The sequence below is a fragment of the Schistocerca americana genome, chromosome X (genome assembly GCF_021461395.2).
Source record: "Schistocerca americana isolate TAMUIC-IGC-003095 chromosome X, iqSchAmer2.1, whole genome shotgun sequence".
Lineage (NCBI taxonomy): Eukaryota > Metazoa > Arthropoda > Insecta > Orthoptera > Acrididae > Schistocerca > Schistocerca americana.
In genome coordinates, this window is record NC_060130.1 from 239,350,355 (window position 1) to 239,422,443 (window position 72,089).

General features: G+C 41.2%; 1 long non-coding RNA gene across 2 annotated transcripts; it reads right to left on the reverse strand.

Moving 5' to 3' along the window:
- Window positions 1-19,296: 19,296 nt before the first annotated feature.
- On the reverse strand, window positions 19,297-51,410 carry LOC124555353. 2 transcript variants are annotated; one of them, XR_006968546.1, is made up of 5 exons: window positions 50,703-51,410; window positions 48,570-48,656; window positions 48,209-48,378; window positions 20,267-20,433; window positions 19,297-20,179 (listed from the first exon to the last, which is right to left on the reverse strand). It is a non-coding gene; the product is annotated as an uncharacterized LOC124555353 (long non-coding RNA). The 2 variants fall into 2 exon arrangements; XR_006968545.1 differs by lacking the exon at window positions 20,267-20,433.
- Window positions 51,411-72,089: the final 20,679 nt, after the last annotated feature.

The following is a 72,089-nucleotide window of genomic DNA, read 5'->3' on the forward strand; positions in this document are numbered from 1 at the left end:
TGGACTACTTTCTATTGTCAAATAACCTACCCAAAAGCTTCAAAGCAGCCACATTGTTCCTTTGTTTTAAAGAAGTAGGAAGAGTTATTTTACCACCTACAGGCACAGCTCCAACCTATCAGAAGTGCTCCAGCAGTATATGACAATGTTAACTTCTTGGAGAGTAATTTATTATTAAGGTTCTATCAGTTTGATTCCCAATATGGAAAATCAACAAGTAGAGCCTTATATTGATCTTTAAACATTCTCTTTACTGCACTCAAAGAAACAAATTTATAGCAGGTGTCTTTCTAGATTTCACAAAGGCCTTTGATATTGTCAGCCATGAATTACATTTGGAAAAACTATTACAGTATGGAATTAGTGGAAGATGCAATAATTATTTCAGATATCTTTTAGAAACAATCCAAAAAATGCTAATCACCATAAAAAAAATATTGGTGAAAACCTTCAGTCACAGAAATAAGTAGTAAGGCATTAACCATGATTCCAGCCTTGTTTCCCTTCTATTTATTTATTTGCCAATAATACCAGAAAACATTCAGCAAGATTTACCAGTATCAAGTGTATTTCTATTTATTTATTCACCCTGCAAATCATGATTAAGTACATAGTTTGTAGAAACGATATCAGATAAGTCAGGTTTCATATAGTACATGTAAGTTTATACAAACTGTGATTTAGAAAACAACATTCAATACATGTTGAATACTGGTAACATAATTATAAAAACAATAAGATGCTTGAAAGACAAGTATGGTGAAGAATAACTATGTGATCAATTACACTACGTTTTCTTGGTGCTCCAAAAACTCAGAAATAGAATACAAGCAAGTACTCTTTTAGTTTCACTTTAAACTCAGATCAGTTTTGTATCTGTTTCAGATAGGATGGTATGTGGTTATACAACATAATGCCGACATGATACACTCCTCCCCTACAGATGTTTGTACTTACTGTACTGAGGTGCAGATAATGCTTCTGCCTAGTATCACGAGAGCAGAAATCACAATTATGCTTGAAGATATTTTCATCTTTTAATATGCTTGCCTTCATGAAGATTAATATTTTGTAGATATATACACAAGAAAGGGGCAGTATACTGAGACTTTTAAATATTGGCCTATATTATTATTCTGACAATCTGTTTTTGTGGTCTAAATGTTTTTCTGCTACATATGGTTCCTCCAAAAGATGATTCCATACATCAGTAGTGAATGGATATTGCTGTGGTACACTGTGACCACTGATGCACGGCTTGCATTTTGTGAGTCAGATATTACAGCATATGCAAGTGTATTTAATTTTCATTTACGTTATTCAGGTGTCTCTCCCATTTCCATGTGGGAAAAATATATCTAAAAACAAAGATGCTGTAACTTAGCAAATGAAAGCGTTGGTATGTTGATAGAGACAATAAACACACAAACACACACACAAATTTCAAGCTTTCGCAACCCAAGGTTGCTTCATCAGGAAAGAGGGAAGGAGAGGGAAAGACGAAAGGATGTGGGTTTTAAGGGAGGGGTAAGGAATCATTCCAATCCCGGGAGCGCAAAGACTTACCTTAGGGGGAAAAAAGGGTCAGGTATACACTCGCACACACATATATATCCATCCGCACATATAAAGACACAGGCAGACGTATGAAAGTATTTTGCATATTCAAGACTTCATTGTTTGGACCACAACAACTTTACTTGATTTTCTATATTTCCATAAGTACAGCAGAGTTATTAAATACTTTTTACACATAAAGATACATCCTTTTTCTGGTATCTGGGAAAAACTATGACTGTGATGAGTTGAAAATAAGACAAGTTGCAGTTTTTTCCTGAAGTAATGCAATCCAAATGGGAAGCTTCAGCCATGGCATTTATGGTGCACGTTTTTAAAATTTGTCCATTGTTTCCCGTACGAAATTGTATGAAATATGTGGTACAAATTTTACACTGGTTATTACCACAGCAAAAGTAATAAGTAAAAACAGTTCCATGAAAATCTGAGGCAATGGGTGTCAGGCCTGGGTGAAGTTACTTGGAATGACACTTTTTTTCATCACAGTATAAAGTTTTTTGATGTCTGATTTGTGTGTGTGTCCATTAATAGAAAACAAATTAATATTTTTATTTCATTAGCAGACATCTATGGAATTGTTCAAGACAAAAATAAGGTTCCCACCAGGTAGGAGAAATTTGATGTGTTTTTCTATACCCTTTTAATTTTTTTCAGAAATTGGAAAGTGACATACATTACTACTTTTTGCAATTTTTTTGTAACTTAATCGCTTAAATGACTGTATTTCTGTCAACTTTATGCCTCTCTTTAACAACTGAAAAAATTCCAAATCAAAAGCTTCATGAAGACCCGAGTCTTTTTCGAAGGTACTGGTGCAAGAGAAATAGGACAGTAGTTATGACACATGACATGTCTTCTTTTTTATGTAGAGTGACAGCTAGCGTAATCTCTAAGCACACTGGGAAAGAATAACTCATAAAACTCCAATTTATTACTATACAATATGGTTGTAGTATAACGTCCACTACATTTTAATAATAAGATTTGACACCTGTACAAGCCTTCCATCTCTGAGTTGCTGAATTTTACTATAGCTACTGCAACATGACAGCAATTTGTGCCCACTTGAATGTAGGTGTAGCAGGTTTGCAATGAGGAGTGAGCTACTTTGTTTTCTCTAAATGTTTATTAATGTCCGATTTGTCCAGATTACATAAAAGTGTTTCAATCCTAAATTTCCAGTTGCTGAAGTTCATGCCATTAAATAATGGTATGCTGTATCTCCTGGGCTATGTTTGGATTATGTAAGGATTTAATTAATTGGTTGTTCCACCTTTATTTGTTGTACTGTAAAACCTGGCACCTGGGCCCATAACCTGTTATTAATGCTAGAAATTACCAGGTATTTAGATAAGTAATATCAATTTATTAACTATCACAATTACAACCACAGTATAACCACGAAGATAAGATAAAGACAGAAAAAGAAAAACACACATAGAAAAAACAAAGAGAAAATAATCCGAACCATTATTAAATTGTCATCACTTCAACAAATTCTTTATGAGCTCTGGACTGGTATAGTTAATTATATTGTAAAGAAGAATGAGAATGGCAGGGACCAGATTTTTTTGATACCCTATCTTGAATAAACATTACAAGCTGACTCATCATTGACAATCTTAATGTATAGTCTCATTTGTGTCTTCCTTTATATTCTTAGGCACATAAAGTCATCAAGTGAACCAAGTGACTATTAGAGTAATGTGCAATCAGCAACTTTAGTACACTGGAACTTGTTTATTTTGTATATTTTCATTCATAGCATATGGTTTTATAATTTTTGTGCATTAGAATTTTGTCAAATTATATTCTTAACTCAAAAATCCTGCCTGTTCTTATTGGTAATTAACACAGCAGTTAGGAACTTTTACTCTGAACTCGCAGTACATGTATTTGCTTGTAAGGTTTGTGGAAGAAAGATTTTAAACAGAAGTGGAGCATTCATTTACTAACACACTGCAAGCACATCATTAACTATTAATTAGAAATACTGCAGCACAGAACACACATATAGAAATGGTACCCACAAGGTCTGAAAGTAGTTAGGAACTCCTGGTTTTCAAACCAAAGTAGAGTGGTGTCGCCATTCCCCACTCCACCACATACCAGCTCATAGGCACACCACATACATCTTTAACCCAATATGAATACAATCAGGATTTATCATGTCTTTTATTTCATTTGCATATGATTACAAGCATGTTCAATAACAGACAAAAAAAATAAAAAATGTTGGTGTACAGTATAAGCAGGTATATCAAAATCAACACTCAAGATACAAGGGTGAGTCAAATGAAAACATTAAATTTTTTTTTAATATTATTTATTTTTCAACATGATCTCCCCTACGCTCAATGCAAGTCCTCCAGCACTTACAAAGTGCATAAATTCCTTCAGAAAAAAATTCTTTAGGTGGTCCGCACAACCACTCATGCACCGCGTGGCGTACCTCTTCATCAGAACAGAACTTTCCTCGTCTTTAAGTGGTACAAACATATGGAAATCACTTGGGACAATGTCTGGTGAGTATGGAGGATGAGGAAGACACTCAAAATGCAGGTCTGTGATAGTTGCAACTGTTGTACGGGCAGTCTGGTGCCTTGCATTGTCATGTTGCAAACGGACACCTGCTGACAGCAATCCATGTCACTTTTATTTGATTGCAGGCCGCAGATGATTTTTTTAGGAGATCTGTGTATGACGCACTGGTGACAGTGGTCCCTTTAGGCATGTAACGCTCCAAAATGACACCTTTTCCGTCCCAAAAGGGAGTCAGCATAACCTTCCATGCTGATGGTTCTGTTGAGATATTCTTTGGTTTTGGTGATGAGGAATGGCGCTATTCCTTGCTTGCTCTCTTCATTTCTGGTTGGTGGAAGTGAACCCAGGTTTCTTCCCCAGCGACGATTCTTTCAAGGAAGCCATCACCTTCTCGTTCAAAGTGCCGAAGAAGTTCTTCACAAGCATCAACATGTTGTTCTCTCATTTCAGGAGTCAGCTGCTGTGGCTCCCATCTTGCAGACACTTTGTGAAACTGGAGCATATCATGTACACTGTGGTGTGCTGACCCATGACTAATCTGTAAACATGCTGCAATGTCATTCAGTGTCACTCAGTGGTTTTCCTTCACTATGGCTTCAACTGCTGCAATGTTCTGTGGAGTCACAACTCATTGTGCCTGACCTGGACGAGGAGCTCCTTCCACTGAAGTAACACCATTTGTGAACTTCCTACTCCATTTGTAGACTTGCTGCTGTGACAAACATGCATCACCGTACTGAACCTTCATTCGTCAATGAATTTCAATAGATTTCACACCTTCACACTGCCCAAAAACCAAATAACAGAACGCTGTTCTTCCCTGGTGCAAGTCACAAGTTGAGCAGCCATCTTTATACTGATACTGCGACGGTATGTGTGCATCTGCACTATGCTGCCACCTACAGGCCATTCTGCACGCTGTTTGTAGCACGCTTACCAACTTACAGGATAACGGCATGAAATTTTGATTTGTTATTACAAATTTAAGGTTTTCATTTGACTCACCCTCATACATTTCTTGAAAGAATTTTATTGCTATAATTATTCTTACAGTAATGTAAATTACTACCTTATGCTATAGAATGAGAAATAAGTTTTACTATTTTGTTATGATCCATCTTCTGTAACCTCCTGATTCTGCTTCAACAAAGAATGCCTTTGAAATGGGTGAAAAGCAAATTTTGCAAAAACTAGTTTTATCGATGTTCCTATAAAAAATAAATCAAAACCTTCATATTAGTCTGGAATTTGTAACATGGCTCAGAAGACATCTGTTATATTGACACAGTTATTAAGAAAGCAATAGTAATTATCATCCAGGAATGATAAATCAGTTTTACTTAACAAGAAGCTGCCAGATTTCAATTAGTGAGGTTCTCAACAGTATACATTAATGGCAGAATTATACCACTTCCAGTTAGGGCCAGAGACTATTACATACAAGACCATTCCTGCAGCAAGACATGGGAAATGATGTAGTTCACAGTCATTACAACATGCAGTTGAAGGTATTATGAGTATTACTTTGAACACAAAATTTGTGGCAGGTAGTGAAGTCTACAGCTGTTACTGTTTTGTCAAGATTCCGGCTTGCTGCACCAAACTGTAGAAGCAACTCAGCAAAGGCATTTAGCCAGTGTGATTTCAAAGAGATGAAAACTGGAATATGAAATGGTTGCAGAATAGCTAGAGAGAGAGAGAGAGAGAGAGAGAGAGAGATGGAAATGTACTATACATTTCAAGTTCTGTGAGGCAAGTTCATCAGGTAAAACGACTGCAGTTAGATTTTCATATTTCCTCCAATTTTAAAAATGTCTGTGTGTCAGCAACCATACAAGAATATAATTTGTATAATACACCCAACTGGCTGCAACAAAATTTTACTTTGACCTGGTTTCAAGACTGACTATGGGTGTCTTCATCAAAAAGTCCGAAACAATTATATGTAGTAGCAGATGAACAAAATTATGAGGAAAATGCTAGTCATATAAAATAACTCCACAATAAGATCACCTTTAAACCATATAAAAATTACAGGCATTGGAATTGACATAAAATTGGTAATTGTCAGTAAAATTGTAGTTACGTGTAGCATGCTGCAGAATAGAAATGCATGCAATTTATTTAAGCTTCACTTTAAGGGCTCTCAATTTTAAATGAATGTGTGTATTAGAATTTATGGTGGTGTGTGATCTGTCATAACAATAATATACATAGTATAGAGTTTTGTTTGTTAGTGATGATACCAAATTAATATGTTATATTAGGCTATGGGTAAAATCACAAAGATACAATCATTCCAACAACTGTGAGGTATGTATTAAAGTGCAAGTGCAGTGTTGTATTTAGGACTAGTATACACTGCAGATTTAATTTAAAAGCTGTGTGCATATTAGTTGTTACTTTGTCATGCAACTATGACATAACAGCGTACACAACTGTGCTGTATGCAGTTTAATCCTACAATTATAAATGGTACTGGAAATCTGCTTCAAATTTAACTTTCATTTAAATATTTTGAGTTGTTAAGTAACAAAGTTCTTCAAGTACAGCCACTGAAGTATTTACTGATGAAACTTGCAAAATGCAATAGGGGACACGCAACAGAACTGAAGATACTACTGTAAATTTGCATTTCGAAGACAAGAAGAAGCTGAAATAGAAGGTAAGATACAAAAATGTCACCGTTGAAGTTAAGAAAATTCATACTCAAATTTTTGTTGCTCCAAATAGCTTATATTTTATGTTGGCTGGCTGGTATATAAAATAATGTTCCCTCTACACAGATAACAAAGGTAGCAGGTAAGAAACGTCCTGTCGAGAGGACATTGAACGTATTTCTGCATCCAGATCAGATAAAGGTTTTGAAAAGATACATAGGTCTTGTAAATGAAGAATTTAGTAGTGCTGGAGCTTGCTAGCCATGCTGCAGTTTTTGTGATGTGATGTTTGACAATACACTGAAAACAGATTGTGACATATTTTTTAACAAGGAATGCTACACATCCTAACAAAGTGAATGCAACAGAACGTTTATTTAATCAAAGTCCTTAAGTTATGTATGTTTCAAGTGATATGGATGCTAGCAATGTTGCCAGGTGGAGTATTCTTGGAATTCATTCTACTTACTTACTTATTCTACTAACTTACTTAAGTGAATTGTAACATTAATCACCCTTGTTTGCCTAAAGAGAACTTACATTTTGCTGTAGATGTACCACATATCTAAAAGGATATAATAAGCTGGTTGCTGCTGTAAAATGTAATTGGCCCTAAGTGCACAGTGGAACAAAATGCTTTGAATTTTAAAGTTAAACTCTGAGTTTTGTTAAAATGAAAATGTACAATTTTCCAGGAAAAAGTAGGCAATAGAATAAAAATCTGTATCAGTATTTGGAATTTTAGTGTCACCCTTTCTGTATCCTACTGTTACGTGAAATACCAATTTGAAATGAAATAGTTAAAATCAAAGGTAAGACAAAATGGAGTATGCTAGCTATTAGGAACAGTTGACTGTTGCCAGGTTTATTCTCATTAGACCATATTTAATTTGTAGCTAAACATTTAAGCAGTCATTTGTACCTTGCCATGGAAGGAAGGGAGGGGGGGGGGGGGGGGGGGGGGAAGAGTCTTTGGCCATTGGACCCACATTATTTAGTCTGTTCTGGTTTTTCTTTAAATGTTTTGGTAATAAAAAAAGAGATCACTTTGCAGTTATTGAGTTGCTGCTGAAATTGTTGATTTTTACATGAGACAGCTCCCACATTAATGTGAAATTGTTTTTGTTATGGGTGTTCCTCCTTAATGAAATGCTAAAACACAATAAATTTTATGGCCTCTCATTTTTTCAGCTTTTGTCTTCCCAGACACTTATTAAGTTAGCACTGGGTTCCTTCTTCCTCTCCCATGTTCACTTCTTTCTTTTCTTTTTTGGATGTCTGCTCAAATTTATGATTACTTTAAAATTTTTCCTGTGTCATATCTTCAGTAGAGATGTTCCATTTCTTGAGGTCTCCAATGGTTTCCTTTATCCACTTCTTTTTCATTGTATTAGTAGTACTACGTTAAATATCTTCTTGATCAGCCTGTCTTTGTTTATTCTATGCATGTGTCTGTAACTTTGCCTTCTTTTACTGCTGTTTGTAATCATTTCTGTCTGTTTGTGAAGTTCTTTTGTCAATCTCTTTAACTAGATCTCCTCTTTCTAAAGTGGCACATTGATGTGTATCAGTATTTCCCTCTGTTGTTTTTCTAAAGCCTAGCTATTCATTCTTCCCTTGGCTACAGTTATGCCCACAGTGTACAAAGCCTCTGTTAAGACTCCTGTATTACAATGTCTTAATTTGACATTAATGGATATAATACTATCATTATAATGGTTCCATGAAAACCTGTATACTTCCTGTAGTTTTGTGATTCTTTCTTCATTGGATGTCAAGTTCAGTACTGTTTTCTGTATATCTCCCATGTATTGGAAAATTTTTACGGGTGTTATCTTTCTGTACCCTGTTTCAAGTGTGGTATCTAGATTCTACGTCTGCATACTGTGATTTTTCATACGAGATTTGTAGTCATGTCTTGGCTAAAGTTTTGTGTACTGTCTAAGAGTTTCTTTGGCTTCCTTTCCACTATTTGTTACGACGGCTATATCATTTGCAAAAGCCAGAATTTTAAATTGACAATTCTATCCTGCCCCCCCCCCCCCTCCCCCCAATCTTCTATTGATTCTTTTGTTCCATGCCCTGATTATTTCCTCTAAAGCTGCATTCAATAAAATGGGTGATAGGCCATTTCCTGGTCTCACTCTTGTTTTCATATGGAATAATTCCAACATCTCTCACATGCACTCACTTTGGATGTTAAATTTTGAAAATATATCCTGGATTAGCTTTCTAGTCTTCTTATGTACCTTCACTTCTTCCAGTGTGTTGAAGGCTGTTTCTTTACCTCTAGATTCGTACACTTTCTTGAAGCCTATGAATGTTATTGTGGCTTTCCTGGACATCCTTGTTAATATTATTCTTAGGCACCAGAACTGTTAACTGCATGATCATCCCTTTCTGAACTCTTCTATCACTGAGTCCATTTGAGGCTCCAACCAATTTAACAAGGCTTTCAACAGAACTTCATATGTGACAGGTAGTAGTGAGAGTCCTCTGTTATTAGGGCCTGTTTTGTCTCTTTTCTTGTTGTGGAACGAGTGTATTAGGGCAGACTTTCATTCTTCTTCACAAATGTGAAACGTATACTGTTCACCCAAGATACTGATGCAAGATTCAGATGTCACAAAATGGCTAATTTACTCTCTTTTTATTTTAAACAAATATCTCAGAAAGTAAACACTGTCATTTTATAAACACTCTCACAAATTTATGTACAAAAACTGCACAAGTAATAGACGACACATTTGGAACAGTTTTTCCTGGTACTTCACCAGCAAACATGATGATGATGATGATGATACTGCTGCAGCAGATTTTGTTAGCACGATGAAACACATTGTGACGAAGCAAGCTGGGATAATTTTACTTCGCCTCCTGTTTTGCCATCTGCCTCCTTAAAATTCATTTTTTTCACTTTTGAACTAATTACCATTAACATCTGCATTTTCATAAAAGGGAAAATGCTGGCCATCAGTTTTAAAGAATATAACACCAGATCTAATTTTGTGGTAGTTTTATGTATGTAATTGATTTTCTAATTTATTTCGATTATGCCTAGTTAGTATCTTTTGTTATAGGGTGGAATCAGTAATTGTTTTGTGACTTAAATTCTACTGTTGACTTATAAACAAATATAAATAGTGTAATAATTATAAACGCTTGGAAGACGAAACACTAGCATTCTTTAAGTATTTATTTGGCGCTATTCGAAAACATGTTAGCAAAGCCGAAGTACTTAACAGTTTTGTCAAAGTAGTTTGCATAACTATATATATATATATATATATATATATATATATATATATATAGATAGTTATGCAAACTACTTTGACAAAACTGTTAAGTACTTCGGAATTAATTAAGGGCTGGCTTTGCTAACATGTTTTCGAATAGAGCCAAATATATATATATATATGTGTGTGTGTGTGTGTGTGTTAATTTCGTGATTAAAACAAATAATTCATCTTAACCCCCGTAGTAGAAGAAACTGTTAAAAAGAACCAATTTTTCAATGTATTCAGTTAATTTAATGAGTTAAGTTTTAATTGTAATTTCTGTAAACAAAAACTTCGAACAATGTGCAGTTTCAGTAACTATTATTGTGGGGATATATAAGGGCCCAATTTTGGGTCCTGAGACAGTCAGTCCACGGGCGAGTTTCAAACAAGGAACCTGTATTGGTTAGAACAACAACAATGCATCTATGAAAAAAGTGCAACACAATTAGGCCATGTGTTAAAACAATGACAGTGTCTGTTCCACACATACTTTGTTATTCTTCAATACTTGTGTGCTTAGGTTTTTACTGCTTGCAGATGTTCGAAAGTAAACTATTGTAGCTGTATGTGGATGTTCGCCCGCAAACTATTAATGAGGCTTATCGAAAGTTAAACAATTGTGTACTGGCCATATTAAATGTGTATATGGGGGGTTGTGAACAGTGAAAGTAAACAACTGTGAAAAGCAACTATGCACCTGTTGGCTACATTATTTACAATAGTCAGTATCTAAATTACAAACCCCATTTTTCAGCCAATGTTGAGACCGAGGACAATCAACGAAGAAATAAAGCAGGTGAGCGTCACAACATGTTATTCAATTTTTCTCTAATTTATAATCAGTTTATCTGAAAGGTAGGTATGGTGCGCTGTGACATAACAAAGTAATGTCTAACCAATAACACTTCATAATAGTCATTGTTGCTTAATGACTTCGTTAGTTTTAAGGAGACATTTGTACCAACAAAACAAAATGCAAGATCCTTATTGCTGTAAATTTAGTACGACTATGGTCCCATTTGCAAATATGATTGGTTTGTGAGCATCAACATTATGCTTAGATTTTTAATTTATAGAAGGAAAATAGGGGATCGTATGACAAAGTCTAGCAACAAGGTGTTGGACATATAAGTGCAGTTATTTTTAGTGGTGACTGAGGATCTACATCTACAAATATACTCCACTAACCACCAAGTGGTGTGTGGCGGAGGGCACTATCTGCACCAAAGTCATATCCCCTGCCCCTCCTGTTCCACTCGCAGATCACGCGAGGGAAAAATGACAGAACGCCTCAGTACGAGCTCTAATTTCCGTTATCTTTGAATAGTGATCACTGCGCGATTTGAAAGTTGGTGGTAATAATATGTGCTCTACATCCTCGGCGAAGATCGAATTTTGGAATTTAGTGAGCAGCCCCTTCAGTTTAATGCGTCATCTATCTGCAAGTGTGTCCCACTTCTAACTGCCTGTGAGATTTGTAACACTCCCCCAATGGCTAATGTACCAGTCACAAATTTTGCCACTCTTCTTTGGACCTTCTCAAGCTCTAATCAAACCCAACTGGTAAGAGTCGCTACAGATGAACAATTTGCTAAGACTGGATGAACTAAAGTATTGTAAGCAATTTCCTTTGTTGAAGGACTGCATCGCTTGAGGATTTTACCAATAAACCGCAGTCTCGAGTTCACCTTACCGATTACTTGTTTAATCTGATCATTCCATTTGAGATCATTTCAAATAGTAACACCCAGATACTTTATGGGTGTTACCGCTTCCAAAGACTGGGCATTTATTTTGTACTCTTACATTAATGGGGATTTTTGCTCTGTTATATGCAGTAGGTTACACTTACTAATATCGAGAGATAACAGCCAGTCATTACACCATGCATTTATTTTCTGCAATTCCTCATTGATTTGCTCACAACTTTTGTGTGATACTACTTTCCTGTAGACTACAGCATCATCGGCAAACAGTCTAATGCCACTGTCAATACCATCAACCAGATCGTTTATGTAAATTGTACAAAGCAGCGGTCCTATTACACTGCCTTGGGGCACACCTGATGTTACGCTTGTTTCTGTTGAAGTCTCCCCATTCAGAACGACATACTCCTTTCTGTCTGTTAGAAAACTTCCTATCCAACCGCATATGACATCGGATAGACAATAAGCGCACACTTTTTGGAGCAAGTGACTGTGTGGAACTGAGTCTAACACTTTCGGAAATCAAGGAATATGGCATCAGCCTGGGAGCCGGTATCTAGAGCCTGTTGTATATCATGCACAAAGAGGGCCAGCTGTGTCTCACATGACCGCTGTTTCCTAAAATCGTGCTGGTTTCTGCAGATGAGCTTCTCACAGTCTACAAAGTCCATGTGTCTGAACACAAAATCTGTTCCGTGATTCTACAACAAATCTATGTCAGTGAAATTGGCTGCTGATTATGTGCATTCGATTTTCTACCCTTTTTATAGATTGCTATGACCTGGGCCTTCTTCAAGTCCTGTGGAACTTTCCACTGTTCCAATGACCTCCGATAGATGATGGATAAAAATGGTGCTATATTTGTAGCATAGTCAACACTAAATCTTATGGGGATACAGTCTGGGCCAGATGCCTTCCTGGCATCTAAGGATCTTAACTGTTTTACAGTCCCAAATACACTCACCATTATGTCAGCCATCCTTGTGTTTGTTCGGTAATTGAAAGGGGGAATGGTGCTGCAGTCTTCTACCATAAACGAGTTTTTGAAAGCTATGTTTAGAATTTCGGCCTTCAGTTTATCATCATCCATTACATTATCTATACTGTCAGCAAGAGAAGGTGTTTACTTATTTGTAGCATTAGTAGATTTTACATACGTACAAACTTTTTTGGGGTTATTTTTAGAATCTGCAGATAAAATATTGCTTTCAAATTTGTTAAAAGAATCTCTCATTGACCTTTTGACAGCTGCTTTCATTTCACACAATTTCTGTTTGTCAGCGAGGCAATGACTACATTTAAAATGACTGTGCAAAATTCTCTGCTTTCTCAGCAACTTCCTAATACGTTTGTTGAACCAAGGTAGATCCTTTCCCTCCCCTATATTTTTACTAGATACACATCTCTTGCACATGGTGGACAATACCTCTAATTCCAACCAAAGATGCTCAATATCTTTGTGTCCCATGGTTAATGCTTGGAGCTGATTATGAAGATATTCACTAATGGCTCTTCACAACGACATTATGGTTGCTAATACCTCCTTCTAGATTAACTTCCTCAAAAGAGATCAGGTCTGTTTGTCACCAAGATATCTAACATGTTCCAACCTCGAGTTGGTTTTCTAACCAATTGCTCAAGGCTATATGTTGAGAGTCCTTCTACAATAACTTCACAGAAGTCTTTGTTTCTGCCGCCTGTGATAAATGTGTGATTTTCCCAGTCAGTGGATGCCAGATTAAAGTCTCCACCTATAACTAATGGATAATTTGGATATTTATTTCTTATGTACTCAAGACTTTCCCCTGAAACATTCTGCGACGTTTGTTGTGGATGCTGGTGGTCTATAAAAACATCCTAATACAATGGTCACTCCTTGCCTGATTGACAGCTTTATCCAGACTATTTCACAGTCCAACCCATTATCGATCCAACTGCATTTAAGCAGCTTTTAACTGCAATGAACACACCACCTCCCATAGCATCAGTCCTATCTTTCCTAAACATTGTCCAATCAGAGGTCAATATTTAACTGCTATTTATGTCTTGTTTCAACCAGCTTTTGGTACCTAATACAACATTGGCATTACTACTGTTTATTTCAGAGAGTAACTCGGGGATCTTGTTACAAACACTTCGACAATTTAGTAACATGAGATTTAGCATATTTAAATCCTTTGGAATGACCTAACAATTTTTACAGTTGGCACACCCACATCAGTGTCATGAACTGGTAATTTTTCAGGCCAACATTTTGTTTCACGTGGGGAGGAACCTAATCTAAAAAAACCCCATGTGCACACCACAAGTGCTGTGCTACCCATGTAGCCGCTTCCTGTGTGTAGTGCATCCCTGATCTATCAAGGGGTGTCCTACAACCTTCCACCCCATTGCGTAAGGTCGAGGAATCTACAACCATTTTCGCCACAGTCGACTTAGCCTCTGGTTTAGATTCTCCACCTGACTCCAAACGAGAGGACCCTGGTCCACCCTGGGTACGATGCTGCAAATCGGCAGCTTGGCTTCCACTCCTCGTGAGATGGAGGCTGCCTTCGCCAATTTAGCCAGACATGGAAAAGACCCAAGGATTTCCTCAGAACCTTGACAACTGGCATCGTCGGTGCCAGCATATGCAATAATCTGCAGCTGGCTGCACCCCACACAATCGATAGCCACCAAAAGAGCCTCTTCCACATCCCGGACAAGGCCCCCCCAGCAAGCACACCAAGTGAACACTGGACTACTTCCCTGCCCTAGCTGCTACGTCCCTGAGGGGGCTCCATGACCCGCCTAACACTGGAGCTCCCAAAAACTAACAAACCCCTACCCCCACGTGTCTGTCCGGACCTTGCTGAAGGAGTACTGGTGTACTTAACAATATTAAATCAGTATTTACTTCATTTACAGACTAATGATTATAGCTATTAGTAGTATTATGTTTTTACGTTGGTCAGTGCATGTGGTAAGAGCAAGCCATTAATGATTATTTTCCCCTGAGCAGGGGGTCAGGTGTTGAACTATGGACACAAAATGGTTATTCAATACTGCCAGGCATAGGCCATTTAGTGGTGTAGTTACGACCATGCAGAAAACATCAAGTAGTAAATTATGTGACTTGTTTGTGGAAGGACTGTTAGATACAGAGAAAACACAAACAGCATACTGAAGTGGGTACATATTCAGGTACAATATCTGGTGGTGGTGGTGGTGGTTAAGGAGTGGCAACAGGAAGTGAATCTGGCCATCCTTTACCACTAACATTGGCAGATCCAGATTAACATACCCACCCTGTGAAGGTACTGAATAAGGTCAGGAAGATGATTCAATATTACATCAGAATATACTTGACAATTGTGTGCCAATTTTTAATCCACTGCTTGTCAAATTTTCTTCAAAAAGAAATTTAAGTAGCTGTACAGTGTTTGTCAGTTGCTCAGACTTCAGTCTAAAACAAACATGGAAAATCTGTTGCTTAAAGTACAGAAACAGTGCACGAGATAGTGTGTTCATGTACCTTATTACACATATTTGATTTTGATGATATACAGACAATGAAAATTAATTGTGAAAATACTTTCTGTACGGTTCCTGAACTCGTCCTGACATGAGGTCCTTTCTAATAACCCTTTCAGTCTGAAGTGTAGCATACAAAATAATCATGCTGGACAAAACCTTCTTGCAAAGTGTTTTACTCCCTTTCATGAAACCACTGTTCTGTAAAGGTGCATACTAACCCACAGAAATACTATTCTTAAGCCGAGTTTTCACAAGCAACAGATGTACTGCCACAGCAAGCAGCATGCTGGCTGATAAAGCAGTGGTATTGAGTGCTGCTGTTTCAACATGCTCCCTTCAAGTTTCTTGTTGCACTGTTTTTCAATATGGCATGAGCTGTGTTTATTCGTATGGACACTGATGATGTCAGTTAGATTATAGCACTACAGCTGAGCTAAGAGTTCAATATGAAGAGAATGTTGAATTTGGAAATGCATTCTCCACAGAAGTAGTGAAATGCCATCAAACATATTTATTAATGAAGTGGCACTCATAAAGAGAGAGCCATTTGTGAATCACTTCAGAACAACAAAAGTCAATTTTGAGTGATTGCAGAGCTGACTCAAACACTATTAAAAAATTGGTTACGTTAGAGATGCAGTTCTGACTCAAGTGAAACTAGAAGTGAGACATTAATATCTGACACCTGGTGATGACCTGTGGCTTTCCAATATTTATACAGTGTTCTCAGAAGTACAATTCCAAAATTTTCCTGTAACGTGCTTTATGCTATTTATGATGCCATAAAGATTTCAGTGAAAAGTGTTTTCACTATTGCACAGCACAACTGTTAAATAAGATGAAATATTAATTATTCTATACAGAATTTTGGAGTTATGCTTTGTGCAAGTGCATTAACAGACACTGCAACATAGTTGATTTCCTTTATTAAAAGCTACACTCAAGCTGAAATTCTACTGCCACCAGAAACCTTGTTACTTCCTTTCTCAAATCCTCTAGGCAATAATTTAAGAACATCAAAGTTGTCAGTGTTAGAATCTGGATATACTGCCAGTTTTGCATTAATTTTCACCACTTTTAAAATGAACTGAGCTGCTGTAAAACTACAAATCACATTTCATCAATTACTCAATAACACTTGGCTTACTCTCACACAAATCTTATCCATGCATCATATAATAGAACCATTCTGTAGTTCCACCACATAAATTAACCATTATGTACTCATAACTCCAATGGAAAAACCAATAACTATCGGCAACCTTAAATGTAGAAAGTTTAATATTAATGTTCCTGTTCTAATACACACTTCGTTGTCATGGTTCAGGACACATACCACTTTGAATAAAAACAAACACTGTCATAGTTACTAGGTACTCACGATACATAATTAAATCATAATTCTCATAATTTTAGTGTCTTTTTTTTGTATTGGCTTAAACACAGTAATAGCATTATTTTTATTGAACATTCACCATTACCTCACTTGTTTATTTTCTCTTGACTCCGCAGCATGGCAGATGTCTTGCAATGACATAATAAAAAATGGAAATTTACCAGCTGCTATAATTGTTAATTGCTAGATGTTTTACATTAACAATAGGCCTATTTCGGCATTATCACCATCTTCAGGCTATCTGCAGCCAAATATGCTCTGTTAAAAGTATATAACTAATAATTGTTTTACTAAGTGTTAGTCAGTCTTGTAATATTATTTCTACACAGGGCTTTTCCAACTGCTGCCAAATTTTTAAATATTTAACTTAATTATCTCTATTAATTGCTGTTTGCAAATGTAAGCTAAATCTTATCACTTGTTTATATTATTGTGGTTTTGACAGCTATTATTCACAGCTAGCCCAGTCCACCTGCTTAGCTGAGTGGTAATGGGTTTGCCTACCATGCAGTGGGCCTGGGTTCGATCCCTGGCCGGGTTGAAGATTTTCTCCACCTGTGGACTGGGTGTTGTGTTACCACCATCACCACCACCACCACCACCACCACCACCACCACCACCAATGTGATGTCGCCTGAATAAAGACTTGCACCCGGCTGCCCAACTTCCCCGCACGGGGCCTCCCAGCCAACAATCCCACACAATCATACCATTAACAGCTAGTCCAGTGACACTGTATGGTTACAATTTGTTTATTCATTTGTCTACGTGTCGCAATTATCTATGGCTTGGTATTATAATCTTTGTTATGTGTTTGTAGAGTGTATATATTTGTATTACATGAAATATTTAGGAAGTTGGCTGCAGTTGGAAGCGCCCTATGCAGAAATAAAACAAGACTGTGACAATGCCACAATGCAATACGGAAGTAAGTACTAGCACACTGTAAAGCAGAGTTGTTATTAGTTATGATGTTACAACTTTGAACAAAACACATTTGGATTGCAGATAGCTTGAAGATGACGATAATGCTGAAATAGGCCTATTGCGCATGTAACTTGTATAGCATTTAACAATTATAGCAGCATTCTGGTACATTCCATTTTTTATTATGTCATTACCGCATGTGTGTTTGAAAGAATATACAGGAATTTATTTTCTCAATACACCCACAAGGAATAATTTCCAGAAATCTATCTCTCTGGATGCCCAACAGAGCTGCATACACACCATCTTAATAAGATTTTAATTTTCTTGTGTTCATTGATGAATGCATTGTGAATGATTCTTGTTTTAGCTCTGCGATACATAAATCACAGCTAGAGACATTTGACATTTACGATCAACAATTTCAAGTAATGCCTTTGTTTTTGTGTTTACACAAGCAAGATCATTCCTTGGAAAGTTCATTAAACTGTATAACTGTTGCTAATAACAACATAGCAGACAATTTTTTGGTACTGTGAAAAACACCCACAGCAAAATTACTAACAAGAAAGTCAAAACATGAAAGTGCTTTGAAATGAAGCCACAAGATGGCAGTCGAATGATGGTAATCAATAGTGGAGGAAGTAAAGTGCTGTCACAAAGTAAAAGCAACTTTAAATTTTGTGGCACGGCTGAAAGTGGCATCATTTTAGTGTCACCAGAATACTTTTGGTGTTTTCACATGCAACTTCTGTGACACCACTGGAGTGGCATCACTTCTGTTACATGTGGAAACCTAGCTTTAGGGCATGCAACTTCAACAGCGCACGCACTCCCACCCACACGCACATCTACACATTGTTAAATGAAACTGTTTCTCTCCTGAAGATAATTTTGAACTGTGGAGTTACTTAAATGTAGTGAGTGGTTCCGTGTACTTGGAACTGGGTAAATTCACGTACTGTCTTTACCTCAACAAATTCTCACCATTACTAGGTAGTATACTTCAAAATTTCATAGTACAATTTGCATATCAGAATTGTGTGTGGGTATGTAACCCCCATTCATAATTTGGCTGAAGTCTGGAACAGGGTCAACAACAGTCCCAGTTTCTCTACTACTCAAGTGTGTGGCAATGTGTCAGTTTCACATAGCAATGGGATGATACTTCCACGTAATCAATGAGAGGAGAGAAAATTATGTCTAGCGTCAGAACACAAATCATTTTTGCCTTTGTTGGTGTCAAATATTTGATTTTTTTTCCTAGAGTATGATATGAATAATAAGGTAGTCATGAAGTTGAAATGTGAGTGGTGACAGACTGATCTGTAGCGTAGCCCAACCCCTAGATTTGGTTGGAATATGACAACTTTACTCACAAAAAGTATATTAATAATCTTTGTCACATATTTGTTACTTCCCCATATTTCACAAGTTACAATGTTGTGATTACATTGTAACCCAATAGCATGGCTTTTTTCTGAATGTGTTACGATTTTGTATGTGATATACTGAAGTGAGACTGTGACAATATTGCTTCGAAACATATCACTTGTATGCTGCTCTCTCATTATCTGTGTAAAACCAGCAGGTGACATCCTCTTTACTTCCCAGGGCTGCCACAGAGTGATTCCAGTAAAGAAAGTAGTTCTAGTAGCATAAAAATAGTTGCAAAAATAGTAACAAAATTAGTAGTTAAAAATTTATTGTGTACCATTACAACCAATTTACACACATACAATTAATATTTATTAGACATAAAATCCCAAGTCTTTCTTCATAATTGCATGTACCACTCTTCGATTTGTTTATTAAGGCAAGGTATCAGCAGACGCAGTCTCCTTAGTGTATCCCAGACATGTTCTATGCAATTCAAATTGGGAGAGCAAGTAGGCCACACCATGTGTGCAATACCTTTCATTCACAAGAAAATATCATCAACCACCTGTGCTCTATGAGGTCAAGCATTACTGCCCAACAATACAAAGTCTAGGCCCACAGCACCTCACAACCACCACAGGTAAAGTCCCAAGATCTCATCATGATACCTGACAGGAGTCAAGTTAAACCTTTCCGATTCCCCTGCACAGTTTCATGAAGAGGTGTTCGAGTGGTCAACAATCCCTGCCCACACCATTATGGATCCTCGATATCGGTCTCTTTCCACAATGTTTGGGTCCCGAAATAGTGTTCCATGTTCCCTTCAGATGTGACTTCATTGTGAATCACTCACCAGACTAAAGTGGGACTTATCTGTGTGAACAACATCGGTCCTTTGTTCTACCGTCCACATGGCATGTTGATGATGCCACTCTAGACAATCCCTTCTGTGAAGACGTGTAAGAGGTAGACATACAGTAGGTCTCTGACAAAGGCTACTCTGCTGAAGCCTTCCGCACAATGTTTTCCTTGCTACAACACGTCTAGTGGATGGTGCGAGCTCACATGCCAGTCACTGTGCAGTACTAAGATGATACTGTTGTGCCCTTAAAGCCAAAAAACAGTCCGCTCTTCTGACGTCACACGTGGTCGGCCCTGCCCTGGTCTTCAGGATACATCTTCAGGATACATCTGAAAAACAACAGAACGATTCACATTAAGCCATCAGGCCACACCATTTTGTTACTGTCCTACTTCCTTTCCTTCTATAGCCCTCACCTCAGTGAGTATTTTAGGCATCTTCTCTAAGCCATACTGCACTGTCTGTGACTTGTATACACAGAGATTGTGGATATGGGGCTACCCGGTAAACACTACCTAATTTCATAGGTGCCCTGACGTCACCATTGGCATGGTTGTCTACTGGCCGGAATGCCATCTTCCACCTAGAACACAATTGTATGGACATCTGGTTGACAGTTTGTATTATTGTATCGTGAATTAGAGACAGGATGGGGAAATAGCAGTTTGTTGCTTTAATTTTGGACACCAGTGTAATATTGAAAAATAAGATTTTCTGTCATCTAAATATTTCTCATGAAAATATGGTGTCAGTACCTCTGTTATGATGTATGTCAGCTTGCTTTGATGTGACTGAAAATCCTGTGAAATGGTGTCAAGGGACACTGCAGTAAAAACAGTTTTTAAGTCGTCATTGACAGTGGCAGCCGTGTTATGAGGAATTAGTATCATTGTGCAAAGTGAGTTGTGCTTTTGTGATTTCCTCTTTTAAATTAAACAGCTCTAATAATGTTACAGGAGCGTTTGCTTTCCCAATATTGGTGTTTAAATTTTCTCTAGTGGCTGTAATTTTCTGAGCTGTATTTTACACACACTGTTTGCTGTCAACTTGACTTTTGTGCTTTCCATGTGCGCATTTGTAGGAACATGCTGTGTGAAAGCTGGGAAACTGTTTGTTTCACAATTAATTTTTTTGTTACAAATAACAAAAAACATGTCTCTTTCATCAATCTCTTTGCACCATGAAGAAAATAGATGCCCAAGGCCAGCTGTTGTCCTAACCAACTCAAGGAGGATATTATAAATTCCTCCCCCCTTTTTTCTGCCTCTAAAAGAAAAAAAAACTGTGACAGTGGATGCCTAAACGCATTACGTCAACATATGAATTAGGTATTTCCACTTTTACATCTTTAATGAAGGCCAACCTTTATTTGATTACAATATCATACATCCAACCACATAAGAAAATTTCTGTTATACTACTTCCCACCTAACCTCAGCACTTGCAAAATATGGTAGGAAGAGGGGCACCTTACTTGCAGTGATTGGTACTTGGTAAAAATACTGGCCGTGCAGCCACTTCATGTAAAACACGAAGTGTGGCGTATTAACAGTGATCTCTGATACCAGATATCACTGCATATAAGTTATTACAGCCAAAGATATTACAAGATGATGCCATACCACTAAGTAGTTTGAACCTCTGAGAAATTATATCTAAGGAGAAACTAACTATACGCCAATATTATCCCTGAATAAAGATAATAATTAGTCACTTGGTTCTCCAAAATAGTTGTACTTTTGGCACTTTCTATTAAAAATAGTTGCAGTAGTCACTTTCAATAAAAAGATAGTCACAAAAAGTAGCATCTAAGTCACCTGTGGCAGTCCTGCTTCCCATCAAACCTCACAGTGAGGACTGGGAACACCGCTGCATGAAATACGCAAGTTCGCCACTAACCCTGAGGTAGATTTTATCTCATGTTTTAATAAGTTGACTTTGCCTGACAAATAACTTTTGTACTGACAGTTACCCCCAAATGCATATCTTCTATATGACAGAGAAATCTTTTTAAAACAGACTGAATCCACCCATGATTTGTTAACTCCATGAAATAAAAATGATTCATGTGGCACTGAACATGATTTTTTATGTGCACTCCTCATATACACTGTTGTATGGGTAACCACATTTTCTGTTTAGTGCACTGTTAGGAAGCTTTCCTCCATTATTATGGACACCCACAGCAGCCTGTCCTATGAAAAGTTAAATACACTACATCAGTACAAGTGTAAGTCTTCTTCTACCAAATCTAAAATGGCACCTGTAAATGAGTGTTATGAAGTAACTGTTTATCACTTTTGCACTGCAGATCAGCTAGTTTGATTTCACAAACCTATAAAATTTAGGGAGATCATTAACCCAGCTTATAGCTGTAAGTTTTTAAATGGGGAGGGGTTGGAGGTGGTATACAAGGTACACAAATTTCAACTAAATGACTAGGATATACATGCAGCTTTCACGTAAGTTATTCTTTTTGGAATGATGCACCAGTATAACACACGATATTACAACAGATCAACATTCCATGCAGATTCAATCACAAAATATTTTAGTTTCAAACTTTGCATATCTTCATCTTTGAATAAATGTAAGCAACTCAGTCAAAAAATGTTAGCCTTGGACCTATAATCGTTAGTCGGTGGGCCATCAAACTTTTCTCAAAACTATTGCAGTGTTTCCACATAAAGAGAAATTAAAAACAAAAACGAGCCAACACACACACACACACACACACAGTGCAATATTATTAAATCTTTCTGTAATTATTTTCTTTGGGTCAGGATGAGTAGTGGGTATTGTGGACAACAGACTTATGTAAAATAAGACAATGTAACATATCTTACATACATACTGCTCTGCTGTAAACCCTAGACAAGAATGCAAAGTTTACACAAAAAAAATTTTGTCTTGTATTGCGACAGTGCAAACCACTATTCAGCTTAAACCAATTTTTCACAACCACATAATACTTTAACTAAAATAACATTACAATTGATGTTTTGGTGTGTCAAGTGGCTGGGGCTAGGAGTCAGGCAAATGCAATTGTTTTTGGCACCAATGTGCTAAAAATGCTCACTGATTTTTAGGCACCACACAGCTTTCCCAGGCACAAAAGGATGCATGAATACGGGAGAGCCAACTGTTACCTTAATGGCCACCCTTACTAACATCCTTCCCACTGCCACTAATGACAACAACAAAACAACAACAACAACCTGGAAGTACAAGGTGCATTCAAGTTCTAAGGCCTCCAATTTTTTTTCTCCGGACTGGAAAGAGATAGAAACATGCGCATTGTTTTAAAATGAGGCCGCGTACATTGTCAATACGTCCCAGAGATGGCAGCACCGTACGGCAGATGGAATTTTACCGCCAGCGGCAAGAATGAGAACTGTTTTAAATACTTAAAATGGCGACATTTTCCTTACTTGAACAGCGTGCAATCATTCGTTTTCTGAATTTGCGTGGTGTGAAACCAATTTAAATTCATCGACAGTTGAAGGAGACATGTGGTGATGGAGTTACGGATGTGTTGAAAGTGCGTTCATGGGTGCGACAGTTTAATGAAGGCAGAACATCGTGTGACAACAAACCGAAACAACCTCAGGCTCGCACAAGCCGGTCTGACGACATGATCGAGAAAGTGGAGAGAATTGTTTTGGGGGATCGTCGAATGACTGTTGAACAGATCGCCTCCAGAGTTGGCATTTCTGTGAGTTCTGTGCACACAATCCTGCATGACGACCTGAAAATGCGAAAAGTGTCATCCAGGTGGGTGCCACGAATGCTGACGGACGACCACATGGCTGCCCGTGTGGCATGTTGCCAAGCAATGTTGACGCACAACTACAGCATGAATGGGACTTTCTTTTTGTCGGTTGTGACAATGGATGAGACGTGGATGCCATTTTTCGATCCAGAAACAAAGCGCCAGTCAGCTCAATGGAAGCACACAGATTCACCGCCACCAAAAAAATTTCGGGTAACCGCCAGTGCTGAAAAAATGATGGTGTCCATCTTCTAGGGTAGCGAGGGCGTAATCCTTACCCATTGCATTCCAAAGGGCACTACGGTAACAGGCACATCCTACGAAAATGTTTTGAAGAACAAATTCCTTCCTGCACTGCAACAGAAATGTCCGGGAAGGGCTGCGCGTGTGCTGTTTCACCAAGACAACGCACCCGCACATTGAGCTAACATTACGCAACAGTTTCTTCGTGATAACAACTTTGAAGTGATTCCTCATGCTCCCCACTCACCTGACCTGGCTCCTAGTGACTTTTGGCTTTTTCCAACAATGAAAGACACTCTCCGTGGCCGCACATTCACCAGCCGTGCTGCTATTGCCTCAGCGATTTTCCAGTGATCAAAACAGGCTCCTAACGAAGCCTTCGCCGCTGCCATGGAATCATGGCATCAGCGTTGTGAAAAATGTGTGCATCTGCAGGGCGATTATGTCAAGAAGTAATGTCAGTTTCATCGATTTCAGGTGAGTAGTTAATTAGAAAAAAAAGTCGGAGGCCTTAGAACTTGAGTGCACCTCGTATGTGGTGACCCATCTGCACTGTGTGTGTGTGTGTTGCACACACATGTGCACCTACTGCTTGCTGAAGCATGTGGAATGTTGCATACAATCAACAACTCTCTCCCCATCATACCTGTTCCTCAGTCCCCAGTGAAAGTGAGGAAAGTGTTTAACAGTCATCAAAATTTCCTATTATTTGCCAACTAACAAAGTATCTGACTGGTAACACCACAAATTTTAAATCTGAATTGAAACTGCTTCTTCTGGACAACTTTGTAGAGTGATGGCAGAGTTAGGATGAAGGCAGGATGTGTGCACCCTAGTGTGTTAAATTTCTTGAGATGAAAGTCATACCTAGAAAATTTAACTGCCACATCTGGAGTTTATTGTCTCCAAGTCCAATGTTACAGGATACAAGTGACGTGTCGGGAGGCTGCCGCAGCCAGACGGAGGGCATACTGCCCTAGGAGAGGAGCTAAGAAACCCATATAGCTGGGAGGAGAGCATGTAGGTGAGAGAGCAACGATGTCTTTGGAGAACTCTCACCGGCCTGCTCCACAACACCCCTTGCAATGATTTCCAGCTTTCCTACTGGCTGGTAGAGGGCACCTTTAGGTCAGCAATGCCTCTGGGATAGTGTCCCACACCAGCAGTACCCACCGTGGAAATGCTACCCACATGAACATAGCACGAGCAGGGGCACATCGAGTAACACTTTGTATGCACCAACCCAGCTCCAGCTACTGTTTCATTATGGGCCATTATACCAGCATTGTAAAACAGAATGGAATAAAAATTTTGAAAAAATTTCCTCAATCCTTTACATATTCTGCTCAGTCTGACTGCTCACCAAACACACCACTGACCTTACCGCAATAGCTGTTTTATGGGTCAAAATGAATGTACTAATGTTAGTTAGTAGCAAAAGGTTATGGGCTCCTTTGTACAGGTTGCCGACATTTCCTAGAGGACTTACTCTACTGAGAATGCTCAAACAAAATTCTTTTTAAATGACTAAAGGGGTAGGGTAATGCTGATTTATCGTTCGAGATTGGTGTACACAAATTATGTTGAGAAATGAGCCATGTGTATATAGTTATACCTTACATGTGTTTTGTAAAACAGAGAACAAGGTGGCTCTTTGTGTTGTGCTGATGAGACATCATTAAAGAGGAGATAGTGCTAAGGTGGTGAAGGTGGATGAGACAGCTCTGAGACAGCAGACGGGCAATGGCTTACTGTCGCACTGGCAATGCCCAAGTGGGGCGATGGGGCTGTGGCGGTAACCAACAGCACTGATGCTGCTATAGTAAAGCTGTCAGGCATGGCGATGTGGCTTTGCAGGTGGCAGGGGACTGCAACACTCAATAATGTGGCAAATCAGTGGGGCCTCAAGAGGAGGTATCAGTATGGGGGAAGGGGGCTATAGATAATTGTGGCAAAGAGCGTTTGTAGTAACAGTATCCACATGAGAAGTTATGGAATCAGTGACAGATGTTTATAAACCTACATACCTTAAGCTCTCTTAGTCTTTTACATCAGAATGGTATACAACATTTGTAGTTAGTAACTGAATTCTACCCCTAGTATAGGATACTATCCCAGTGGGGGTTCATCAAGGACAGAAAAGTATTCCTGTACTAATACATTCCACTGCATTTAGTTACAACAATTCATCAGTATAAAGTGCATAAAAATGCAAGTATTTCATTTCAGAGAAAAGTAACCACCTGTTGTAAATACTTAATTTCTAAAGCTGAAACTAGGGAGGGGGGGAAGGGGGCATGTCTGAAAGATCCGTGTTCCTAAATACTCCACTCATGATATTCACCAGATGGCTGCTGTTTAGGTATTGCTTGAGGCTGCATTCCACAACATTCACAGCAATCTTGGATATATAGGGCCCATATAACAAAACACACAATGACCAACATTGGAGCAACAGATGTACCACTAGCAATGACTACTCGGTGTATGTAATCCCTAGTGTTCTAGTCAATAATATGGGCTGACGCATAGTCAAGAGTAATTTGTCCTTGCTCCTGAGCTAATTAGTCATTGATAGAATCCAACACACAAGTCTTGGTATTATTTGGCAACACAGGCAGGCTGTCAAGGTGAGGTAGCACTAGGGGGCTTCAGGCACATAAAGCAGAGAAGACTTAATTCTAGCATCATGTGCATATATCAGATGGACAGACAGTTTGGTGATGAATGTGATCATAGCACAGGTGGAAATGTTAAACAGGAGTCTACAACCAGCCAAAGTAACCCAATAAGTCTGAGACACAAATGCATGATTATAGCAAAGTAAGACCACTTTAGTGGGTTGTAGCACAAAATACGGTAAATTTTTACCAACAGGGACGGACCATGGTTTGTGTATCACAACGACGGCACAAGGGCAAGGAGGTACTTCAGTTTCCTTTACAAACAGTGCAATTTCATAGTTATTTATCCAGTGTTAAGGGACAGGGTCAGCACATCTCTTAATTAGTACGAAAGCAAGATATAAATGTATTAAGCAGCACAGCTGAGTGCATCTCGCAGTCTTTACTAACAATTACAATGTACTTGGTTTGTCAGAGGATGTGTTCTTGGACAGCTGCCCATGCAACTGGGAAAGGATGAAGACAGTAACATTTGAATTCACATTTTGCGAAAGTAGCAGGCAGTGAGACTTGCACATTTAGCGAATCTATGGAACGTGACAGTTGTACCCTAGCAGCTGTATTGTAGTACAGCAGAGCTGATTCCCATGTGGGGTAGATTATCTGCACAGGAGCCCTACAAATGAAAGGAAATGTTTGTTAATATTGGTAAAAAGGTTTTGGCAGGCAGCAGGTTAGAGCTGAGCCTCTGTTGTAATCCCATCTGAATGACAGAATGCAATGTATTTAAGATGTAACTGGATCACATGCATATTGTACAGCAGGATATGTAACACTTTTGTTACTCCCATGGTGGTAGTTAGGTTCCTTAACACCACATATATGGTGACTATTTCATGTTGGATCGAGTTACCAAGTTCCTCACATTGTTGCACCAGCTCAGTAGCTACGCTCAGGTTTCGTATGGTAGTGGCCAGAAGGCTTATCAGCAAGCACACATGCTGGTGGACATGGGTCTCATGATTTTGAGCAATAAAAGAGTAGCCCACTGGAGAGCTTTACTCCAATGATCAGCATCAGCTTGGTCGGGGGTAGTGAACAATGTCTCTAGCTCTGCCTGCATTGAACCAGGCTCGCTTGATGCGATAGAGTGGTAGAGCATCTGAAATACTTGGCAGTTACTCTTGGGTAGTGACAAGTACCTGGTTAATATCGCAGAGTACAAAGTGTTCCGCTTCAGTCCGAACTCTTTATAAGAGGTTCACATGCTATTAACTGACTGGTAATCCACTGCAACACTACTACTTCTTTCAGTGTAGAAAAGCTTAAGTCAGCTAATATGGCAATCCGGTGAGAACTGTAGAACAAGTTGTGCAACTGTTTGAACATTATTCCTGACAATGACAGGTGGTCTTGAAGGAGCGGAGCATCTGCAATACAAATTGGGAAAACAAACATAATACAGCACCTCATTTCAAATACTAGTGATGGTTGATGAAGGCACAACAACTCTGAATATCTCAGCAAACATGATTAGCACCAATACAAAGTGTCCCAGTGGCAGTGCTAGGTAACCCAAGTCCCATCTAACTAAACAGTAGGAACACACCATGTTGGACAGGGGCGAACAAATCTCTTCACACTTTTGAAGTCAGGAATTGACAGAATACTGTAAGCCGGCAGCAGACAAAGGTTGGTAGTAACCTGTGTGCTGTTTCATGACTTGTAGCAATGGCAGCAGTCACAGTATGCTGTTGTGACATGTGAAAGATTCAATTAGCAACAATGTTCATGAGTTTAAATTTATTTGTAGTATGGTGGTGGAAAGTCGAGTCAGCTAAAGAGAGCAGTAGAGGAGGCAGGAGTCACACACGCTTATGCACCATACAAATCAGCACTTATGCAGTTGAATGCATAACATAACATCTGAAGTTGTTTGTCTTATGACTGGGGTGATCGGTTGCCGAAATCGACTGGACACTGGTGGGTGCTTCTAACCCTGAATCCTAAAACAAACTGGCAAGCTCGTAATAGAGTTTGAAATGGTAGTGCAGCTTTGGTCAAACAGGAGGTACTGTCACACCGATGGACAATGGTAGAAAGTAGTGGAGCCAATAACATATAAATAAACATGCGTATCATATGAATCCTAGCTGACAATCCTCCAAAAGAAATTCACAACCTCTGCAATAAAAAAGGACCAACAGTGTAAATGCACACGTAAGTGTGAATGTAAGTGTAAGGGGATGTAAAGTTTAGGACCTTGCTGCTTGTGGAAGCAGGTTTAGTTGGTGAAGCTTGGTGTAAACTACATTGTGTGCAAGTAGAGCAACAATTGTGGGATAGCATTGCTCAAGACTTTTGAAAAACAGTAAGGAAACTGGTTTGAAACATATCAACAAAGAAGGAGAGTGAATGCTTTATTACTGGTCAATTGCAAAAGCTCACAAGTCCAAGCGTTTCAATGGGTTTGAAATGGTCATGGGCACTGGCAATTTGTGGATAAGGAGTCCAGTTTTTTTCCCCTAAGAACTCAGCTATGAGAACTGTTGGGGATCAGTGGGTTTATTTGGTAAATAAGTTTTTAGTTCCAGAAATGCCTAAATGCTAGGTTTGGGTGTTAATAGCAGAGCTATGCAACAGTGCTTCTTATTATTGTCCTGTTTTATATTTTGGTGCGGGTTTGGCTTTGTCCATTTCGAAACTTCCAATGAAAGAATGAAGTGACCTTAAGACGAAGTACACAACTGTACAATCACCAGGAGTTGAGGCACATGAGTCAACTTTTAAGAGAGACCCAATCAGATGGAAGAGGAATCAATGAGAAGAGGGACAGTGGTGCCAGAGTTAACCTCGTTACAAGGGTGAGTTTAATTTTATAATTTGCATGTCATATAGTGGGACTATTTGGCAGGTAGGTGAAAGTATATATGCCTTTCAAAACGATTGGTAGTACAAATTACGCAGACTATAGTGCAATTGTCAAAAAGACACAAGGGGTACACGGATATTCGTGTGAGCCGGAGAATGGAAAGCAAGCATAAAATGTGCTGGTAATGTAATTGTGATCAACTGTTCAGGCTTGGAGTGCCGTCAGTAAACCGCATCATTGGGCTCAACTTGAGTTCAGAAGACGCCAAGACTACAAAATTTAGTAGTGTATAATATATCTGTACAACAGTTTGTACTGGACATGGCTGGAGCCAAGAAAGAAAGCATATTTAAACCTATACCATTGCTGACTGGGCAAGAAGCATGGAACAAAAAACAGGAGAAAACAGTACTCTTAGTGGAATCCTCTAACTTAAGTCTCAGAGCGAGTGTGTATGATACATGTTGGTGCTGAAGCAGCATAATGCCCAGTGTACACCTGAGGTGTGTGTGTGTGTGTGTGTGTGTGTGTGTGTGTGTGTGTGTGTGTGCGCGCGCGCGCGCGCGCGCGCGCGCGCGCGCGCGCGCGCGTGCATGGGGGGGGGGGGAGAGAGAGAGAGAGAGAGAGAGAGAGAGAGAGAGAGAGAGAGAGAGAGAGAGAGAGAGAGAGAGAGAGAGAGAGAGAGAGAAGGCAGATGGGTCATAGTACGAAAGCGAATCTGAAGGGACTACTAGGACCAGCTTGGGATCTCTGATCGCCATTCTCACTGTGCTAAGTGCATGCCCTTAGAGGAACAGAAAACTAATCAACAACCTTGCACATGGCTGGTGTAAAAAGCACAACTACAACAGCACTGACTGCCTGGTTGTATGCTGATTGATGATTGTGTGTTTAAAGGGGCTAAACTACTGGGTCATCAGTCCCTCCATTTCATGAGAGAAACACGTTAAAAGGTAAAAAGTGAAAATTGTGGGGACTTGGCCGCTCTAACTTTAGACGCAAGTCATGGTGTTTAAAAAAGGGCATGACAGTAGTTGTAACATGATAGGTAAAAGAAAATTGAGATAAGCTATGCAGCATCATGAACAAGTGCGTCTAAAGGCCCAACAAGGTGAGGGGGCAAGAAGTTAACTTGCCATCACATGGGGGTTCCGTTGCAAGGGCTGTGACTCAAAGCCCCATCACTCAAAGCCCTGTCGTGTACTCTCCAAACAGCCCCCTGAAGTTGGCACTCAGCAGCGCACAGTGATGAAAAGGCATAGTACAGGAAAAGATCATTCACATACAGTGATGGAGAGATAGTGGGGCCCACTGCATTTACGATGCCACTGATGGCGATAGGTACTTCAGTTTCTTGTACATATAGGTTGCTGAGAGTTGAACCTATCCGGACCTAAAGAATTCTGAGAGATAGGAAATTGTGGATAAAAATGGGTAAACTGCCCCAGAAACCCCACTCACACTGTGTAGACAGGACCTGATGTTGACAGGTGGCATTATGTGTGTTCTGTAGGTCAAACAACACAGCAATTGGACATAGGCAATGCACGGAAGCATTGCACACTGCAGATTCCAGATGAAACAGGTGATCTGTGATGGACTGGAAGGCTCGAAACCCACCAACTAAGATGGCAGTTGGCCATTCATTTGAATAGATTACACAGCCCATTCGTCGAAGAGACTGTCCAGTAGTTAGTTAAATATGTGGGTCCGTTCCTTGTTTCAGGACATGAATAATAATACTTTCCCACCACTGAGATGTAAATTCTCCTTCTCACCAAATACAATTAAAAATTTCGAGGATATGTTGCACGCTGTTGGCACGAAGGTGTTTAAGCATTTGGTTGTGGATTTTGTCAGGTCCAGGGGCTGTATCACGACTCACTGTGAAAGAGCTGCGCAGCTCCCATTCATTAATAAGGACGTTACACAATTGAGAGCTGTGTGCCTGGAAGGATAGTGGGCGGCACTCAGTAAGGTGTTTCCTGGTCAGGAAATGAAGATCTAAATTACTACAAGCGGACACTTCTACAAAGTGAGCCACAGAACATTCGGCAAGTACCATGGGATCATTGCAGAAGTTACCACTGACAAGGAGCTGCCAGGGGTGATGGATGGCTGCAAATGCAGTGGAGCTTAGTCCATACTTTGGATGATGGTGTGTGGGATCGCATAAATCATACATAAGCTCCCAACACTCCTGCTTCCTTTCATTTATTAAAAACTGCACTTTTGTCTGGAATCTCATGAACGCTATTAAATTATCCATGGAAGGATGGCGCTTGTGCCTTGAAGCCCCCCTGTGTCATTCCCTGATAGATGTGGCTATATCGTCAGACCACCACGGAACCGACAGTCATAGGGATGAGCTGGAGGAGAAGGGGATCATTTTTGCTGCAGCATCCTATCCTGTACCACTTTGTTGATATCCATTGCATGACTGGCAACAAAAGGGGCTGTAGAGGAGAAAGCCTACCATTTATTAGCTATATACAGCTTTTAGTGGCTCTCTGAATTACTTCTCATATTTACTGATTGTGTTATTGAAACTACCGAATTGATGCACAACATATTTCCTCTACAAGTAGTTTCTGTTTTGTGTCTCATCTCTCGACTAAGCAGTTTTGTAAATCCCAACTGGTGTTCTTCCACCTTACCTGGCAGGCCCTATTTTCCGTTGTGTTGGATTAATGGTCTGGTAACCCTTCTCTGTGGTACTTAAAAAAAAAAAAAAAAAAAAAAAAAAAAAAAAAAAAAAACTTGTGGCTACCCTGATGCTACATTCACTAGCCCAGTAGTGTGTGTAAGTATGGACACGGACATGTTTGTATGGGCATACGACAGCAAGGTCTTTAGTGCCTGCGCAAAAGCAGATTGAGACAAGTGTCACTGCAATACACGAAACAGGGAGATAGAACAGCATGTAAAACACAGGTAACAAAAGCTGGCAAACTATGTGCGTACCCACACAGAACCACGGAATGAAGAATTGCATCAGTAGTAAAACATTAACGACACAAGAAGAAAGTGGTATAAGGAACTAAAACAATATAGCAGATGAACGTAGCTGGCTGACAACAAGATTTAAAAAAAAGAGTCACTCTGCAAAGCACTAAAACCTCCAGCCTAAAAGTTTAGGCCAGTGTCCAGAGACATCACAAAATGTTAAAACCTTAGTCACACTCTTCTCATCATCAACCAAAATAGAAGACAGATCCACACCAATATTTGCTTCTGCCCTTGAATCACAATACAAAATGCACTCTGTCAAAATATGCGTGCCACAAGCATCACAAAACGGGGGATCCACTTACTGTAGTAAAAAGCTGTGTGTGAGGGCAGTGCTCAATTCTAAGATGTGTGAGGGTCACTTCATCCCACCTGAGCAACTAGCAAGAGGAATGCCACAGCTGGGTTCCTGACTTAACCAACTGCAGCTTATTGGCCATCACTGCCAGTCATTTCTCATCCCACAACTGCACGACTTCCTGTGTTGTGCAGAAATGACAGCCTGCAAGGGAATAGGACACTGTGCCACATCCTGTCCTCTGCAGACCTCCTTGACAGCCCGATTGGCCTGTTCATTTCCTCATATCCCTACATGACCTGGCACCCAGCAGAATGACACCTGCTTACCCTGCCATTGGAGCAAGTGCAGTTGGTCATATATCAGCTGGACCTACTCCTCAGCTGGGCACAGGTTCTGTAATGATTGTAAGGCACTAAGGGAATGGAGCAAATGAGAAACCATTTGTCCCCCATATGACACATCTACTCTACTGCCTTCAGGATGATGCAGAGCTCTGCTGAGAAAATGGTATATTTATCAGGAAGGCAAATCCTGTTGACATGGTCGGGGAACATGACAGAGCACCCAAGGGAATTCCCTTGCTTGGAGCCATCCGTGTACACTATTGTGAAACCATGATGTATATCTAAAATGTTAAAAAACAGAGATTGAAATGTAAAATCTGACATATGATCTTTCTTAAAATTCTTCAAGCCTAAAAATAAGTCTGGGCCTCCATAGAAGTCAAGGTGGAAATCTGCTCCCACCACAATGTAAAACATGAAGACTGGCCACACCATCTCTAGAAGGTAAACCTGTGCATGAATCCCATAGGGCCTCATTGCCTGTTGCCGGTTACGAAAAAGGCTTTCCAGTGGAGGCTGAGCAACGGTATGGTAGGTGGGTGTGTATCGTGTGGACAGTGTTTTATACGCCTGGCACACATTAAGTAGCCGTCACCTGACTTGAAATGGCAGTTAACCAGCCTCTGCACAAAGGCTTGGTATGGGGCTTGTTCTGGATGCCCCAGTGGCCAACCGAATCCCTTCATGGTGCACCATGTCCAACATCTTTAAATAAGAGGGTCTCACAGACCCATACACCACGCACCCATAATTGAGCTGAGATCACGCAAATGCCATGTAAAACCAGAGCAGACAAGTCCTGTCTGCTGACCCCCCCCCCCCTCCCCCTGTACTGTGGCTCAGGCATTTTAAAATACTTAAAGCCTTAAGTGACCATTTCATCAGGTCCTTACGGTGTGGTAACCACATAAGCTTAGAGCCAAATATGGGGCCCAGAAACCTCACTGTGTCTTTAAAAGTAAGGACAGTGTCCCTCATCCTCAACTCAGGAAAGTTTAAAATGGAATTAGAATGGTTAAAAAGAGCACACACAGACTTCTCAGAGGAAAACTTAAAACCACTCTTTTGTGCCCATTCATCCAAATGTCGCAGAGTTAGTTGCAACTGATGTGTTATCGTTGCCAGCCTTGAAGAGCAAAACGGAGAGAACTCGTCCACAAACAAAGAACACAGGACAGGACTTCTCACTATACTCTTAATAGCTATGGTAAAGACAGTCACACTTAAAACACTGCCTTGAGGGACATCATTCTCCTGCTCAACGCGATCAAACTCATTATTTAAAATATTCTGGTGAGAGGAAGGACTTAATAAAAATGGGAAAACAACCAAGAAAACCCCATTTGATAAGCTGCTCCAGGATAAGATGGTTGGTTGATTAGTTTAAAAGAGGGGGAATGGACCAAACCACGAGGTCATCGATTCCTTGTTCCAAAGGAAACAATGCCAAAAGGCTGAGAATAAGACAATGAGACAACACAAAAAACAATGAAAGGAAAAACCACAACAACAACTGAATGGCAACACTTAAATGGACAAAAGGGGACAAGAAAACCACAAAGACACAAGAAACCGGTAGGAGAGGTTAAAATAAGAAAGCGGGTTACCATGGATGGCTGACCATGAGGATAAAAAGGAAAATTGAGCCACTCTGCAACACATTAAAACCCCCACCCTGAAAGCACTAGGGTGGAGGACACACAGGGACAAAGGACATGTGCTAAAACTTAGAGCAAATGATGAAACTCACCCTCACGAATAAAACGTAAAACTAAAGCTGCTGTTGAGGCACTGTCGCCCAACACCGAAGGTAGGCTGCTGGGAAGGTTAGAAGTCCGCCGCAGAGCGGCGGAAAGTGGGCAGTCGAGAAAGAGATGGACGACCATCATTTGCGAGACACAGCGCCACCGAGGTGGGTCCTCGCGACGGAGGAGGTAACCATGTGTCAGCCACGTATGGCCAATGCGGAGCTGACAGAGAACCACAGAGTCCCTGCGAGAGGTATGCACAGAGGTCTTTTTTTAAGGCACACAGCTTCTTGTGTGTACTGAGGTTATGCCATTCTGTCTCCCAAAGCCACAAAACCCTGCGGCGTAATACTGAATGGTCAGTTTCAGAGAAGCTGATCTCCATAAGTGGTTTCTGCATAGCCTGTTTGGCCAGCCTGTCGGCAAGTTCATTGCCTGGGATTCCGACGTGACCTGGGGCCCACACAAGCACCACTGAATGACTGGACCATTCCAGGGCATAGATGGACTCCTGGATGGTCGCTACCAAAGGATGCCGAGGGTAGCACTGGTAGATGGCCTGTAGGCTGCTCAAGGAGTCAGTACACAGGAGAAATGACTCGCCTGGAGATTAGCGGATGTGCTCAAGAGCACGAGATATGGCTGCCAGCTCTGTAGTGAAAACACTGTAGCCGTCTGGCAAGGAGTGCTATTCTATATGTCCTCCATGAACATAGGCAAAGCAATCGAGTCATCAGTGTAAACCACTTCATGGCCCTAGTACATGTCGAGAATCAAGAGGAAGTGACAGCGGAGAGTCCCAGGCTTAACAGAGTTCTTAGGGCCATGTGAAAGGTCCACGTGAAGCCGCGGCCTAGTTGTACACCATGCAGGTGTTCATGAATGAACCTCAAGCATAGGTGGTAAAGGCAAAACTCCAGTTCAGAGAGAAGGTATCGCACATGAACTGCAATTGTAGGCCCTCACCTGGGTCGTCGATGCGGGAGATGAACCGCTGTGGGCGGGAAGAGATGGTAATTTGGATGCGCAGACCTATGAATGTGTGCAACATAACTGTAGAGCAATTACGCATGCCTAACCTGCAATGAGTGGACTCAGGACTCCACCAGGACGTCTGTCACTGGACTTGTCCTAAAAGCTCCTGTCGCTAGGCGAACGCCACAGTGGTACACTTGGTCGAGTAAACAGAATGATAAGGATGCCGCCGAACCATAAACCTGACTCGCATAGTCAAGGTGGGATTGTACAAGGGCCCTGTAGAGCTGCAGCAGTGTAGAGCGATTGGTGTTGCTTAGGCAGCGGAGGCAATGAGGTGCTGCCAGCACTTCCGCTTAAGCTGACGGAGGTGAGGAAGCCAAGTCAACTGGGCATCAAAAACCAGTCCTAAGAATTTATATGTCTCCACCACAGTGAGTGAATCATCATTAAAGTAAAGTTCTAATTCCGGATGAACGGCATGACGCCGACAGAAGTGCATAACACACGACTGTGCAGCCCAAAACTGGAAACTGTGAGCTAGAGCCCATGACTGTGACTTGTGGATGGCGCCCTGTAGATGCGACTCAGCAACACCAGTACCAGTGGAGCAGTACGAAATATGCAGAAGTCGTCTGCATACAGAGACGGTAAGACGGATAGTCCTACGGCTGCTGCTAGACCATTAATGGCCACTAAAAAGAGAGAGAGACTCAATATGGAGCCCTGCTGGACCTCATTTCTCCTGGATATGGGGGTGAACTATGGGAGGCACCACCTTGGACAGAGAAAGTACAAAGCGACAGGAAATTTTGGGTAAAAATCGGGAGCGGGCCTCTGAGACTCCACTCGTATAATGTGGCAAGGGTACGATGTCACCAGGTCATGTCATACGCTTTTTGTAAATAAAAAAAGACTGCAACCTGGTGTTGGCATCTGGAAAAGGCTGTTCGGATGGCAGACTCGAGGAAGACAAGACTATCAGCGGTAGAGTAACCCTAGCGGAAGCCGCCCTGACATGGAGCCACTAGGCCACGTGACTCCAGGACCTGACCCGACCCGACCCAACCCAACTGCCGACACAGCAGCTTACAACAAACATTGGTGAGGCTGACGGGCCAATAGCTATCCACATCAAGTGGTTTTTTTTACGGGGTTTAAGCACCAGAACGATGGTGCTCTCCTGCCACTGCAATGGAAAAATGCCATTGCACCAGATCCAGTTGATGATGATGATGATATGTTACTTGTAGTCAGACGAGTGATGTTTAACCATATGGCTGTGGATCCGAGATGGCGCAGGAGCTGTGTTGGGGCAATGTGCAAGGGCACTGAGGAGCTCCCACTCTGGAAATGGGGCATTATAGGGTTCAGTGTGGCATGTAGCAAACGAGAGGACTTTCTTTTCCATCCACCGTTTGAAGATCGAAAGGCTACGGGGTAGTTCTCCGATGCAGTGGCTCAAGCATAGTGCTCTGAAAAGTGCTCAGCAATCACATTTGCGTCAGTAGACAACACGCCATTGATGCTAATGCCAGGAACACCTGCTGGAGTCTGTACCCAAAAAGACATCTGATCTTCATCCAGACTTGGGAAGGTGACATATGGCATCCAATGTTCGAGACAATCTCTCCCAACACTCCTGCTGCCGTCTTATGATAAGCTGGCGAACGCAGGCACGGTGCCGCTTAAAGGCAACGAGGTGCTCCAGTGAAGGGTGCCACTTATGCCACTGTAGAGCTCACCGACACTCCTTAATTGCCTCGGTGACTTCCAGTGACCTCCAAGGGACCGCCTTTTGGCAGGGGCACCCTAAAGAGTGAGGGATAGCATTTTTTTCTGCATTAATGATTGTTTTGGTCAACTGCTGAACCATCACATCGATGTTACCGTGTGGGGGGAGAGTCAACAGTGACCGCAAAGGTGAAAATTTCCCAGTCTGCCTTGTTTAAAGCACATCTGGGCAAGCGTCCAGGGGCCTGATGCCGGGGCAGTGACAAGATGGGGAAGGGGTCACTACCACACAGGTTGTCATGTGCTCTCCAGTGGAGAGATGGGAGAAGTCCTGGTCTGCAAATGGATAAATCAATGGCAACTGCCATGAGCCGCACTGAAATGTGTGGTGGCCTCAGTATTTAAGAGGCAGAGGTCGAACTGAGACATTGAAGTTTTGGCATATCTGCCTCAGCCAGTAATCACAGCACCACCCCACAAGGGGTTATGGGTGTTAAACTCTCCCAAAAGTAGGAAAGGTTTAGGGTGTTGATCAATCAGTGCAGCCAATACATTCAAAGGTTATGTTATGTTATGTTAATTGGGGACCTAGAAACGACGGAGAGGCTCCGTCCCTGCCACAGCCGCAATGGTCCGCAACCCCACGATGACTACCACAGTCCACTTCACCCCTCCACCACCCTATACCGAACCAGGAGTTATTGTGCAGTTCAGCCCCCCCCCCCCCCCCCCCCACCGGGAATGACTCACACCAGACGAGTGTAACCCCCATGTTTGCATTGTAGGGTAATGATGGTGTACACATATGGGAGAACTTGTTTGTGCAGCAATCGCTGACGTAGTGTAGCTGAGGCGGAATAAGGGGAACCAGCCATTTGCCGAGGCAGAACATTCAAGGGTACTGCACCATGTGGAGGAAGATATACATTGAGGACAGTCACTGCCTGCGTCATCCTTATTCTGACAGCCACAGCTTCAAGAGGGGTTTGAAAGGGCACAGTTGCACTACAGACTGAGTTTACGATGTAAACGCAAACTCCACCTGACACACTATTATAGTTGCTATGGTTCCTGTAATATCCCTCATAGCCACAGAGGGCAGGGGTCCGCATTGCCGGATAACCAGGTTCCCTGGAGGGCAATGCAGAAACCAGGTGCAAAGCTCAACAGTTGCCGTAGCTCAGCCAGGCAGTGGAAAAAACCACCGCAATTCCACTGGAGGACGACATCGTGAGACTGGGAAGGCATGGAACATTCAATGAGGCAGTTTACGACTCAGGGTCACCTGCTGCCGCTGACTTATTGCCTGAGCAGTCTATATCCATTGTGTCTGAGGGTCCAGCAAGATCTAGATCCTCCTCAGACACCAGAATCTCCACCTCATCCCCAGATGCAGAGCTTGTAGGAAAAGGTGGTGTGGGTGCCACCGTAGTTTCCTTGGTCTTGGGGGTCTCCTTTTTGTACTTTTCTTGCTGCTCCTTGGGTTTCTCTGACTGGGAGGGCTTCACCGATTCAGTCTCTGGGCCTGAGGAGGGTCGTGAAGCCCTACGGCCAGCTGCTTTTGGGCACTTCAGTCAATGGTGGGCGTCATCTTTCCCACTAGCAGAAACTTGTGAAGGGAGTGACTGAAGGGATCCATTCCTGGCGAGAGGAGCTGAAGAAGACTTGTCCAGCTGGGAAGTGGGGACTGGGTTCTCTGATGTTTGGGGGGGGGGGGGGGGGGGGGCATGCTCCCGAGGTAGGTGGTGCGGGAGCAACAGGGGGGAATTGCCCCCCCCCCCCCCCCCCCCCACCATCAAGGGAGCAGGTGTAGCCTTCTGGCTCTGAAGGCACTCATATTTTCTCTTAGCCTCAATGTAGGTCAGTAGGTCCAAGGTCTTGTATTTCATGATTTTCCTCTCTTTCTGTACAATCCTGCAGTCTGGGGAGCAAGGTGAATGATGCTCTCTGCAGCTGTCACAGATGGGGTATTGGGATGTGATGGACGTCCACTATCTTGACATATGACACTGGAAGTACAGCGGGAAGACATATGACTGAACTTCCAGCACTTAAAGCACTGCATCGGGGAAAGGATATATGGCTTGACATCACAGCAGTAGACCATCACCTTGACCTTCTCGGGTAAGGTGTCGCCCTCAAAGGCCAAGATGAAGGCACCAGTGGCAACATGATTATCCCACGGAACCCAATGGACGTGCCGCACGAAATGAACACCTCACCGCTCTAAATTGGCACGCAGCTCGCTGTCAGACTGCGAAAGAAGGTCCCTGTGGAATATAATACCCTGGGCCATATTTAAGTTCTTATGTGGTGTGATGGTAACAGCAACATCCCAACTTGTTACAACTGAGTAAAGCCCATGACTGGGCAGAGGATGCTGTTTTTATCAAGACTGACCCAGAGCACATTTTGGACAAGGCCTCTACCTCCCCAAACTTGCCCTCTAAATGCTCTCCAAAAATTGTGGCTTCATCGAAAAAAAGGAGTCCCCATCAGTTCTCATACATATGAGGTACTGGGGTGAATAAGGTTCGCTGCCACCCTTAGCCTGGTGTTCCTCCCATGGGGTGGCCAGGGAGGGGAATGATTTACAGTCATACTTTCTTGCATTGTACTGGGACTTGGGATGCTTGGAGACTGCTGGTGTCTGATCACCAGCAAATGATGACGTGGAACGCGTCATCTGCCCTCATGCCACCCACTCTGACCAGGGGACCTCCCCACGGGCACTACCCAGCCACAGCAAAAGCCACCTGGCAGGATAACCTTTGCTAAGAGTCCCAATGCCCCAGGATGATGGTCATCTACTCCTTGGAATACGTGGGGAGTTAACGGCGCAGGCATCAGCACAACAATCCCTGTGTTGTCAGGTGGCTACAACCAACAGAGTACATGGCGGCCCCAACACAACGGACTGGCTACTGTGCTGGATATGAGATGCAAAGAAGTCCATGGTCATCATCGGTGCAGAAAGAGAGACAACAATAGTGCATGGTGGAAAACACACCCAGGAAGATGTCCTTGTCCAAGAGATGGAGAACAAGCTGGACTACAATGCAACAATGAGAAAGTGGGCTAAAGATCTCAAGGTGCAATGCACCATGTAAGGCGCCCTTCCCCAATTGGCTCGCTCTTCGGGAAAATTTTGAAAAATAGGGGACCATCACATAAAGGCCGAAACGTAGGAGACTCCTTTTAGTCGTCTCTTACAACAGGCAGGAATACCTTGGGCCTCTTCTAATCCCTGGACCCACAGGGGGGCAGGATAAGATGCCTCAAGTAGTATCGTAGGCCTTCTCGATACCAGAAAATATTCCTTGAAGGTGATGCCGGCATAGGAAAGCCTATTGTATAGCCACCTCCAGGAGGGCACGGTTATCAAAGGTAGAGCAATACCTCATGAACCCACACTGAAAGCAACTAAGGAGTATCCTGGATTCTAAGATCTAGACTAGGAGGAAGTTGACGACCTGCTCCAAGGTCTTCCCCATGCAGTTAGTGAGGGCAAGACTACGGTAACTACTTGGGCATGTAATGTCTTTCTCAGGTTTTAAAAAGAGATATTAAAATTGCCTCATGCCAGAGTCGGTAAAGTGATCTGACTTACAAATGGCATTAAAAAGTGCGAGGTGTATATCTCTGTTTCACTTTGTGAGGTGCCACAGCATACTATAATGGATCCTGTTGTGACCAGGGGATGTGTCACGAGCCACAGACAATGCAGAACCCAGCTCCCAAATGGAAAATGTGGCAGTTTTAATCTTCATCAGAGGTGGACCAGAAGTCCAAACTACACCTCGCAGCAATCACTCTATGGTGCTGGAAACCTGGATCCCAACTGGCTGTTGCAGTAACTGTGGCAAAATATGCCTCCATAGTCTGGGCAATGTCTCGCGGGTTGGTTTGTAGTGTGCTGTTCCCCATTACAGCAGCCATGTGGCACCTCCCTTCTCTCCCAGAACTACTTCTGATGGTCTCCCATACAACAGAACTTCTAGTGGGATGATTAATGGTGTTGAGAAACTGTTGCCATGACCTCTTCTTGCTCTCTCGAATAATTCGGTGTCACTTTGCCCCCGCCACCCGAAAGGCTGCAAGATTCTCTGCAGTTGGCCAACACTTGAACCTATACAGAGCTGGTCCCGATTGGAGTCGGCACTCCACCAAGGGAGAGGTTGCCCCTTCTGTTGCCCCGTGGACTGTGGAATGGATGCTGCAGCGGCGTGGTGGATCATTTTGGTAATATTATCCACCCATGCCTCGACATTCACACAATGTTCTAACTGGGCCAAGTGACTGAAGTGTCCAGTTGGCTCTACCGAGCACACTTTGTTGTGGTTTCCTTTTGGGTTCCACCCCATCTGGCAGGTGAATCCAGATCAGGAATTGATCACTTCTGTGCAAGTCATTGACCACTTCTCATTGAAAAGTGTGAGCAAGAGCTGGAGAGCGAAGTGAGAGATCAATGGCAGGGAACGATCCAGTTGCTGTACAGAAGCGAGTGCTCTGTCCTGCATTTAGCAACTATGCAAGTGCACTGATGCAGCAACTGCTTGTAAAGTCATCATTAAGTGGGAGAGGCGAGAAGTGGTAGTCTGTTCTGACAAAAATACCTACACCGCCTCTAGCTCTCTCTCCACTCAGGTCATCCTTTTTGTGGAGTAAATGGCCTTGTAGGTCAGGGATGTACAATTGATGGAAATAGGTTTCATGGAAAAACAGACACAGTGGCCTACCCCGAGATAAGAGAGATGGAGTATAAAGAACAAAGGAGACTATTAAACACAAATTTGTCAAAACACCCTAAATTTTTCTCATGGCTACCTCACAATCTTCTGTCCACTCACACACAGCATCTTTCTTCAACAACTTTGTCACAGGTTTAGCCACGATAGCATAATCTTTCACAAAACAATGATTGTAGTTAGCTACACCAAGAAGTGACTAACTCCTTAAGAGGAGCCGGAGGTGCCTATGCTGCCCATGTTAAAATCACTAAGTTTGAGGAACATTTATGAATAAACTAGCAAATAGAAAAATTTGAATCTTTTTTTACTTATAGAGTGGTTTAGTATTGCAGTTATGACAGAGGGATTTTGGAGTATCTTTTCTAGTTTCCTTCCAATTTTTTTTTTATTAATGACCCAAATTTTTTTTACAAATAATTGCTTTATAATTAAACTGAAATGAAACTACTGAACATATTGCCAAATGGCTGTGTTACAATGTAAGTTTGACCACTAGGAGTGCTGTATAAAAATTTCATTTCTCTAGCTTGAGTAGATTTTGAGAAAATGTTCCTTATATTCGAAAAATTCTAATTTACAGGAAATGGCTATCAAAGTTTCTCAATACATTCCTGCACTATAGGATGGATTATCAGGGTCGTCTTCTTCATCCTCCAAAAGCTTCCTCTTCTGTCTTCTATTCTGGCCTGTTGTTCCATCATACTTCATATGCCTTTCTCTTCTTTCTGCTCCTCTTATCTGTCAATATTTCTTAGTGCTCATACAGTGTTCACCCCAACTGTAAATCCTAATGCCTTCAGAACTTCACACTTCACACTGTTCCCTTGGTTGTAGGTTGCTATTGCATCATAAATGCCAAAGTGCAGTGTTTTTATGCTTACAAACACCATTTTAGGAATCACTTTCCAAATCAAATTGTTTATGCTCTCATTAGGATTTTGCGTCTTTCCGTGTAGACATTTGTGTAACAATGTGCTAAGTAATGAAAAATTGGTTTTATTGCATTTATCACAACTGCTGGCAAACCATGTTTGTTATCATAGTTCTTTTTTGCATTATATTTGCACCAGGAATCTTTTGGGCACAGGCTGTGTTGAGGGTATTCATTGGAAGAGGCAGTATGAAGGAACAATGCCCACACTGCTTTTCGCATGTCACTAACATTACTAGTATCTTGCCTTATAGCATACCCATAGTATCTCTGTAGACGTTCAATCACCTCATCAGTAAGCCTGCCTCTCCCTCCTATTGTCTTTCCATCACTGAGCTTACTTGAACCCAAAGTTTGTTTGAGCCTTCGAAGCCGTGCACCCATACGCTTTTGCACATGCCCAATGCATTCTAACTTTTCAACTACAAATTCATTTCCATATGGTTTCAGTTCCTCTATAGTCTTGAAACCTTTGGATTCACCATCCCCAAGGTAGTATTTGTACCTAACGTTGTATCTGGGAACTGAACGTTCAAAAATTTGTTTCACTCCATCCACTTCCATTGCTCCACTTGATCCACTAAAATTTGCCTCACAGGTTCCACTGTGCTCTCCTTTGATTTTATTTTTGCACCTACAATGTTTTGATAATATTGTAACATCTATCACTTTTGCACTATCACCACAAGTAGCAGTTACAACCCCATTCAGGGATTTATGAGCCCTCTTTTGCCAGGAACCATCTAATGCCACTACCAAATCCCTAGAACCACCGTTCATTTCTACAGATTCCTCCACTGCTTCCTTCATGGTTTTCAAAGCCACATCTTCAACAGAGGATCCTACCAGTTCACAGTAGTACCCAAATTTGCTTGGAGGTGATGGCAAGTTGATAATACCACAAAACAGTTTACCTGCAGCAGACCCTTTTCCAATGGATCGAAGACCATACACAAGTCGAACACTCACATCAAACACTCTAGATCGTCCATTTTCACCAAATAGACTGACATGTGAATTGTACAAAGTCACTTGATACTTGCAACATGCACAGATTATCTTCATCTCACAAGCTAAACCAAAGTGCTTTGTTATCTCTAGTCCCACTCCTACACTTGAACACATTTTGCACAGAATACTTTCTTTCAGCACAGAAGATAATAATCCAATATTCAGTACTTCATTAATATCATCACTGTCACTAACATATTCACGAAATCTGTCACTTCCACCAGTCAGCTTCTTGCTAGAAGATGTCACAGGGCTATCGCCGGCCATGTGTTGCTTAGTAGAAGAACGCACTGTTTCAGTAATTGTAGTATCGCAACTTGGTATTAGTGTTAATTTTCTTTTCCCTACGTTCTTCCTCTTCTTATATACACGGTTACTAAAATGTGGCATCATAACCAGAACAACGCTTTACACAAGAAGTATAATACTACCAACAACAGGCGCAACACTGAACTAATTCGAAACGGTAAACAGCAAAGAGACGATGTTCCGCGCTCTTAGCAGTTCGCCAGGAAGTCACGAGGGTGTTAGATGCATTCAGCGGCCGCCCATTTCCTCTGCAGGCATGGGGGAAAATGGTAATAACTCCACTTCTAGGGCAAGTAGAACAATAATTCAAAGTTTACATTAAAGAGGAATGTTCCAATTAATTTTTGGTAGGAAAAAAAAATCTTAATTTTTTGTATTTGACCACCTCCGGCTCCCCTTAACATTAGTGGCCACTGACAAAATCTGAACTGCTTTGTTAGTACTAGATCTGCCTGAACTCCTGTACTAATAATATATCCCAGGTACTGGACCTGTGACTTTGCAAAAGAACAGTTTTATGTCTTCTGGCTTAAATGGGCACTTTGCAGCATGGACAACATAATCTTTAACCTCTCCACATGCTCCTAAATTGTTCTTAAAAAAAATATTATATCATTTAAATACACAAGACACACACACCTCTCAGTAACAAGTTGGCAAATCTTTGAAAAGTGGCACACCAAAATGCACACAGAGAAACTCACAGTGTCCGGAAGGAACCACAAAAGCTGTCTTTGGTCAATCTTGTGGTGCAGTCGCAATTTGGTGGTAACCTGAGTGAATGTCAAGGGGAGTAAAATACTGGTAGTTTCATCAATAAAGAGTAAACCTTAAGTGTCAGGGGTCATGATCATATTTACTGCTCTCATATTACCACACAGATGATTTTTTTTTCTCCACTGACTGACCTCTTTGTGACCACTACAATCGGAGAGGGTTGAATTATCCCTGCAGCCAGCTGTTGCTGAATAGTTTACTCAACAACACATTGTAGATAAAAGGTTTTTAAATGATCTGTCTAGCATCTTCTGTGGAGATTTTATGCTGTACAAAGTCAGTTGGTGACAAATACTGCCATTGCTTGAATAGCCATGCATATTCCTCCAGAACCGGGTACAAAACATTCTCTTCTGACTCAGGTAGAGGTAGAAACTTCTCTCTTAACTGATTCCTTAATAAAGGCATAATTGCACAAACCTTTCTCACTGGCAACTGCTTCTACTCTGCTTAAAGTGTTTCTCACATTGAACAACTTCTTAAGTTACTTCCTCTTCACTAACTCATATAGTTCCATGTGGGATTGCTACATCTCTCTGACCAAAATTATCAACACACACAAACTCAAATCCTCTTTATTACTGCTTCTGCTTTACTTATGCTTCTTTTGACACAAAATTGCAGCCGGTTTAGAACACCATTCTGACTGAACAGAATCAACTAGAAAGTCCGATCTCAGGGTATCGGAGTTTTGATAGCAATCCAGAGAACTCTTCCTGTACCTTCGCTGATACTGACACAGGTACTAGTTTTTAATGACCATGTATGTGGTTCTATTGGAACCTGCAGAGGAGGCGGCACACAGCAGGTTTCTTGTGACTGAGGTGAGCACTTACTGTCACAATAGTAAACTGCCTCAATGAATTGCAAAGTGTGTGTCTTATAACCTATCACTGCCTGAAAATGGTTCAGGAAGTCTTTCCCTAAAATTACATCACAACCTCGCCTGTGTTTGCTCACCACTTCCATATACTGAATTCATACTTTCTTCCATCAATATGTGTATCTCCCACACAGGTATTGGCAGGATCTATTATCTCCTCACCTAAATTACTTCTGTTACTATGCGGTGGCCTGAGCACATGTTTATTTTGTGAAACAAATAAAACACTAACTGGAGCCCCCTTACCCATTAACATTTTGCTAGTCATTCCTCTAAGCTTGCCTTCTAAGACTATGTTTGCTACCTCATTGATTTCTTCATTTCTCACTGGGTTAGTTGTTCTTGTAGGGGCGAGGGAGCAGGGCCTGCCCCATGCTTGTTTCACCACAGTGTGTCTGAATTCCCCCCCCCCCCCCCCCCCCCCGGACCTCTCGTTCTGCCTATTACTCTGCAGTGCCGTCCATTGTGGAAAACTCTGCAGGCAGTCATCAATCGCATGCCCTATTGTATGACATTCTGTACAACAAGGAGCACGACAGTGCTCAACCATGTGGATCCGTTTTTCCCACTGCTGACAGTTTGTATCATTTACAAAAATGTAGCACTGCGTATTATTGTGCACAGGGGCTGGAAAAAAAAGGTTACCCCCTTCCTCTGCAGTGGAGCCAGTCTCATGGCTTCATGTAATGAGGTGGCAGATGCCATCTTAACCTCAGTCCCAAACTGCAGATTTATTCCTTGAATAAATACATCAATAGCTCTTGCTTCAGCTTCTTCAATTGGAACCTCATTCTGAGTAGTATCTTTGCCCAACGCAAGACAAAGTTCGCATTCTACCAGCAAAAGCCTCAAAATCTTGACCAGTTTTCTGGCAAAGAGAGGACAACCGATATCAGTAATAACTGACGCCTCTTATTAGAGTAGTGCTCTACTAACAGCTTCGCTAGGACATAAGAGACTGCACATCTTGCAAGGCATCAACCGACTACAAAAGTAGAGGCATCGCCCAAGAGTTTTAATCTTGTAACATTTAGTAAAAAACTATCATGCCAGGACCAAGGGAGCCCTATGCTGTGGACATTTTTCATAAAGGTGGTGACACTTTCGCTGGGTTTTCCCAAAAAGGAAGGGTACTAGTAACATATGGTACACATGCCACAGTTTCCATTGCAGTGGCTCTAGAAGTGCCTGCAGTAGTTTGGCTTGCTGCCTGTATAGTTTTGCGTTCACATTGATGTGCCAGGTTAGCAATCTGTTCCTGTAGCTTTATTTTCTGTAGTAACAATTCATTAACCTGTACTTGTACGAAGGTGGCATTATCTATGTTGCGGTGTTAAGTCAAGCGTTGGCACACCAGTTCGAAACGAGAGAGCAGAGGGCGCTGTGAAGAAGTCAGCCAATCGCACCCTGACCGACCCCTCTCCAGGACAACAATGCAATGTCAGTGCCCTCTATGCAAAGAGGACATAAGCGCCGTGTCTACTGATAATGAACCAGTTCTACAGCAGCATCAAGAATAGGCACTTCAAAACCAGTGACTTACTAACATTATTACTTTGCTTGTATTAGAACTGTATATACTGAAAGACATTGTTTATTTTGTCTGTTGCCCTTTGCTTGTGACACACTTATGTCATTCTCAAAGTTAAGTATTGTCATCAACTCATTTCATAATAAAACTCTTTAATACTATGTGATTGAAATGTTGTCTAGTGACCCAAGAAGCTAGTTTCCGAGACACCCCGGCTTTGACAACTAGGCACAACTAGGCAGGATTCAACAATCTACCTCAGCACTGGTTGGTCAGTTTGTGGGGGTTGAAGGGACCAGACTACAAAGGCCATCAGTCCCTAGCTCAGCATTACCATCACCAGTGGCTTCTTGGCATTCCCGTAGTCAATTCACCATGAGCGCGTGTCAGGCATGATTACAAAATATAATGCCAAAAATTCTAGACATCAAATGTGTTACAAAAGAAAATAAGGTCTCGGCACAGAACTACAAAAAAAAAAAACCTTATTGGCATGATGTCCAGTGACAGCAGCTTACCAAAGAATTGCAGTATGACACTTACATTTGCCTTTCCAGCACTGGGTGGAGAGTTGCAGCAATGTTGGCAAGGTCAGCAACATGGTGCATGTCAACCACCACAATGGAGTCAGCGGTGTCAGCACCGACACCCAGTGGATGGCGTGGCGACGGTGAGATGTGGTGGAGTTAGCACGGACCACGCTGGGCCGGTTGCTGCAGCAGCACAGCATGTGGCATGAGCTATGCGCAGGCAGTGATTGCTTGACAGAACACAGCATTACTTTTAACTAATCAAACGATGCACAAAATATAACAAAAATACAATCAGACTATATGAAGGAACATACCGTTTATATTATTATAAAGAGTATACTGGTAAAAGAGAAAGTTCCAATTCCACCTACCTGCTTTGACCAATGATACCATCAAGATGGGAGATACCCCTGTTTCAACTATATACAATATCGTAACCATGTCGTCACGCATTCCACCTGCAAACAAACATGAATAACATGTGAAATATTTAACTGCAGCAATAGAATTTAACTAATGGGACACATACAGGAAGAACAGCGCACACACACACGCACGCACGCACACGAAAAACCAGTTTGCCATCAGTCCAAAGTAGGAACTTGATTGGAGACAACAAGCAATGACCTGGTAGTAGATTTATGTATTGTATCCATGACTGACAAAAAAAGAAAAATAATATTAAATCTCCAACCATACACATCACTAATTCTAAATACAAATGTGAATCCATCAGCCATAATCTGCAAAAAACACAGCAGCTCTCGGTATTCACTTCCTACTCGTCCATAACTAGGCTAACAATCTCGATCACACACGTTTGCATTACGTAGAGGCTGTTCCACACAATAGCAGAACCTCTATGAGCAGTTTTATTTTTAATTAAGCCTATAGGCATAAAATTGTTTTAAGAGAAGCACTGTATTGCCATAGTGTTATAGTTGTTAAGACAGAACACATTAGTAATGTGCACAACAAATCTAACAGGTACCATATACTTCAATTGTACGATATCTTGAAATGCAGTCTTGTTTCAACACAGACTACTTATTATTGTGGCATGTAGTATACAAACAATGTAGTGTGCGACCCAAATTACAAACACTATTACCACCGACGACATCAGCACCTGAGCCTGAGGGCATAACCTGAGGCAGTAAATAGCATCGAGGTCTAAAAATGGTTCATTCTGCAAGATTGTGCTGTAAGAATGTTGTATAAAGCTGATACATAAAAGCCTTGCAGAAGTCTCTTCAGGGACACTGAGATTATTACACTTAATGTCTCATCACATTTACAGCCTAATGATACTTGTGGTTAATGCGAAATAGGCATACTGAATTTTCTATACGTCAATAATGACCGTCTTATAAACCCTTACCTTCTATTTCAGCTAGTTCTTTTGAAATTGCAAATTTGCAGTAGTACCTTCAGTTGGACGGCATGTCTCCTTTTGCATTTCACAAGTTTCAACATTACGCACTTCTGTGGTTGGAAATAAAGCCGAAGAACACCATTATTTAACAACAAAAAATTTTAAAACAAGAGTTAAATTTTAAGAAGCTTTCCCAATGATTAATATAATTTTAATCTTAAGCTGCACACAGCACAGCTGTGTACCCTTTCACGTGATAGTTACACGATAAAGTAGCCACTAATTTGCACACAGCTTTGAAACTGAATCTGCAGTTTATAGTTGGTTAGTTCCATGGCTCATTTTGCATGCTAGATTATAATGATGGGGTAAAAGTCATTTTATATTCACAATGCAAAATAATTTGTACATATGGTTACATTCCAAATGTTTTCAGGTCTTTTGTTTTTATTTTATGTTGTTTTTTAATTACAAAAATAAAAACGATAAACAGATGGGAGTTGGTAATTCCTATCCATCAATTTTTTACACATTACAGTTACAGAGATTGTTCCTACAGTGTAGATGGGGTTGCCAAGGAGAAACTTTCCCAGTTTGTTTTCAAATTTAGCTTTGCTGTCAGGCAGAAATTTTATATCATGAAGTAAGTGGTCAAAAATTTTGGTGGCAGAATTGTGTACCCCTTTTTTGTGCTAAAGAGAAGAGAACGTTAATGTAGAGTAATTAATGTAATACTTCCTTCTCGTATTGTAATTATATACATCAGTGTTCCTTTTGATCTGCAATGCATTATTTAAAACAAACTTTGTGAGTACAACTTGCAGTGTGAATACAAAAGTCACAGTTGTTGGGACGATTGTACCTTTGAGATTTTGTCTATAGCCAAAAATATTAATTTGGTACCATCACAGACTAACACGCATGTGATTGTAACAAAAGATGAACAACACCATAAATACTAATGAAAACATTATTTGTGTCAAAAGCATGTCTGCTGGAAAACATTCATCTCTCTTCATTTCGGACTGAGAGTCTTCAAAGTGAGGCTTAAAAAATCATATGCGTATAAATTTTATAAAAAAAATACGATATTCTGGCTGCAATCATTTTAGCCGATCAACTTACTTACCTCACAGAATTTGAAATGTACAGTACATTTCAATTTCTAACTCCAACAATTACTCGTCCTGATTTTTCTGCTTTCTGGTGAAAGACAGTGAAAACTTCCTTTCGCCTTTAGAACAAATGATTCTTCCCACACGAAATTCAAAACCGTATGTTAATTACCTAAGTTTTTAATCTCATGTATATTGTCACAGTCTTCACATCACAATATTTAGCCGCTTATGCGGTTTTAGGGGTTACATTTTTATACATCGGCATCGCACTTTCAGGCCCCATACCACAAGTACTCGAGAAGAAAAGGTAGTCTCTTGCGTAGATCTTTAATGTGCCGCAGCATTCATACTACATATTTGCACAATAAGGAAGTAGAAACACGAAATTCACCAATTATGGCACGATAGCGTCGGAAACTGAGAAATCGAATTGAAATCGAGCTTATGCTGTACGATGTGCTTCAACACAGTCTATACACAGGACAATTACAGCGAGGTCTTCAGCCACTGGAAACATGACTACTTAGTCGCGCGCCCACACAAATTAGTGTCTACTATCTACACACTAGTTTGAAACAAGAGTTACATCTTCGTCTTTGTGTATAGTTTTGGTTTTGCTATGTTTTTGTCAGAGATGTGGCTACGCTAGTACGTCAAGACGACATGTCAAATCGATACTAATGATTAATGAAGCCAAGGTTGCTACATAGAAGGATGGGCCAATGTGTTCGGCAGCGATCGGGCGCTTCCGTGTGACGTCACTGTCGAGAAGCGTCAGCAGCGCGAGAAGTTCGCATACGGCACTATTGCGCTTAAACTAACATTAATTTACGAAAAGTGAAGGACAATATAATGAATTATGGATTCGATCGAAGCTTACCAATACAGGGACTGAATGTTACTACCTGCTACGACTGCGAAACTCTTATATTGTCTCTCTGGTAATGACATAAGTAAAACTACAGATTTGTGGCTCCCCCTCAATTTATATTCTATTACTCAATATTTTTTGTTAGATAACAATCTGGTATGCTTCAGTCCCTTTTTATATATTTTACAATTTTTAATAGTACTGGAAACGCAACAATTACAAGAGCTTTCAGTTTACTAAACATTTTGTGCACCACAGTTGGCAATAGTGTGTACCATCTTTTTCATACAGGTATTAAGCAGCAACCTTACGTCTAATTAGTTGAGACATTACTACCCATAATGATACAGAAGCCCGGTTTAACGAACTCCCATTCAAAAATTTTAAGAAGAATTTAAATACCTTAATCAGATCTGGAGGGGACTGCAGAAGCTCTCCACCTGTGTGCTGCTTTCTGCTGCTGCTGTTTGGCCCTCTGTGCCTTTGCAGGTGTGTTCAAGTGCCTTATCCGGAGAAAGGTTCTGGTTTTAGCGCACACTGTGATGACCTCTTGAGGAATAGTTGGAAACTTCCCAATTAAAAGTCTCGTCAGGTTTCTGATCACATTGCCGTCTTTACACAGACCGCTGCCATGAAAATTAAAAACAAGCATCTCTAACTGCTTAACAACATCAAACCACTCATCTGAAGGGATGATTAAGCCACCACGAGACAGTTTCTCAATCCATCCAGAACTTGCATGGTCTTTCGACACTTCGAGTGTCTTACCACTAGGATGACCAAGTGATTTGTCAATGGAGACGCACCTGGAGCAATATATCCAGCGATGTAGCGGAGACCTTCTAGAGAACACTCTGAATCTTCTATCAAAGGTGGGACAATTAAGTCATGTAGTGTGATGCCCCTCATTTGTTGATCACCTATCATTGCCAACGCTTCCTCAGTGCCCGGCACAAGTCCTGTAAACAGGTTGGAAGTCAAATAATTTGTATCAGTTTCCGCTGAGACTGGACAAGAATTGCGTAACTGAATGTCAGAAATACTTTTGTTCATAACTAAAATACGCAAACGGCTTTTAAATTCCACTGGTAAGGGATGATCATAGGCTCTGCCAATTGCTCTCATCTGGGAAAATAAGTTTTCAAGGCAGTCTTGGTTGAAACTTGAGGTCAATACATACTTCAAACCGTAGCCATGTTTTAAAGCCGAAAAGCAACCCAGCAGTGACCGAATCGAGGTGAGTAATCCCTTTTGGAAAGGAAGTAAAGTTTTATGATTTCCCACTCTCATTTTTTCACAGACGGAGTAGAATCTGCCAAGAACTTCCTCCTGCGTCTCCTTACACAATTCAAAAGCACTTGAAATTGGCCGTTTGCCGACAGGTACCCTCGAATTCATAACATCAAAAGTGTCGTTCACCAATTCGAAGAATTCTGCCGTGTCTTTTTCTTCAGGCATTACAAAAGAAATTGCTTCTGATTTAGTGTTGGAAAAGAGTTGGCAAGCAAGATGAACGCGCTGTCGATCTCTTCCACAAACTGTCAGATGATAAGCAGTAAGCTTAGGGCACAGTTTCAGTTCTCCATTATCTTTCGACAATAGCTGCTCGATTACGCGCTTTCTTATCGTTCTTCCGTCACTTAATGAGAAACCACCGTCTAAAAGGTGCTTTCTGAGAAGTTTCACCATATGTGGTACATCAGCAAATACCCAAACACGTTTCGTTTCATCATCTGGGTTGGTGAAGCATGTGTGTGTAGTCGATGTGGAATTCCTTCCACACTTTCCCAGTTTTACCCCCCCAAATGAGACACTATACCAACTACGACAAATCCCACTTTCTGCGTCTCTCTGACGATACTGATCAGTAAATCCCGATTCATCGCAGTATCAAAGTTATAATATACGGGCTGCTTCCAGGTTCCACACAAACCACGTGCCATAACAACCTGTACCTGGCTATGTGGTCCGTATATGGTGTCAGTTTCTTGGTCGTAGGATATGCGACTGTCCACACTCATTTCGTCAAAGCTTAACACACACAGCTTCTCTGCTTGACTTAAGTTTGTTGCTTGCATATTCATTAAGTAAATACATCAGTCAAAATTCCGGGAACACAACGAAAAGAATTGGATATCCATAGTTTTAACATAGAAAATCCAGGTAATGGTATTCCCATTATATTTCTTAAATAAATATAAGTTTTTCTGGACAGAGAGCGCAGAAGCAAGGCTTTGCTTATATCTTCCTGGGTCCAGTGGGTGCTCTTCTTTGATTTCAGAAGACATTCAATTTGTGCGTTCGTAAACATTTTTTTTACAACTTGGTGTACTTTAGTTGTCACTTTAGTACTTCGTTGATACTAAAGGCTTTGGCATAGCTTTCTCTGTCTGCTTAATACATGAGCCAGTAATTTGTTTCTCGTTCTCAGTGTGTTGTTTTCAGCTATCAAACGCTTATTTTTTCTGTGTGTAGCGATAATTCCTTATGAAGCCTCTTCATTTCATCCTCGGTGCGGCCTTTTTCAGTTTCTGTGCTTTGATCCACTCTTTTTCTTCTTCGGTGACAGTGAAGCTAGTCTGTTGAGTGCACGTTTACGTGTTTCACGATCTTTCCTTCTGTCATTTTTTTTCTTGGACAGAAGACTAAGCAGCAGCAGCTGCTGCAGATGTGGCTTTAATGAGGTGCAATGAAGGAACTGCAGTCGGCTTTAAGATCTTCTTTGGCGGAAGTTTCATTAATTCAGCTTGGAGATCCCGTAAATAATCGTGTTCTTTAAAATGTACGCTACAGATAGTAGCATTTTTAATGTTAATACTATCAATTCTTCTACAGAGCTGAACCTACCGAGCACATGTTTCAGGATCTTTCGGAAACTTATAATAGGAAATACTACTCCCTTTAGTCTTCTGATTATAGTTTTCACACACAGCCACGGCACAATTCAGCATTGTTAAAGTGTCGCAGAAAGAATAAACTCGATTTAACACGATAACAAACAGCAACAACACAAAACTTACTTGTTTCAACACATAAGAAAGCGCGCGCGAACTGAGCAGAGTTTCTCGACGCAGACGTCATGCTCAGTACGGCGAAAAATCTCTGTTCTGCCCACGCAATATGCCCCCCCCCCCCCCCCTGATGAAGCAGCTCTTGTTTGCAAGAAATATATGGCTCATTTATTTCGAATATATGGATGAAACTAATTACTGAAAAACCAAAAGAAGAGCAGGAACAAACTCAGTGTGTGAGACTATCTACAGATAGAAATATTAGCAAGTATAGAGAAGAACTTAAGTCTATAGATTGGAATACAGTTTTACATTCCTCCAGAAATGTTGATGAAACCTTCAGCACAGTCCTCAAAATCATTTCTGAAATCTTCCATACATACTGTCCACTAGTTAAAAATAAAAAAAAGTCAGGAAACCTAGCCACTCAATTATACAGAAGTGGTTTTCACCTCAATTACAAAAACTGAGACTATTGGTAATTACTTGTCATGATGAGGTCAAAAAGGGAGCAGTAGATAAAGAAACTTACAAAAACCTAAAAAGAAAATACAGATCTGAAATTAAAATAGCCAAGTGTAAGGCAAATGGTGATATCATTACAAAATCACAAAATAAATGTAAGGCTGCATGGAAAGTAATAAAAGCAGAGCCAGTATGGATGTAAAGACAACAAATATGCTGCTAACATCACTGCTGGTGACTTCAGTCACTTTTTGGTCAATTCTGCCAATCTTAGGCTCTCAACTCAGGGCAACCAGAGTTCCAATTCAACACATACACCTATTTCTCACCCTACATCTGCCAGAAAGTTTCAACAAAACATTACAAACATAACGTCAGCTTGTAAATGGAGAGGAGTACAAGTAATTGATATAATTAAAGCAACCTCTAAATTAAAATACTCCAGATCTGAAGATGTTTATGGCCTGTCAAACTTTTTAATTAAAAAAATTGTAGATCTCATATCATATTCTCTTTGTGTACTGATAAACTGGATGCTCTCTAGTGGACACTTTCCAGAATGTCTCAAAAAATACAGTCATCATACCATTTTACAAAAAGGGTGACAAGTCCTGTATCAGTAATTATAGACCAATTTCACTTGTGCCTATTCTCTAAAAAATAAAGAGTATTGCATACTGCAGCAAATATGCATGCACCTATCAGACAACAATATATTAAATGATTCTCAGTATGGCTTTAGGTCAAACTTATCAACAGACAAAGCTTTTGTACTAAGCTCTTTCGAGTCGGAATTATCTGCTGAAGCCATTCTAATTGACTTCAGTAAGGCTTTTGACTCAGTTAAACACAAATTGTTATAAGATAAACTGTGTTGCTATGGAATCAAACATTTGGAACCTCACTAACTGAATCATACCTCAGCAATAGAAAACAAATTGAAAGCATAATGGCCAAAAGTCACAGACTCTAAGTATAAAACGAGGTGTTCCTCAGGGCTCAGTGCTTCGCCCTCTACTGTATATATTATTTGTAAATTACTTCCTGAGTAACTTACCCTGTAAATCCATCCTCTATGCTGATGAGACAACATTACCTAATTCCGGAAAGGATACAAACAAATTAAAGGAGGAAAGTGAAGAATGTCTTAAAATATCTAATATCTGGTTTAAAGCTAGTGAGATGTCTATGAACCATGAAAAGACTGCCAAGATAATCTTCCGTCTATCAAACAGTTACATTAAGTTATCATCTGTTAAACTACTAGGAATACACGTTGACTCGAAATCAGTGTGGGACACACATACAGATTATGTATGTCGAAAATTATCACGAGTTATCTAGCTACTAGCCAAACGACACACATGTGTTACACAAGATTTATTACTTCATTCATACTATGCTTTCTATCACTGCCATCTACAATATGGCATTCTTTTATGGGGTAACTCCCAGGAGCCAAAAAATTTTCACTTTGCAGAAAAAAGCAATTAGACGTTTTTATGGAATTACTAACAACAAGACCTCATGTAGATCTTATTTTTAAGACTGAAAAATTCTGGTAATCCCATCTCTTTACATATATTGTTGCCTCTTAAACATAAAAGAGAACTTAAACCACTACACTATAAGGAAATCTGTTCTTCAACACAATACTTGACAACAAATAGAATGATATACCCACAACCAGGCTTAAGAAAACCCAATCTAGCTATGAATAGATAGGCATAAAATTATTTAACACTTAAACCCATACAGGCTCAATTGGTTTCACTGGATATTTTCAAAACTAAAACCGAAGTGTGGGTGAAGGAAAATTATCTATAGTATAAAAGAATTTCAGAATAGTTGTAAAGATGATCTAATTTATTGATAAATTAAGGTTTACTGTTATGTATAGATATGGGTGTAGAGGGAGTTATAAGCTAATAGGGTACAACACTGTTATATTTTACCATGTGATATTTGTTATTTAAAACAATGTACAAATAGCTGTAATTCTTCTGACGACTTTGATTGAATATTAATGCCGAAAGATGGATAAAGTAAATAAATAAGTAAATAAATATGTTGCGGTTTCCATGTCGCGATTTCTGAGGGTATTGTAGGGCTTGGACATAACAACAGAACTTAATCCAAAAACGTTAATGGAAGTGGGGAGAGGGGTTAATTTATAGTTTATGCACTCGTTAATTACAATTATTAGGTCTTCAGTGGTATTTCACATATAAAATAAGTACAAACGTCCTATTTTACACTTTATACTGACAAATAAACTGCTCAAAATATTGATAGGAACCACCAATTTTCACGAGTTGCAATCGTAAATTATTGGACGGTGTAGTGATGTAGGGTTAAACTACTGGGAGTGAAACAGTGACTTATGTTCTTTGGTGTTACAAATACTTCATTGTTGTTATACAAACAGGTCGCGATTTCTGGGAGTGTGGTTGAACTGTTTTTGGACGTATCTTCCGAATATATCGCGATTTTATATGGTGTTGCTAGGCTGTGACTTAAGATGACGGTTTGAATTGGCTGAAAATATCTGGTTGTGGTGGTGGATTGATCTTTGCGGTAGGTAGAGGTCTAGGTTAGTTTGGAATGAAACAGTTGGGTTGTGAGTTGGCAAAGCCAACGAATATGAAAGCAAAAAGTCTGGGTTTGTTGACAGACTGTTCTGTAGCGTACCCAGAGGTCTAGATTAGTTTGAAATGTAACGGAAAAGCAAAAGCAACAAAGACCGTGAAATGGTAAGAATTTGGATGTTTGGTGATCCTCCCAGCGACGACAATCGTTAGTCAATACTTCGGTTCGTACAACACTCTTGGTAGTGAAGTTCTGCAGTATCTTAGATACGAAAGACCTTTCTGTTCACACAAAGAACGTCGACAGAACGTTGAGGGAACGTCATAGGTGCCACCCCACGATATGGCAGAAAGACTGAACATTTCGCATATTACCTTGCTGAGTACATTTTCCATCGAGCCCAACACCAGAAAGAAATATTACTTCACTCTTTTGTTGAAGTGGAGTAACATTACCCGCTTGGCGGAACTGTAATGCAATAATTCTTTCAAATTATGCTCGAAGCACGACTAGCACTACAATTTTGTGGTTTTCAGACAAACGGAGGCCTTCAATTTCATAATCATTATGAGTATGTTACAGTATCGCTTTGCTTGGCACTGTAGATTACATTAGAATATCTACTTTATTTGTGTTCCATTATTAACGTCTTTTCGTCATTTGTGCATTTGCGCATTGAAAGTATGATTGGATGATTACATAACGTCTAATGTGCTCTCGCTCTGTGTTCTGATTGGGTGAGGAGATCATGTGTACTTTGCTCAGATAGTATAGGGTGATTATAATTAAAGTTAATCTTTCAAATCGCTGTAGAAATAACACCACTAGTCAGAATGACGTCAAATTGCAACGGAATATTAAAGGAGAAGGGGGAAAATGTATGGCAGAGGATAAATAAATAGTTACAAAAAGTAGCAATAGATGGCGCTGCAAGCATCATAATTTAACAGTGTTCAACTACAAATGACAAATGAATCATACAACAGGTGTATGTTTGACATTAAACAAACTGTACTACTCAGTGTACATGAGTGTACAGTTCTGGTACTGTTAGTTACGTAAGCTCATCCACCATGGCAAGGTCAAGGTCATTTTATTTTATTTTTATCTGCACGGAAAGTTCTGTAGGACAAAATTGAGGAGCAAATGTCCAAGGTCATGGAACGCATCGGAACATGAAATTACAATATGTCACACTGGATGGGAAAAATCGGTTTTTAATTGTCCCGAGGCCGAAAACCGCATAAAAAGTATCACTCACATCGGTTTTTAAGTGAACTGAGGCCAAAAACCGCATAAAAGCATCAATCACATCGGTTTCGAACTGCCCTGAGGCCAAAAACCGCATAAAAAGCATCAATCACGTCGGTTGTTAATTGTCCTGAGGCCAAAAACCATATAAAATGCATTAGCAAAAATCAATTCAGACTATTAATTTCAGTGTGACTGGCGCAAAACATATTCAGTATGCTGTCTACCGTGTTCTGCAACAAGTTGAAATCGAGAAACAGCATATTCCATAACTGAGCAAAGTATTTCTGGGGTCATATTCAAAATGTGTTGGGCAATGTGTGCCTTCAATGCAACTAAGTTTGTAATCGGAACACTGAACACAACATCTATCAGATAGCCCCACAGCCAGAAGTCACATGGATTAAGATTAGGTGATCAGGACGGCCAGGCTGTAGGGAAATGGCGGCTGATAATTCTAGAATTTCCGAAATGGTGTTTCAGCAGCTGCTTAACTGGATTTTCAATGTGCACAGGTGTGCCATCTTGCATAAAAATGATCCCATCCACACATCCACACTGTTGGAAAGTTGGAATGATGTAGTTGTGCAAAAGACACTTATAGCACCTACCAGTGACAGTACAGGCAACAGGACCAGAAGCTCTTGTCTCTTCGAAAAAGATATGCCCCTATGATAAATGATGCCATAAACCCGCACCACACTGTGACCCTTTCAGGATACAGTGGTACTGGTTGATTTGTGCGTGGATCTTCCGTTGCCCATATTCGACAATTCTATGTATTAACATATCCTGTCAGATGGAACTGGGCTTTGTCTGAGCAGAAAACCTTCCATGGCCAATCATTGTCCACTTCCATGCAAACAAGAAATTCTAAAGCAAAAGTCTCTCTTGCTGGTAGGTCAACAGGAATCAACTCGTGCACACAGGTAATATTGAATGGATAGCAAAGAAGGATGTTTCATATGATTTTACGCACCATGCTCATGGGTATGTCCAATGTTCAGGCAATTGTTCGTGTGGCACATGTTTGCACACCACCACTTGTCTCCTTCTGCGTTGTTATCGCCACTGCTTCCACTGATGTCGAATCAGTTCGTTTCCTCCCTCTACCAGGTTGCACACCAAAATTACCTGTCTTTTCGAATTTCCGAATCATTTTCTCCAAACCCATGGCAGTCATAGGACCACTGCCTTTTTTCAAACCCTTCGCTGTCCAGAACTTTTGCAGAGCGGTGAGAGCACAGCCATCATTCTTGTTATACAGCCGGCCGCGGTGGCCGTGCGGTTCTAGGTGCTCCAGTCTGGAGCCGCGCTGCTGCTATGGTCGCAGGTTCGAATCCTGCCTCGGGCATGGATGTGTGTGATGTCCTTAGGTTAGTTAGGTTTAAGTAGTTATAAGTTCTAGGGGACTGATGACCACAGCAGTTGAGTCCCATAGTGCTCAGAGCCATTTGAACCATTTTTTTTGTAATACAGCTTTACAAGCAGAGCGCGATCCTGCATTGAGACCGTCATGGCGAATGTTGCGGACACGAAAGGAGGAAAAGCCGTGTACCTGGAGTGTTTATACCAACTTCAATGGCTTGTGCACATGACAGGTATTTTCATTTATGTATTCTGACACATACGGCGGCATCTACTGATCAATTTTCACACTATTTTTCTGATTCTGCCATATGTTTTCACCCTCCTCTGATAATATTTCGTTGCAATTTGATGTCATTCTGACCAGTGGTGTTATTTCTGCAGCGTTTTGAAAGTTTAACTTTAATTATAATCACCCCGTATATCAAAAGTGCATCGCACAGCGCAATCTCGATTTCATAGTTCCCGATGCTATCATGCAGTATTTGATGGAGTTCGTATTTATATTTAGTTATTGCTCAAAGATGCAGTTTCAGTACTGTCCTCCCCCCTGCTCTCTCCCCTTCTTCCCCCTCCTGTCGCGTCAACAGTATTGTCTCCTATAACTAAACATTTGCTCCCTCCCTGCCAACAAATACCTCTTCATGCATACCCTGTCCCAACACCAGGTCTACTCCTTCATCCTTAATGAAACCTTCCTCCAATATCACCAAGTTGTTTGCACCTCTCCTTATCTCCTTCACCACACCGTCAACCCCCTTTCCCTCACGTGAGGCACTGTCACTATTGACCACCTCAAGCATATCCCTGTCTGCTCACTACCCCAGCTCAATGATTCTCCTCAGCATCTTTTTCCCTCCCTCACCATCACCTTTGCCACTATCTATGTTCATCCCACAGCTTATCTCCCTACGACTTCATTTCCCATGTTTACTGTACCTTCTCCATGCATGTGATTGCCATCGATCTCACCATCCACAGCTGTGACCCAACTGCCATTCGGTGGTGGCATCAGTTCCTTGCCATCCTCCATGGTGACCATGATTCTCTTCCACAGCACACCCATCCTGAAAGTACCTTCATCCCAGATGTCATCCTCACTTCCCCCAACCTCCTTGGCCATATCGCTGCAAATGTCCTCAGTCCCATTGGTAGTGACCACTTCCCTGTCCTTCTCACCATCTCCTTCGCCCATGGCACCCCTCCTGCCCCCTGACCTGCTGCTCCTCCTAAGTCTGTCCATGAGTACTGCCGCACCGAGTGGAATGCTTACCAGGAATCCATTGCCTCACAGGTCGAAAGCCACTCCCTTACCTTTCACCATCCTGTGGACGACAACTACGCCTCTTCCTTCCTCCAGACCATCACTGATGTTTTGGAGTCCCACATTCCTACCAAACTTATCTACCCTCACCACCCTACACTTCCTCCACAGGCTGTCCTTGTCCTCCGTGAATCATGCAGGTTCTACGACTCCTTCCTCAGCGCCCATGACCAGGATAGATTCCTCCATCACCAGCAATTACGCCACATTTGAAACCTCCTCACAGCAAAGAAATGCCGGGACTGGTGGCAGACATGTATCTGCCTCAACTCGACCCTTCCTGTCAACTCCTCCAAGTACTGGACTGCTTTCCACCACCCCACATTACCCTCGTCTCCAGGAGGACTACCCCTTCCCCAACAACCTTAGTAAGGCTAACCATTTTGCTTCTCACGTCTTGAAGCTCTTATCCATTCCTGACGATCTGCATTTTGACTACACCCTCTTCTCCATCGTCCCTGAACGCACTGATACCTCTGTCCTGCCACTCTTCCCCAGTTTTTCGTACTTGGATCAGTTACCCCCTTCAGATATAAACACTCCCATTTCTGCACATGACATAAACTCATCCTCTGCTCCAAACACAACACTACCCTGGTCACAATGGTGTCACATACTGCCACCTCAAGGAATCCCTCCTATCCTTCCTGGCTACCCTGTACAATGTCCTCCTCTCCACCGGCTTTAACCCCGACTTGCGGAAGACTTCCCGTGCCCTGCTGTTCCCTAAACCCAGCAAACCTCCCTCTGATACCCTCCTTATCATTCCATCTGCCTCACCTCCATGTTCAGTAAGGTCTTTGAGTCCACCCTCTCCCGCCATATTTATCACTACCTTAACCACCACTACCTCCTTCCCCTTAATCAGAGTGGCTTCCAACCTTCCTTCTCAGCTGACGACCAGCTCTTTAACCTTATCAACCTTCTTTCTCTCCAATTTAACTCCCGTCGCTCTGCTATCTTTGTTTCCCTCGACCTCCAGAATGCCTACGACCATGTCTGGCATCCCGGGCTTCTCTTTAAACTCCAGACCTACGCTCTTCCCATCAATTTCGTCCATCTTGTTGCTTTCTTACTCTCCCATCGTCCCACCTATGTCACTATCCGCAAAACCAACTCCTGTACTTTCTATCCCACTGCTGGCGTGCCCCAAGGTTCTGTCCTTTCCCCTCTCCCATATCTTCTGTATACTGCTGATATGCCCAAACCTCCCCCATCTGTTCACCTCCTCCAATTTGCTGATGTCACTGCCTTCCTGGCCCTTTATCCTACCCTTCAACAGTCCCAACATACCCTTCAAACCCATCTCAACCAGTTCACCTCCTGGTGTGACCAGAGACTCCTTCACATCAACCTGTCAAGACCCAGGCAATCATAGTAGGTTGCACCACCACAACAGGCTCTGCCTCCTGAAACTCCTGTTCAGCCAGACATGGGGACTGCATCCTTCCACCATCCTTTACACCTACAAATCCTTGATCTGCCCTGTCCTTTGTTATGCCAGCATCACTTGGATTTCTGCCACTTCCAGCTTCTAGAAAGTCCTCTCTGACCTCATCCCCTTCACTCAACTTCTGCTTTTCCTTGAACACATCCGCACCCTTACATCAGTCACCGACTTGATCCCCCCACCCCCTTGTGTTTCCTATCCTCTCCACCCCCAGCCCATTGCCGCACCCTTACCATTGTGCTCTGCCCTCTCTCCATCTCCACACCCTCCACCTCCTTTCCCAACATAAATTACTGCACGTACCCCTCCCAGATGAGCAGCTTCACACTGATCTCTACCCCTCATACCAACTCTAGCCGCACCTCCCCCTCCTACTCATCAGGGCTCCCTTTCCCCTCTCCATCGCTTCCCCTGAGCGGTTTTCCTACCTCCTACACCCCCTCCCTTTGCCGTACCCCCATTCCGTGTCTCTGTGCTCTCTTCTGCCTTGCATTCCCTCTTCATCTCCCACCCCACCCATCTCCTGCCTCCTGGTGCGCCCTCTGCCCCCTTTTTTCTTTCCTCCCACCCTCTCATGCTCCCCCCTCACTGCACCTTCCTCCCCTCTTTCTCCCTCCTCTCAGGCCTCCATTCCTTCAGCAGGTCCCTACCACTGGTTTTTATTTTTCATGTGTGCTCCTTCGCATCCAATGGTTTTTTAAGTGTCTCTCGCTCTGTGTGTTTTCATACTGTGGCCTACTTTTAACTTGTGTGTGTCTCCAGTGTATTTTAAGTCCCCCACAAATCGCCAACTGTTATTTTAACTTTCTGTCAACTTTTTTTAATTGTCCCCCAATGAATGTCCCCATGTTAGTGTATATTTTAACTTCCATTGTCTCCATTTACTGTGTTTTTATATCCATGTTTTTCCATACTTTTTATGTATAAGTCCTAATTTTTATTTTTTGTAGTGCCACTTGGCTGAAGAGCGGCGGATTGTGCCGCTGCCTGCCTTCCTCTGCCCATGTTAGGCAGGGGCATGAAATTACTATAAAGGAAAAAAAAATTCAGTGCTACAGCGCAATAAAGATCTATCCAAGAAACACCCAATCACCCTTTTTTTTCTTTTTTTGTTGTGCTATAGTGCTTGAAAGTGCAAGATACCGATGTATAAAAATTCTACCATTCTTAGGACTTAGTTTACGGCAGTGAAGGAATTGACAAAAAATTCCTGGAAAATGTATCCCTTAGCTAAAAACATAGGTAAGATCTTCTCAAACTATGAGTGTTCTTTCTTGAGAAAAGTATTCTAGTTCTTGTTACCTTAACTAACTGATAATACACACTTCTGACTGAAGAGGACTGCGCAGATAGGTTGGTCTGAATGCAGTGTTTATTGTCAATGGCTGCAAATATGTCATGGACAATGATTCCCTTGGTTAACCTGAAGCTAAATTTGATGTTTAAGTAGTGCAACTTTATGTAGTTCTCACAAATACAGCGTGTGATGCATTCTATGTCAGATTGTCCAAATAAACAATTTTTTGGTTTCATCAGTTCCGATTCTGATGAAATCTGATATGAATTACACATATAAGAAGCCTAATATTTAGTATGAGATTAGGAGAATGTCACAACAATGTTTTCTCCATAATTTTCTAGAATAACAGGCTTGGTGACAGTCAAGATTGAAAGTCAAGGAGAAAGCTCTTGAGATGTAAACTATCGTAAATATCTCCATGTTAAATAGGAAACTGTATTTCTTCGCTTCTCAGCTAATTTTCCCTCTCGTAAAACAAAGAAAAAGGTTATGGCTATAAGTATTTTAATTTTTCGAAAATTTTGATTCACATGGCTCTGTCTTGGACAATTTGGCGACATAAGCTTTTGTCACTGCCATACCTTGCAGTACACAAATTGCTACTATATATTCTCCATTTTTCGAATGATAGCTGTATTACCGGTAACATAAAGAAACACGCACAATACACACATGTACACAGAAGATTACTGTAAGTTTACGCTTAGAGGTGGCAAAAGATAACTGATAAAAATAACTAGTTACTGAGAAGAAACAGTTACTGTAATAACCGCTCACCTGATAATAGCGTTATTTTAATAACTACCAATAGTGCAACGTGCCATCTGTTTACCAAAGATCGTACTACACTTCCGTGTCATCTGAGCTCTGACCACAAAGGAGACAAAAGGACCATCTGGAAAGTGTTCTATAGCTCATGGAAATAACTCTGAGACTGTGCGTCATCTGTTTACAGAACTGTGTACTACCCTTTCGTGTGCTCTCACTACCGTCCACACAAATTAAGTTGGTGTCAGCGCAGTGGATGATGGGAGCGACCATCAAGGTATTTTGCATGTACAGTTGTTACCATGAACCATCGCACCAAGTGTCAACTTAATTTGGGAGAGTAGTACAAATAGAGTGACCACAAGGAATTCGCGCACCTATGGAAATAACCGTCAGACATCGGTATTTTTCTCTGGCAGTTATCGTATTTGCTCACAGTTCCTGTTCTCTAGGAGTTCCCGCTACAGGTAACTCAGAAGTTGCTAACTGTGTTTCAGTCTCCAGTTGAAGGTCGCAGAAGCTGGTGGTGTTTCCAGAGAGGATAGTTATTGGATTGAGCAAGTATTCTCATACTGCCATGAAAATAACCACTGGCCAGAAATCAAACAGCTGAGCAGTAATTTTGTAACAATATGTTGTGTCAATTTACACTTACTGATTTATTTGTGTATTGTGGGTGATCTAAAATGGAAAATAGTTGACTGTTTCCTCAAAGTATACCATATCCCTAATGCTTTGTGGCATCTTTATCATGAAGAAGTGCCAGTGCTGAATCACAGATCAGTCTCATTAAAGTGTACCTTATCAGCTTATGAGTACACAAAACTTATGTAATTTGCTGAGCTTTAGCCTTGTGGCATTACTAAGAAAAAATTTTTCTGAATTTGTACACATCCATCATACAGGGTTTTTTGTGTAATCTTTGGCCATTTACTTGAAAAAAAATTCTAGAGTACTGAGCACATCAGTTTTACAATGGAAAATTTTACAAGAAATGTTTACACTTCAGAAGTGTTTGGCAAATTAAGCATTTCATGGAGGCATATTTGGGAGGAATACAGTAATAGTCAGGTCAGGTACTTCAGCTTGTTAGCAGTATTTAAATAAGAGTATAGATTTACTCAGTTTCGGGCCTGCTAGAACTTGTGCATAATACATGAACGTATTTGAATGGTATATGCTTTTTTGTTTTCAAAGAGCTCAAGTGAGTTCATTTTGTACTATGTTGGGTATCACTGGAAAACTTGCCGCCAGATGCACTAATTACCATGTTGAAGTTTTGTTATATACAAGGCTTAACGATTCATTTTGAGTGGTCATCTGTCTCGGCTATGAAGAAGTCTGTTATATAAATAGACAGTTAACTGCCATAATATTAAATTGTAGAAAGAATGGGAAAAAGTCAAGGCACCCAGGTGCCATTGGCAGATGAAGTATATTGGAAAGGGTGCACATTATTGACTCATATATCTGACATATATTTCATCATATATACGTTAGAAAAGACAAAGTATGGAATCGTCAGGAGAAGAGGGCAGGGAATGTTGTTATTGAGAAATTTCTGAAAACTTACTGCAAACTCGTATTCCGCACATCAACACTATTTATTGAGAATCTCAAAGTCTCGAGATCCAAAGAAGAATTTATTGGATTAAGATTAAAGAGGTATAGTAATGACGTTTGAGGCGTTTAAATCTGTTACTCTTACGAGGTTAACACAATCAGTCATGTACTGGAATTCTGCGTACAATAATGCGAAGTGTAAGAGAAACACAACAAACTGAATGGTTGGAGAAATGTGCTTAGTCATTCTCTCACCAAAAAATTAACTCTCTCTCAGTTTCTGAAGAAATCAAACAGTTTTCCAGATCTCCCTTCATTAACATACATTTCCCCAAATGAACTATCTTGTACAGGAGGAAACGAATCTATCACGTAACATATATTTTTGTGTTTTATTACAAGGCACTACACTTATTCCATTAAGTGAACAGCATCAGAAATTAAGCTTCGAATTTCGTCCACAGTATTCAGCTTACATATTAGTTCATACTTGAAAAAGACGTTTTTAACATCTCACATTAATAGTGCTGTGGCAATGTTCTGTTTACTTTTTGTTGCAGCTAAGAGGATAATATTTCTAGTAGTGACCGATAACCTGTACACATGTAATATGAAACACCAACAACCATTCCAACATCGACTGAAATTTACTGGACAGGTAATTAGCTAAAGTAATGGCACAATTCACACAGCATTCGTGCCACTTCACACTACTTGCAGTTACAATTACACTCATAAACTAAACTAATGGATTCCACTGACTTGGTTATTTAATTGTAAGCCGTCTGGAGACTTAGGTAGTGAAAAATAACTGACAGTTATCATTTTAATAGCCGTTAAAAATAACTGATATACAAAATAACCATAAATGTGATAACTGAAACTCCAAAACAACTGTTTGGCCCAGTTTCGCTGTCTGCCACCAGAAGGCACACCAATCTGCAGAGCAGAGGCCAGCCAAGCGCACCTGATTGGCACCAAGGTTTGCTGTCCATAGAAACAAGTACCGGTACTGTCCAGAGTACTCTCTGCAAATGTATTGTTACCCGTTACTTTCGTTACTGACGATACCGTGAAACTCATACGAAATCCATTTACATTCATATAATTACATCTTGGTACTTTGATGTGTTTTTTTATACTTGAATCCGTTTGAAGCGCGTTTAATAATGAAATAAAAAGGAAAACCAGTAAGTTTGTATTTATTTAATGTGGAAGTTACAGAGAAATTTTTACAAATGTGAGATACTTCATATGTATTGGATGCTGGCATATTTAATCATAATATATGCTCAAGTGATGCTAAATGTTATTAGCATCACATAAAGAAAAGTATTATTTTCTTCATAACCTTCAAATTGTGAGCTAGACCCTTAATATTTATATATGAAATGGATAGATTTTCACATGACAGTCTTGTTGCCTATGTCTGTGGTCACTTTCAGAACTCAAATTAGTAATAAAATTAACTAATTTAATAAGATTGAACCCTGAATTGCTGGCATACCCATGTATCACTACAAATAAAATAAAAATAGTGAATAGCTGAGTGAGTATGAATGAGACCAGTAACGTACTTAAGTTTACAAAAATAATGGTAAGTTTTTAATAATCGTTTTATAAGTACGACGAGCAGATAAATCTTACAAAAAATGACAAGCACAAAACAGAAAAGGGATGGTGCTTGATTGCCAAAGCATTCATTGGGGGTGAAAGCTACACAAATTCTCCCCTGAATTAATCCCTTTCGAGACACAGTCTTACTTTGTTAAGATGAATCCACTGTGAGGCCCAATTCTATTCAAATGGAATTAACTATGACCAAGTGCACCACAAGCTATGGTTCCTAGAGAAAAGGGAGCTGCGAATATCACTTAACAAGCCTATGGTGGTGCAGCAGTACCCTTTCACCTTGACTCAGGCGGCAGCAGAAAATGGTGCACTGTGGGCGAGAACAGGCACAATGTGGCAGCTGTAATGTTCTGACGCGTTCATGAAAATTTGCAAACTGCATGGAGTGGCATTCTGTTTATGAGAACGTGGAAAACTTCCCTATGAGAGCTCTGAAATCCTGGCAGATTTCAGTGTGAGATGCAACCGTTTGTTGGTCTGGCCAAACCAATTTGACTCACAGGCACGACAGTGCATGCTAGAACTGCCAAATGTTAGATGGCTAAGTCTGGACGAACAAGTTCACTCTCGTGACGCATGATGTATCTGCGTCGATATACAGTTCCACTGTCGGTGCAGTTGGACATTACCGTTGGCTCTTAGTCCACCACAAGTTACAGATCACAAGCCTCACCCACTAGGGAAAGATCAGAAGTTCTCCTCCAGGGAAGGACCAGAAGACGAAGAAGTCAAAGAACCCAACCACTTTCCACCAAATCTCTGTATTGGAGCCGAATTAGCAAAAACGAAACAGCCTCCAAATACTACAAACTAACTGAAATATCCTCTACACATTGAATCACGCCTCTTGACTGTTCTGTTGGCCTGGTAGCCTATCCAGACGCAGTACTGGAGTTCCATGCAGGACGAGCAAGCCTCTCCTTTATATATAGTGAGAGGAGCCAATCAGCGACTCACAACTTCTCTTGTCTAAAAAAAAGATTTTAGACCAGCGAGGCGTCGTTCTCACGGTAAACGTGACCATGTTTCGGCAAAAAATGTCTGTCTAAATGGGATCACAGTCCCTCATTTATAGAGAGATGGTTCAAATGGTTCAAATGGCTCTGAGCACTATGCGACTTAACTTCTGAGGTCATTAGTCGCCTAGAACTTAGAACTACTTAAACCTAACTAACCTAAGGACATCACACACATCCATGCCCGAGGCAGGATTCGAACCTGCGACCGTAGCGGTCGCTCGGCTGCAGACTATAGCGCCTATAACTGCACGGCCACTCCGGCCGGCTTATAGAGAGATCTAATCTTTCCAGACCAACCATTTTCAATTTCTGAAAGAAGTTTATTAAGTATCCCAGATAGTTGTGCCCACGAAATACGTATATGTTTATGCCGCTCACTAAATGAACATGTCTTTCTGGCATCAGTGGAGTGCCTAATCTGCACCAAGCCACGTCCAGCCATGGTATGCTACTGACTCGTTATTTGAAACGCTGTGGTTCTCTTCACAATCCCTAGCGCTTATTTTAGTGCTGTGTTTTTACAATGGATGTTTACAAAAACATATACATAGAAAAAAATTACAAAAATATGAACTGATGGTCATTAAACTTATATTATTAATGAAAAAAGTGCCTTACTTCTTTCTTTCATTTAAATAATTACCAATCGACGATAATTAATCGCTAATCTAAAATATATAAAATAATCATTTCCTAGTTGTGAAGCCACGTTTCTGTTGTGCATGTCATTGTTATGTTAGTTTCCCAGCACCATTCATGCACCCCTAATGGGCTAAGTTCGCATAGCCTGCACATTCATACTTCAAGCACTCTCACACCATGCAACACTTAGTTCTAATTATTCTACCCTTTACCAAGTTTAGCTACCTCTAACCCTTTCTGCTTTACACTAATTAGGACTTTGACACTTCTCCTCATGCCAACTTGTAGGATGGTGACGCTGATGCAGACATCTGACGCAGAATCTGGGTAGAATGCTGTTAACTGCGAGCTGTACACTGCTCTTTGTGCTGTCAGCATAGATCAGACATTGACATGAAGTCACCCTTCCCTCTAAAACTGACCAATAACTCTCAAAAATCGATGTACAGATATCAATTAACAGCTGCTGCAATGACATAAAAATACCAGGTCTTATATTTACAATTTTAAGTGCAGAATGATTTGTATCTTCTGTTTTCATCTGGTCCCTATCGCCGCTTCTTTCCTGTCGATCGAAAAACGTACTACTGTGACTCACACTCCACGTACTCACGCCATGTAATATAAAACTTGGCCGATGACGCACCTCTGGCGCTGGCGATCCGCAATCGAAATACCACTAGGAAACATCACACTACCGGCGGTAATCCATAAGCGATAACCACAGATGAAAGAGTACCTCTAGCGAAAACTATCGTACCATAGGCGATTATCTGTAAGTGTAACGATACTCGAAAACTACCAATGGGAACATGTCACTCCACTCGCGATAACCCTAATCGAACCTCGGCCAGAAAAATAACCATTTCGAACGTCAACACGCCTCTGGCGTCGACAATCCATGTTTATCTCACAAGGTACCCCCATTGGTACCAGTGGCATGACCGAAATTACGCCAAGATACACTATTGGATCACAAATCAACATCGGTGGCGCCATTATACAGTCCTGGAAATTGAAATAAGAACACCGTCAATTCATTGTCCCACGAAGGGGAAACTTTATTGACACATTCCTGGGGTCAGATACATCACATGATCACACTGACAGAACCACAGGCACATAGACACAGGCAACAGAGCATGCACAATGTCGGCACTAGTACAGTGTATATCCACCTTTCGCAGCAATGCAGGCTGCTATTCTCCCATGGAGACGATCGTAGAGATGCTGGATGTAGTCCTGTGGAACGGCTTGCCATGCCATTTCCACCTGGCGCCTCAGTTGGACCAGCGTTCGTGCTGGACGTGCAGACCGTGTGAGACGACGCTTCATCCAGTCCCAAACATGCTCAATGGGGGACAGATCCGGAGATCTTGCTGGCCAGGGTAGTTGACTTACACCTTTTAGAGCACGTTGGGTGGCACGGGATACATGCGGACGTGCATTGTCCTGTTGGAACAGCAAGTTCCCTTGCCGGTCTAGGAATGGTAGAACGATGGGTTCGATGACGGTTTGGATGTACCGTGCACTATTCAGTGTCCCCTCGACGATCACCAGTGGTGTACGGCCAGTGTAGGAGATCGCTCCCCACACCATGATGCCGGGTGTTGGCCCTGTGTGCCTCGGTCGTATGCAGTCCTGATTGTGGCGCTCACCTGCACGGCGCCAAACACGCATACGACCATCATTGGCACCAAGGCAGAAGCGACTCTCATCGCTGAAGACGACACGTCTCCATTCGTCCCTCCATTCACGCCTGCCGCGACACCACTGGAGGCGGGCTGCACGATGTTGGGGCGTGAGCGGAAGACGGCGTAACGGTGTGCGGGACCGTAGCCCAGCTTCATGGAGACGGTTGCGAATGGTCCTCGCCGATACCCCAGGAGCAACAGTGTCCCTAATTTGCTGGGAAGTGGCGGTGCGGTCCCCTACGGCACTGCGTAGGATCCTACGGTCTTGGCGTGCATCCGTGCGTCGCTGCGGTCCGGTCCCAGGTCGACGGGCACGTGAACCTTCCGCCGACCACTGGCGACAACATCGATGTACTGTGGAGACCTCACGCCCCACGTGTTGAGCAATTCGGCGGTACGTCCACCCGGCCTCCCGCATGCCCACTATACGCCCTCGCTCAAAGTCCGTCAA